The sequence below is a fragment of the Podarcis gaigeae genome (genome assembly GCF_964106915.1).
Source record: "Podarcis gaigeae genome assembly, chromosome: 3".
NCBI classification, from domain to species: Eukaryota; Metazoa; Chordata; class Lepidosauria; order Squamata; family Lacertidae; genus Podarcis; species Podarcis gaigeae.
The window spans coordinates 46,218,422-46,290,510 of NC_139680.1; positions in this window are offsets into that span (position 1 = coordinate 46,218,422).

Sequence of the window (72,089 nt, forward strand, 5' to 3'; positions counted from 1 at the left end):
CCCTTTATGGGACATGGGTGGCACTGTAGGTTAAACCACAGAGCCTAGGACTTGCCGATCAGAAGGTCGGCGGTTCAAATCCCCACAACAGGGTGAGCTCCCGTTGTTCGGTCCCTGCTCCTGCCAACCTAGCAGTTCGAAAGCACGTCAAAGTGCAAGTAGATAAATAGGTACCGCTCCAGTGGGAAAGTAAACGGCATTTTCCTGCGCTGCTCTGGTTTGCCAGAAGTGGCTTAGTCATGCTGGCCACATGACCCGGAGGCTGTACGCTGGCTCCCTCGGCCAATAAAGCGAGATGAGCGCCGCAACCCCAGAGTCGGTCACGACTGGACCTAATGGTCAGGGGTCCCTTTACCTTTACCTTACCACCCTTTACCTGAGGATCACTGGGCGGTTTACAATATAAAATCACAAAAATGCACACCATAATAACAAACAAATACAACCTCTCCACCCTGTTTAAAAGGCCATAGATTGTTTAATTAGCCAACAGCCTGGGAGAAGAGGCATTAAGGATGACATTTCAGCTTTCCACCTCTGCAGTGGAATGACATGATTTTAAGGGGTGGCATGATTTTACAGATGAGGTGGCAGCTTTTTCATTAAACCCCCCCACCCCTTTTTATATCCCCTGCTGAATCATGACAAAAGGTATGTTCTTCTAGAATGGAGGAAGAGCTAATCACACAAGTATGGCTTTCTGTGGTTACATTACAATGAACACAGGCACAAGCTGTCTTTACACGTGTACAAGTGTTTGTGTAAATGAGTGTGCACTTGTTGATTTGTACAGCTTAACTACTGTATACACAGACTTTGCTCACTGAAAATTACATGTGAATAACTGTGAGCATACAGCTCACCTTTTTGTATACATAGGTTCACAGATTGTACACAGGTTGAATGTAAAATGTGAAACCCCAGGTGGCAGTCATATATTCAGGGTGACATCTAGTTTAGCACTTAGGTAGTCTGTATCTCTTCTCCTCACCCCAGCTTATAATACTGCGTTTTAAGGGTATTTATTTCATATAAATATATTCTCAGTTAGTAGGCAATAAGTGACTGTGCTAAAGAATTAGTTCACTAGTACTGAAATTTAAAATAATATCTATCATTTAAAAAAAATTATTTCCCACTTTTCTCATGAGTTAACATTCAGTTATATTCCTGAGCCATATTGGTTACAGCATTGCTTGTATTCTTTTTTCTGTATTTCTCCATGTGATTTCATATACTGATTTCCCCATTATTTTTGTTGATAAGGATTCTGAAGGAAAAACAGACAGCTCCAGATCCCTGTCTTTCATGGAACACGGTTTCAACCAACTTTGGCAGGTGTATGTCAGTTTGATCAATAATGATGTCTGGATTAGACAGTCCGAGTGGCAAAAAGGGTCTCTTCTTAGGCTTTTTGCCAGATTTTGAAAACCACAATAATGACATTCTGCTAAGAAAGCAAGATTGGAATGCTGATTGATTTCCCTTCCCCCTCCTTTTTTTTATATAAAAAAAGTGCAGACTAATGGGTGCTAATGCATGAATAATAATTAGCACAAATAAGTGGCTGGTGCTATCTGTAAAATGTTAAAGCACTTTCTTAGTCTGATATATAAATACAGTCACAGAAGAAAGAAAGAAAGAAAGAAAGAAAGAAAGAAAGAAAGAAAGAAAGAAAGAAAGAAAGAAAGAATTTTATCTGTGGCTTGCAGGGCAGGCGATAGACAAAATGTCAGATTTAGAATCAAAAATAAACCACACTACATCGCTAATTTATTTATATCAATACTTACACATTTCCTATTGACAAAAAGAATGGCTGCACACCATGTACAGTACTATCAACATCTAAAGTATGGATATTATATCATATATAAACTGAAGGCATTTTGACCGTTGGTCTTCATCCATGACTTTTACATGACAATTTAAGTCAAATTATATATTTATAGGACTCCCAGGTCAAAGATCTGCTAACTTGTTTCAGAGGTGCCCAGCATGAATCCTTCACTGTTAAGGTAGCCTCTTTTCGCTCATTCTACTAGCCATGGGTGAACAGGTACCCATGTTTCCATAAACTGTTGCTGTTCTAGCAAATTGGAGAGAGAAAAGAGCTGCCTTCTATTTATGCTGCAAAACCATACTGGGTGTGCCTGAAACAGACCTTTGTCCATTTGTTCCTATTCTGAAGGTTCAAGCAAGCAACCTGCTGGTGCACAATTATGCTCTTCCACAGTGGATTCTCTTTTCCAAAAGATTTAGAAGACGAGGAGGATCTATAGCAGATAGGCTAATGAGCTAGAAGTGAAGGAAGCTGTACCAGATGACTGGCTGGGCTAGGGATGGAGGAGAAATTTCATTCAGATTGCATTTAAAGGTGAAGCCACCTAATTCACATTTTCTGAAACAATATGTGACGCAAAACACAATTAGCCTTCAACATTTGTACTCCAAATTTTGAAATACAGGCCTCTAGCTAAATAGTGTGAGCATAGATGCATAGGCTAGGGTAAAGTATGCATACAAAGGAATATATTAGTGGAAATAAGATACGAAAAAAATCTCTATATTAGGGGAAATTGCTTTGAAAAAATGTCAATATTAGGGGAAACTGCATACAAGAAGCTGTGTTTTAGAAAAATATCACACTAAAATCCTGAATTATTTTCGCAAGGACTTTACTTTAAAAAGGGGGGGGGGGGACTGAGATGAAAATGTAGAAAATTGAACTTAAGATAAGAACAATGAGAAACTGGGATAAGTCAAATATAAGAGATTTGCCCATGCTAAGGATAACAAGGAGTTTAGAAGGGAACAACTTAGCCAGTGAGTTACAGTTGCTTGTTAGTAATCAGGAGAATGTGCCTTTCTCTTTAACCAGGGGTCAAGGGACTCAGCTATACAGCTGCAAATAAAACGTTTTAAGTGTGTTGTAAAGCGCAATATACAAATGTGACACTAGATGGCAAATTCAATGTATTTTTGAAAACTTTTTTAGAAAAAGCATTTCTACAGCATTTTTTAATATGTGTGTAGATTCCACCTAGGACTGAAATTTTGCATATTGTACCTCTTCCTGCAAAAGTCCTGTCACCTATTGTAATTCATTGACATGAGTGGTTTTGCTCTGAATATGACTAACATGCTTATGAGGTGTCCAAAGGCTGCAGCCACATGAAGGGGTTGTCTCACCTGCCTAATGATAGGACAGGCCCTGATTTTTCCAGTTTTAAAGATAACAGAAGACAAGAAAGTCAGGGACTTATGAGTCAACAGCTAGCACCTCAGTAGCAAACTGAGTAGGCGTACATGTTACTTGGCCACAGTCATCCCAACTCTGGTGAAATAACGTGTTTACGTTTAAGCTACCATCATTATTTATATAGTTACAACTTTACAAATAGATTAGCAAATTTCTCATGTTCTCCTTTGTTCCTTTGGGGGCGGGGATGATGCACAAGTAGCTACCTTATTTGTATGCAACCATCAAGACTGATCATTAGTTGTGGCCTACATTTGTAAACAGTTGGGCTTGAATCATTTTCACCTCTTCTCCCCATTTCATTCTGACAGGGTGAACTCCTGTTGCTTGGTCCCTGCTCCCGCCAACCTAGCAGTTCGAAAGCACATCAAAGTACAAGAAGATAAATAGGTACCGCTCCAGCAGGAAGGTAAATGGTGTTTCCATGCACTGCTCTGGTTTGCCAGAAGCAGCTTAGTCATGCTGGCCACATGACCCAGAAACTGTACGCCGGCTCCCTTGGCCAATAAAGCGAGATGAGCGCCGCAACCCCAGAGTCGTCCGCGACTGGACCTAATGGTCAGGGGTCCCTTTACCTTTACCTTTTACATTTGTAAACAGTTGGGCCTGAATCATTTTCACCTCTTCTCCCCATTTCATTCTTTTGTCAGTGAGAGGATCTGCAAAGCTATTCCCACCTCCCATTTCAAATGATGCCCCTGGGTATTATTCGTTGTGGAGCAGAGACTGGAGGTAAAGAAGCATTACTCATTTCTCTGCTTTATTTCTCTGAGAGCAAACATACAGTGATAACTCTGTTCAAATGTTACTGTATAAAATAAGTGAACATGGCTTGCATACATTATCCCATCACAGGAAAGAAGAATAATTTGCTCAAGTGCCATGAGAATGTAAATTAAATGCAAAAAAAAGAGAGAGGCTTTGCTAGACTTCTTATAATTTATTCTCAATAATTTTAAATAAATTGCAGTTTGGTTGATCCCTAGATGCCCCCACTCTAGGAATCTCCAGTTTTCTTTCTTTCTTTTATGTGATAGCATTAAAAAAAAAACAATCCACCCATAAAATGATTATCAGAACTATTAAATTAAAGGTACTTAGAGAGATACCATGGTTTGTATTATTAGAAGGCACATTTCTTCTAAGCTAATAGTTTCAGTTGGGGGAAGATGTTTATTCCCTTAACTGCTCTAACACTGGGAAAATCATGAGATTTTCCAAAGGAAAAGAAATTCTCCTGGAGAGCTGAAAAGGAAAAAGGAGGGGCAAGCCGATTAAGTCAGAAGAGGTGTTATAAACCCCAGGGAAAACAACATGCTATACTTTTGAAGCATTCCCAGCAGAAGTCTGAGAAATCTTACATGTCCTCTCCCCACGATCCATCATTATAACTTAGCAGTTTGCAAATCCTCAGCAGGTCATCATATTTTACACTTGCTAACCATGTAAACACAACCAGGAACTTCTAATTACTGGAGATAATCTCTCAGAAACCTTCCACTTTTGTAAAGCACACAAAAGGCGCTGAGGAATAATATTTCCATGCCACTGTATTTTATATCCATATAGCTTGTCACTTTTCAGGATGTTTTGACTCCAGTTTAAAGATTTCCATGCCGTGCACACGCAAGTCTTGTAACAACAATCTTGGAGATTATTAAATTGCCATTCTCATACAGTGGCTGGGCTCTATGTACTTTTCATTATTACATTTGTTTAATCAAACTTCCAAGGGTCTCTTTTGTTGCTAGGAATAATGACTTGAATTAGTGACAAGTTGTTCTAGGTTAAAGCTAGCTGAGCATATTACAGAAATACAACAGTGTCCTATGAATGATATTTTATTCCTATTGCCTGGGGAATAGAAACATGTTGAAGTGGGACCATCCATTAGTATCAGGTCTGAGAGGTATGAGTGCCAAATAGTCAGTTGGTTGCCCCCCTTTTTTTTACTCTGTCCTGTGTCAAAGTATTTTTTCAGTTGGGGGAAAATCAATATAATATTTTATTTATATAGATTTATATAACTCCCAGTCCTCATTTAACAGGAGTTTTCTGGGTAGCTCACAAAGGAAAAATAAAATATGCAGAATAAAGCAATAAAAAGGATAGCCAATTAATTAAAAACCAGAAACACAATTAAAAACTCAATTTAAATCCAAGAGTCCCAGAGTGTAAAACCTAAGTTATTTAAAAAGCCTGGGTGAATAGAAAGGTGAATATAATAATTTCAAAAACCGTCTATACATTTGATATGAGAATTTAACACAGGAGTATGCTAGATTTTATGTTTCAAAAACTGAAATATGTATTACTGGATTCTCTTACGATATACGGGAACCCCTTTTCACATTTTATCAACTCTTGTAAATGTCAGATATAAAGTTAAAGTTTGTGGCTGAGCCAGTATGCTGATATTGGTCGGGGGTGATGAATCCATTGCCCTGCCCTCCAGTCAGGCTATCAGCAAAGCTACTTATCTGCCTGAGAGTCTTGAGAAAAGAAAGATTAAGGGACTTATAGGCTAAATGCTGATTACATTTGCAGGCCAGACAACAGAACAGTCAAAGCAAGATTCCTTCACTGAAGTCAATGGCCCAGTTGAAGTGCCGGGCAAACCCAAAACACAGAAATTATTTTCGAGGATTCCATTTTTATGAGCCAGTGTTATTGCCACAATGGAAGTGAATTTATTACCGGTAATTGCAAACACTGAAGCATAATGCTGTTGATGTGATTCTTTCATGTTGTGAGACCTGGAGCTTTGCTGGCAGCTCCCCAAAGGGTCTGAGTGGCATTCATGAGACTTGACTTTCTGAGGAAGCCTTGCACCTGATAAACTTCTGTGCCCTCTGCTTCTGACAAGTTGCTAAAAACTTGTGTCTGAAAGCTCATTGGCAGCAATGTATGGGAAAGGCAGCTCTGAAACTACTCTAAGTGTCTGGTTATAGGGCTGGCTCATACATGTCCCAACCCCCCACCCCATCATAGAATTGAAGAGTTGAAAGGGACAATGAGGATCATCTAGTTTAAACCCCTGCAATGCAGGAATCTTTTGCCCAACATGGTGCTTGAACCCATGGTCCTGAGAGTCTCATGCTCTACCAACTGAGCCATATGTATGAGGCATCTACTGGGCTTATAGCTTGGTTAGGATTGCATAGTCATAGAGCAGGCATAGGCAAACTTGGCTCTCCAGATGTTTTGGGACTACAAATCCCAATCACCCCCTAGCTAACAGGACCAGTGGTCAGGGATGATGGGAGTTGTAGTCCCAAAACATCTTGAGGGCCAAGTTTGCCTATGCCTGGTCATAGATGAACCAATTGTATGAACTGGCATCTTCATACTGGTGGTGAACTCGCAGCCATCTTTGCTCCCATGATGCAACAGCATGAAAAAGTGCTCACCTGAATATTCTGTGATCCTGAGTGGTAAGAACGTGGTGATTGGCTGGAAGACTCTGGCTAGCCATAATAAAAGGCCGGGCTCAGCAACATTTAATGGTCAGTTGGGCAGTCTTTCAGAGAGATCTGTTGAGGGAACCTAAGAAGAGACTCTGAAGAGAAAAGGAGAGAGAGAATCTGGAGTGGGAAAGATCTGGTGTCCAGAAAGGGGCTATTAGCTGAGGAATCCTTGTGGCAGAAGGCAGATGATGAGAGCCAATGTTTTAAAGCTGAGATCACTAAAGGTAGAAGCTAAAAGAGTTTGCAAGGGGGAGACGAGGAATACTGCAGCAGCAATCTTTTAGAAAAGCTGAAGATAATGTGTCAGCAACTGGCAGTTGCCTGGAGATAATTGGGGGGGGGGGCAGAGAATCTGAGAGAAGACTTCAAATGAAGTCCTCTAGCCAGGCTTTTATTTAAGTGTGGTGGACAGTAAAGGGTAATTAGCTGTTGGTTTAACATAGGGCAATCTCCAGTCTGTGTGCAACACGTGGGCCTGTTTTCCCCAAAACCATGCACACCTACCCCACAAAACCAATTTACATTACACCCTTTACATAGTTAACTGTCTACACAATTAACTATTTATAATTCTTTCATTTGAATTTCTCCTCATAAAGATACTGCTATGAGTTGGTGTGGGGTAGGCTGTATGCTTGAGACCTCTTCTAATTCCTGATTCCAGCATGGATTAAATTCCTGGAATAGCTAGGCTTGTTTCATGGTGAGGTAATGGCTATTTAAGTATGGACCATTAAGGTAACAAAGGGAGTGGCTCTGGCCAGATAACAAGTGGATGGCCCTCCCTCCCTCAGCTCAATAGTAGTTAGAAAGACAAAGGCCAGAGTTGAAAGTTATGTGATCTAGAAGGTGGTAGGCTGCACGTTGGGCAGCTGGGAGACAAAGCTATGCCTGATTTATGTTGGAATCCAAGACTGCAGTTATGGGAGAAGTAAGACTCTCTTGGCATTTAATGCTGCAAATCCCTCCACCGTGGCTCAGATTGTATACATGTGTAAATGAACAATATATCCTAAAGACACCACAGCCTCCATTGCTCCTCTCTCTGAGGAAGCATGAACCCTGGGTAAGTGCCTACAACTCCTGGAATCTCATACCACTCAGAGACTGGGATTGTTGTTGTTTAGTCGTTTAGTCGTGTCCGACTCTTCGTGACCCCATGGACCAGAGAACGCCAGGCACCTCTGTCCTCCACTGCCTCCCGCAGTTTGGTCAAACAGAGACTGGGATAGCATGCAACAATTCAGTTTCTTCATGGACTCTAAATCCAACTCCCAACAGCTCGAACCAGCATGACCAATGGTCAGGGATAATGGCAGGTAGTCCAACAGTATCTGGAGGTTAGCCACCTTTTTCCCAGAGTTTTCCGTATCTTGTTCAAATGCTAGTAACTCTGCCTTGATTGTGATATTTCATCTCATGTTCCATGAGCACCTCAAAACTGCTAAAGAATGCTAAGCCTCCCACATTGCTTCTTGGATTTCAGAGTCTCTTATGCTCAGCCCTTGTCCACAGCGTCTCTGCCACAAGAGTTCAGCGGTAATTTCATGGCAAGTAAAAGGAATCGCACTGATACAAACTGCCCTCCTATGTTTTCCTTGGAATGTTTATTGACTATTTTACAGGATAGCAAATCTAAGTTTCAAACATGCCCCGCTGTTTCCATTTATGGGCCACTTTTTGATATTTGAAGACGGCAGGCTTTTATTTCTTTTAAAAGATCAATCAGATTAAGACATACAACAGGCCCACTCATGTTTTCAGTAATGTCAGGTTAGTCTCTACACAGCTTGATATTTTATTTCAGACATTTCTTTGTAATAGTATTCAAAAAGGCATACATTTCAGAGGATAAGTGTTATTTGACAGATATATTTTACAGTCATGCTGCTTGACCCTCTGTCTTTAAATTGAACTAATAATAATGGGAAACTAAAGTTTGAATATTCAAAGTTTGAATATTCATGGGCTCCTGATTATTCGCCTTACAGGCAGTGTGGCACACAAAGCAAAATGAAGGGAGTCTCTGGGCAGCTCTTTCCCCCCCAAATTAGCCATTAGTTTTATTTCAAGAGGCCATTTCAGTCTTCTGCATTGCTCTGTGTTGCTACTATTTCACTGGTTGTTTTGTGGTTTTATTTTACGACTTTCATGTAGATTGTACTCATTTTAATTGTGCCATTTTGCTAACCAGCCCTAGGACCATTGGGTGAAAGGCAGGTTCTCAATGCAAGTAAGAAATAAACAGCACAGTGTAATTTTACAGAAGGACACTGAAGTTTGTCACTGAGCTAATACTCAACAGGGAGCTGCAGAAAGCCAGGGCTTCCTGGAGACAGTATGTGATAGATGTGTTTCCTTACACAGAATAGTTGCATTCACATTTTATATTTTCAGAACTGCACCAAATATATCTTGGTGCCATCTAGACATGTAATATGTAAAGTAGGCTTTAGTGATGGAGTGATTTCCTGCCCACACTTACTTCTTTCATTGACATAGCCTTGTCAACTACCTAGGACACTCAGATCTTACCTAATTCTTTGGACTGGAATCCAAAGAACGGGAAAACTAGCTTTGCAACCTCAAGGGAACTTGTTTGTCCCTTGAATGGCAACCCTTTGTGGCATATTCCCTTTTGAAACTGAACAGAGCTTCAAAAACTGTTTGTGAAGGATGCCATTTAAAGGAAAGCCCAAACTCCACAAGACATGCTTCTAAGGAGATAGAAGAGAAGATCCAATTTTATTAGTGCCAGGTACCAAGGTCAGTATGGTGTGAATGCCCTGGATTTGGAACTACTGGTGTGTTTGCACTATTGAGACCTCAGTGTTGCCTTATCCCTCCCCATCTCTGTGTAGTAAGAGACAATGCTTTATGTTGAGAAAGAGAAAAAATTGAGGTGCCCTTCTCTAGGGTTCCCTGATTAATATAGGTGGTTATGAGGCAGAGAGCCTTTTCAGCAGTGATACCCTATTTACAAGACTTCAGAGAGGCTCACTTAGTATTTATATTATGCTTTTCTGGTAACACTTTTTGCTCCCTCAGGCCTTTTAATGCAAGTTTTAATCACAGTAGATATCTCTATCTGGTGAGTTAAATTTTTTCACCATGTTCTTTCCTCTTGTTGTTTTTCTGTTGCTTTTGAATTGTTTTAGCGGCTATTGGGTTTAGATTATTTTTGTTGCTGTGCTTTTTAGAGCTGGATTTATTGTGTATGTGGGGGGCGTTGCTTGAGAATTTGAACTGCATTTGTAAATGTTCAAATTATATGGGTGGTACACAAATAGAAAAAAGGAAATAAATGGGAGATATGAGGTAACTACTGTAATAAAATTAGGACCTGAGAGAGTGAATAATAGAGAGACAACATAACTTATTTTATTCTTTCTCATTAGTGGAAGTTGGTGGGTCACACAATGAAACTGATTGGCAGCAAGTCCAAGGAAATAGAACACAAAAGACAAAGTGCAGTCCTATGCATGCCTACTCAATGTGTTCAATGGAATTTATGCCCAGGCAAGTGCCTGTAAGAAAATGGAATTTATTGCAACAGGTTGAGGTAATAGGCTTCTGCCTCAGTGAACAAAGAAGTTTATACAAATTCATGGAAGGAATGGTCTATTCTTGCTTTGCTTGTGAACAAGAATAGGGTGATGCTTATGATATCGAAATCTTACTGTGGTACTAAAGGGCAGCAGCCAATAAAGTAGGTTTTCAATACAGAGCTGAGTTTTGAGCAATGCTTTTATTTACAGAACTCTGTTCTCCCCCCCCCCCTTCAAATAATGGTAGGAAGTTAAAAATTCATGAGTACATGGAGACAACATCTTTTTAGATGGCAGTGTTCACAAAACATCCCCACATGCTGATTCTTGGCCACAACTAAATTCCAGACCTGTTGTAAATTTAATAGGGAGAAATATTAAGAAACGTTACCTTGCTTTTTAGGACTGGTTTGGAATTCTTAAGGCAACCACCATCACTACTAATAACCAAGTAGGGACTTTAGAAAATCATGTTATGGAAAATACATGCACGGAAGACACTTTTCGTGAATGAGTTTGCCACATACCATGCTGCCCTGCTTACAATGCTCTCTAAGCCTAGAATATATGCTTTGTGAGCTGTATGATAGTAGGAGGATGGGAGCTAATAATGGTGGATATTTTCATAGTGAGGTTCATGCAGATCTATCTGCAATTCATACATAAATAATAGATGGAATTTGCCATCACAAAAATGTGATTATTTGGATTTATAAGACAAATTCATCAATGGCCATTAATGCTATTGCCTTAATCTGTTTGGTCATTGAGGAGAAATAGGGCATGACCACATGTATCAAGCTTTCTAGCAGCTATGAGCAGTGTAATTAATTTAATGTGAACTACGGAAAACATTGTGAAGTTTTGGATATGCTTTGTTGTTCAACATATTTAACAAACTGGTTGGTAATCCCATATGAAGAAAATGTTGAGATTTCAGATGGCACATTTCTGACATTCATACCAGTCTCATTATTATTATTATTATTATTATTATTATTATTATTATTACTACTACTACTACTACTACTATTTACCTTGAAAATCTCACCATCATTTCTTTTTGCAATTACAAGGGAGAAGGTGAGTGAGCATGGAAGAGATTGACAATGGCACAAGAAACATTCTGAATTGGAAGTTGCTTGCTGTTCTGCTGCATACTGAAACATTATAATATGTTGATAATCCAATCTGGATTCTTTATTAAACCTGGACATCTATAGTGTTCAGATGACCCCCCTCCCCACCTCATCAGGCAATTTATGAGGGGGTTGCAGGGCCACTCTAATTTGTCCCACCTCCACTATTCCCAGAGATCATGTCCCCCATCCACACATTTGAGAAGGGGCGTACAGGAGCATAGGCTCTATACATGTGCCAGCACAGTACATAGAGTTCCTCCATGCACAGCCGATTTCACATGGTGCACAAATGCATTTTGCCTCCAGTTCTTTCCCTGTTAAGCTTAGTTAAGGCTCCTTACCAAAGGTTTGATTCTTTCATGGCATGAGAAGGATGTCTTTGTAATAACAGTGATTTTACATCTTATCAAAAGCATTAACAGGAGAGAATAATTGCTGCTTTGAAATTGATAGGTTTTCTCCTTTCTCTGGTTATGTTGAGAGAGAGATTGAGAGAGCCATTATTTACTAATCCTAGCAATTTGTAACTTAGTAAATACAATTCCCAATTCATCGTTATACAGCACAGCTAACAAGCATATTGAATAATAGGAAATGTTACAAGCCTGGCCTGTTGACATGGGTTTGGGGAACAGTACTAACACACTGGTGCCTTGTTCAAATGTTGGATCCATCCAGATTTCCCCCAGTTTCGAGAAGGGCTGCTGCAGTGAAGTCATTGCATTGGGCTCCTCAGATGTTACTCAAAGCCTATGCTATTAGCCAACAAATATGTGCTGCAATGTCTCCCATGTTGCAAAGGTAACATGTAAAGTAGAATCACTCTGTATGGAGGGGGGAACTGAGCGCTTCTTTATTGTTTCATATAAGGACATTCTGCATTCTCAAATTACTTGTCGGTGTCATTTTCCAAAAAATGAAAAATGGGAAGAACAACCATAAGTGACACTATACCTTTGGCCTGATGATTACTGAGGTTGGTTTTTTCCCCCCCATCTCCCTTGTAGAAGCACCAAAGTACAAGAGATGATGTCATAGCATGGAGTGGGTGAAAAAGGCAAATTGTTCTTCATTTGGCTGCCTTCCCAGGTTTTTCTCATGGCAGCGTTCTACTGGAATCTGTCAAAGTGCTTTTTGTCACTGCTGTAAAATACTTTCGGAGAAACATAAAGTTTTTATGAGAAGAATGAGAAAAGAGCCTATTCTAGGGCGAAGGGTTAATATTTGTACTTGTGAGCTTGGCTTTGAGGATGAAAAATAAAGTTTGAGTCCTTTATTTCCCCTTCGAGTCATGCTGTAGAAACTGCCTGCTGTCGGGTGACATCCTTTATCCAGATTTTTTCTGGACCGAAGCTCTGGACTTCTAGAAACTCTACACAAACCAGTGAGATATTTTTATTTCATATTGTATTTAAGATACTTATAACCCACCCTCAGCCCAAAGCATATTTAAAAGACAATCCATATACAACAGGATATATTCTTGAGTGAACTTCTGGAAGATGTTTGAAGTGCTCATATTTTGGGAATTTGTAATGTTCTAGCATTTATATATTTAAAAATATAGCTCTTGTATCATCTTGAGATATAAGAACACTAAAAAGAGCCCTTCTTGATCATATCAAAGGGCTCTCTAGCCCATCATCTTCTTTCTGATAGTACCAGTTTCTTTTGGAACGTCCATAGGCAACGGTCCTTTCTCACAGTTCCTCCTCAGCAACTAGTATTCAATAGTATCCAGCTTCCTATCTTAGGGTTTCCATATAGCCATCATTACTAGTAGCCACTATTTTGTTCTTGCATGAGATGTTGTGTATGGTCTTTTCAGATAATTGCTTTATGTGCAGGAATGAGTGATGCTGGGGACAATCAAATGTCCTTATCTCTGTTAGCACTTCCATTGCAGAAAAGTAGCACTTTCTCATTATTCAAACTGCAACTATTTACCATCCAGCTTTTAAAAAATGATTAATTAGCCTCTTAATTGATTGATTAGTCAATTAAATTAAAATAAAAGTGTGTATGAACGCTTCAGTAAAATCCCTTTTGGAGACAAGGTAAGGAATGTGCCTCTTCTTATTTTGCTCTACACACACCAGAACCAAAATGGCCTCAAATGAACAAGCTTACCTTTAACTTTCAACTTTACCTATTAAAATTAGTTTCTAAAGCATTGTGTTGATAAATGTATCCATTAATCCAGTTAAAGATTTTCTTTTTGCTGGGAAAATGGACCCCATCTCACCCACCCAGCCAGTTGCATTGCTCTTTGTTATGCCATGTACAATATTTGTTCAATTATAACAATTCAAGACTGCCTTACAACAAAAATGTTCTCAGTGCCGTTTACATTTAAAAAACAACAAAAGCAAGAACAAATTACCTCAAAATGTTATGCAACAACAATTTCTAACTAGAGAAATTTGTTGCTCAAACAGCTTACTTAAAGATTCACCTTACACTATATGTGCCCACTCAGCTGCTTTGACCTGTGTTACCAGCATTTTACAAGTGCTATATAACATTTGTTCTGCGCTTGTGAGAAATCAATCATTTAGTGCAGGCTTCCTCAGCTTCAGCCCTCCAGATGTTTTTTGGCCTACAACTCCCATGATCCCTAGCTAGCAGAACCAGTGGTCAGGGATGATGGGAATTGTAGTCTCGAAACATCTGGAGGGCCGAGGTTGAGGAAGCCTGATTTTGTGTGATAGCACCTATTCTTTAAAACTACCTTCCTCTTAATATTAGGCATTGTACTTTCTTCAACACCTGCAAAAAACATTTTTGTTTAGGCATGTTTATTATATACTTTAAAAATAATAAATCTGTTGATTTTGTCAATATTTTGATAATGTTATTATGCCTACTGTTTTTAAAGTCTGTTTTTCTTGCTATTTATATGGATATTCTGTACCAATTCATGTATATTGTTTAGATGTATTTTATTAGTATGCATTATGCAAATATTGCTAAATGAATGAAACAGAATAACAGGAAAAATTGGTTGAGAGTAGGTTGTCCAATTTTGTCATTCCATTAGCACAAGAGGCTTCTACTTGTGAAATGGAACTTCTTCTCTTTCATTCTCTGCAGTTCCCTGACACCCTCAAAATCTCCTCCAAAGGGTTGAGACACCCCACAGAGCAGATTTTAGAGGTTCACAGAAAAATGAAGGAGACATCTTGATGCATGAGAAGACCTCTATTCAGGCAGTACTGGGGACAACCCACCGTGTGTGAGGCAGAGGCCCCTATTGATTGGTACTTGTGACCTTACTAGTGGACGGTGACACATACCAATCCCTCTCATTCCATTCTTGAAACCTTTTAGAACAGTTTAAATATTTACTTTCCTCCTCTCTGAAACTATCTCCTGTATCACTCCTGCAGGGGTTTTACAAATATATAAATGAAAAGCACTAAATAAAAAAAATAAAAACTCAAACTCAAAAGCCCAACTTCAACTACCCTTTTCTTTGCTGAACAGCTTTTGCTTGTGCGCTAGACTTTCTCTCCAATGAAACACCCATTTCTTCAGTTTTTAGAAAAAAGAAATTGGGAGGGGGACAGTAAGAGGTCCTCCAGCACAGCATTCTTTCCCTCCACAAGCTTATTCTACCCAATGTAGGGACAGAATATTGTTTTAATCAACCTGATTGGATGAGCAGTATCTTATTACTCACAGTTGTACTTATGGCTGGGAGAGGGAAAACCACCAGATTTCCCCAGTGATCTGGAAAGACATTAACAGAGAGTACTGGCATTTTGAAAACGTGTCATCCTGCAACTCCGAGTGCAAAGACCGCTGGCTTTTGGCTTAATTCGGACTGCCTTTGACATAGCATGATGGCTGTGGCTTTGTTTATAACAAGGGCCGCCATCTCAGGCAGTTTCTTCTCTGTGTTTGCCCTTTTCATATAATATTTACTTAGAGCTGCCTTAATGTGAAATGTCAGAGCAGTTTTGAGCTCCTACTGAAGGAGGAGAATTGCGACAACCCCAACACCTGCATTCTGTCAGAAACCGTTGGATAATGTGGCTCACTTTCTCAAGTAACAGAAGTAAGTAGAATGCCGTTTACAGACCCTTTTCTGCCCTCATGATTAACATGGAAAAGCTGTAATGCTTCTGATACCGTTGCCTTGCGTTTTTCTTTTCTTTTCTTTCTTCTTTGAGGGAGGGAAGTCTCCCCATTCTTGAGGTTTATTAAAGCTTTAAGCTGTCAGGTTATTACTGTCACTTTCCAGAAAGGAAAGAGCTACTGATGTAAAATTAATTTATTGAATGGAATTGTTTTGCCCCAGGGGGATAACATCACCATTTAATTTAATTTCCCCATCATATTGTCTCATTTACAGAAGGAAAAAAATAACTTTCCTTTTTAACAGAATAAGGTGCATTATGCTGAATAGTGTTCTTGTCCTTAGATCATCAGTTGTCAGAGGATTCTATTTTATCCACATGAATTTTACTTTCTTCTTTTCTCAAAAATATTGAGAGAGACATTAAGGGGCCCTCATACCAAATCTCATTCTAATATTCATTTTTAAAGGATTATGAATTGGACCACAGAAGATTATCGCTAGTGTATCAAATATGTATCAAAGAAAATAGGTTGTAGCACCCACACCTACACACTATTGAAGGACTGCCAATGTATTTGTATGTTATTTAATTCATCATTCAACAGGTTTCTAGAGCAGCTTAGGAAAAAGTTCAAAATTACAATAAAGCAAATGCAAACAAAAAAACCCTAAAAGTGTGTTAGGGTCTCTCCCTTCTTCATGTGGCTAGGTAGGGCTGATGGGAGTTGTAATTCAAATTCCTCTGGAGTGCACCAAGTTGAAAAAGTCTTCACCAGGTAAAGATTGGGTGGAGATCATTCCCAACCTTTTTAAGCGGAGATGCAGTAATTAAACCTGGTTTGTCCTGCATGCAACACAGGCACTCAACCACTGAAACATTCCCTCGCTTTTCATAGCAAACGACCATCCTGCTGTGACCTAACAAGAATTCCTTGCCAATGGAAAGGTAAAAAGGGATGGGAATTCCTTTCAAAATTCATGTTTTTCAGGAGAGATATGAGAACTGGACCGAGCAGGAAATTAACCTTTGGCTCATAGCTCTTTCCGCCAGCATGCCTATGAAAACCAATTGTAGAGGGGGGTCACAAATGCCCTCATGTGTTTGTGGGCTTCCTAGGACATCTGGTTGGTCTCTGTGACAGGCAGGATGCTGGCACTGGAGGCTGTTAGTGCAAGGGCAGCATTTCTCCATCAACTTAGTACCAACCAGTGCACACCTGTTTCCTTATTTAGCAGTCCAAGCATGGTGCTGGCTGTCAGCTTCCTCCTCAGTTCTGTTACATAATTCAGGAGGAAGGGGGAGAATGTGGACAAAATTAGAATTAGTTGCCTCTGTCTATAATTGTCCCCCATCTCCACCAGCTAATTTCTCTGGCTCGCCCTACTGTTAGCCTCCCTGCCTTCTGCCCTACCAGCTCCAATGGGCACCAGTCTCCACCGGATGCAGGGCCAGAGGTGCTGTTGGCCTGATGGAGGAGGGTTTTCCTTACGTTCCTAAAAAAATATCCATGCAGATTTTGCATCATAATGTAACATTATCATCTAAAGTCTTTCACAGGATGCTACATTAGAAGTATCACTTCAAAGCAAATTGAGGATCCTTTCTCATTGTGTGAAGGGTGTGTCTGTGCTTTTTGATTTGATTTTTAGCACACATTCCACATGTGTCAATGCAATAAAGCATTATAGTTCAGAGAGTGAGATATATATATATATATATATATATATATATATATATGCTTTCGTAGATTTTCACGGGTACAGGAATGCAGGTTTTGGTGTCCTCGGGTGTCTTCCCGTGTAAAAGTTGGGGTGTCTAGGCGACGTTTCGACGAGGTCTCACTCGTCATCTTCAGGCTGGTGCTTTCGGCTTCTTGTTACTGGAACAGAGCGGGATCTCAATGTTTGAGTTCCTATAAATACTGTAGAGGGGGTGTGGTGTCTAGCCTCCAATGTTCTGGGTAGAGAGGAAGTTCCCAGGCTAGTGTGCCTTTTCTTCTTTTGTTCCTTAATTACTTGAGAGATACCTTGAGTGATTTCTTGAGTGATATCCTGAGTACCACTTAGGTGGGTCATTAGGTGTGGATTAGTTGCTAAAGTCTTTGTGTCTTGACCTCTTGAACTTTGTGAAGAGTTTTCCTGAGAAGATGGTTGTATTGCACTTAGTTGTGCTTTGGCTTGGCTTCGTGTATAGGGGCGAGCTGTGGTTTTGTGGCTTGTGTCAGCCAGATCTGTGTAGGGATTGCAGGGGGGTGCAGCATCCGGAGGTGCCACCATGGACTGGCTACTGGATGGTGTCAGTAATTCATCTGTGGAGAGGGTCTGGGTTTGGGTCTGGTGTGGTTGATTGGTGTTGGCGTTCTGTGTGCCTCTGTGTGCCTCTTCCTCTCTTTTCCAACACATGAAAGAAACAGGACACGAAATTAATTTTGCAGATTCCAAATTGCTCTTTAACACGGAACATCACCACAAGAGAATAATCATGGAAGCCATCGAGATAGAGAAACACCCTCACAACATGAACAAGCGTGACGACACATCCCGCTTGCCAGACATCTGGAAATTAGCCCTCCCCACAAAAACTGACACCAGATCCAGAGGCACACAGAACACCAACACCAATCAACCACACCAGACCCAAACCCAGACCCTCTCCACAGATGAATTACTGACACCATCCAGTAGCCAGTCCATGGTGGCACCTCCGGATGCTGCACCCCCCTGCAATCCCTACACAGATCTGGCTGACACAAGCCACAAAACCACAGCTCGCCCCTATACACGAAGCCAAGCCAAAGCACAACTAAGTGCAATACAACCATCTTCTCAGGAAAACTCTTCACAAAGTTCAAGAGGTCAAGACACAAAGACTTTAGCAACTAATCCACACCTAATGACCCACCTAAGTGGTACTCAGGATATCACTCAAGAAATCACTCAAGGTATCTCTCAAGTAATTAAGGAACAAAAGAAGAAAAGGCACACTAGCCTGGGAACTTCCTCTCTGCCCAGAACATTGGAGGCTAGACACCACACCCCCTCTACAGTATTTATAGGAACTCAAACATTGAGATCCCGCTCTGTTCCAGTAACAAGAAGCCGAAAGCACCAGCCTGAAGATGACGAGTGAGACCTCGTCGAAACGTCGCCTAGACACCCCAACTTTTACACGGGAAGACACCCGAGGACACCAAAACCTGCATTCCTGTACCCGTGAAAATCTACGAAAGCAAATATATATATATATATATATATATATATATATATATATATATATATATAAAATTTACTGTGGTCAAGGAATGACTTACTTGACTTAGTATCTTCAGTTTTTGATTACTAATAAACAAATAATGTTTCTGTGTTCTGAAACACCTCCATACTGTTGGCAACTTTTAAACTACAAATAAATAAACACATAAATAAATGCAACAATTGATGGCAGCATCTTATACGTTTCTCTCACTTTCAATAGCAAATAAATTAATGTGTTCTGATTCTTTTCTTTATTTATACATGCTTCTTATATCTATTTTAATTATCTAATACATCCTCTCCCATTCTGAATTCATTAAAAATTACATATGGAATTGCCAAGAAGTGATGCAATATACCTTTAGCTGGAGTTAGTCAATTAAAAGTTGAATGAATAGACACAGAAACATGGCCTCGCACATCAGAGATAAGCAGAAAGGCGGGATCATGTTATGGTTGAAGTCTGGTGCAAAGCCAAAGGGAACAAAAGTTTACTTTCATGCCCTGCAAAATATTTCCAGGTCAAAGTGACAACACATGTTTAATTCAGTGCAGTGATTTCTTGCAGAGAACTCTTGATCTATTATCATATGGAAGAAGTGTAAGACTTTTATGTATTTATTATTAATTGCATACTGTCCTTCATCCCAAAGGTTCTCGGGTAGTATGAAACCTTTCATTAAAATGCAATATAACAGATATAACACTGAAACCATATAACCAATAAGCATTGTAAAACAGCAATCCAGAAAAGAAAAAGCAATTATTATATGTTTTGTAATTTTATATGTCCTCCAAGTACCTGTTGTTAGCTGCGATATTGCTGAAGCAACCAGACCCTGGCTAGTTGAGCATACTATTGATGTTACATATGCAGGCACAGGTTAATTCTGTGTCCAGGGCGGCTGTCTACTAGCTCCATCTGTTATGCAGGCTGAGACCCTACCTGCCCATGGACTGTCGCCAGAGTGCTGCATGCTTTAGTTATCTCCTGCTTGGCCTACTGCAATGCGCTCTATGCAGGGCTACCTTTGAAGGTGACCCGGAAACTGCAATTAATCCAGAATGAGGCAGCTAGATTGGTGACTGGGAGTGGCCATATAACACTGGTCCTGAGAGATCTGCATTGGCTCCTAGTACATTTCCAAGCAGGTCCTGTATACCTGAAGGAGCATCTCCACCCCCATCGCTCAGCCCAAACACTGAGATCCAGCACCGAGGGCCTTCTGGCAGTTCCCTCATTACGAGATGTGAGGTTACAGGGATCCAGATAGAGGGCCTTCTCGGTAGATGCACCCACCCTGTGGAACACCCTCCCATGTCAAGGAAATAAGCAGCTATCCTACTTTTAAAAGACATCTGAAGGCAGCCCTGTTTAGGGAAGTTTTTAATATTTAATGCTGTATTGTTTTTAGCACCCGATTGGGAGCCGCCCAGAGTGGCTGGGGAAACTCAGTCAGATGGGCAGGGTATAAATAATAAATTATTATTATATTATTATATGCATATTTTCATTTTATATCAGATTAAGTGATTTGGCTTCCTTCAGAGGATCCTGGAAACTGAAATCTGCTCTAGGTGCTGAGTTTTCTGTTGGTACCTCTATTTCTATTCCCAGAACTGCAGTTCTGGTTTCCTGTGAAGAGGGCATGATTCTTCAGCACTGCTGTGTGGATATACTCCATCTTGGTGTACAAAACTCCTAAACCAAGAAATAAATGACTCAAATCACTGCATTTATAGAGATATCTCATTAGCTTAAAACAACAACAAAAGAATGGCTTAATGAACTTAAATCACGTGACTCCAGAATCATCCTTTCTGATTTCCTTCTACAGATGGACTGTTTGGAGACAGTATTTATACCATGCTTTAATAGTTTAAGGTGAGTCTTTGAACAGCCATAGCTTTTGTTTATATAGGTAAACTCAATCTGTGCATTTGAAATGATTGATGAAGTGCAGTCCCACTTGGAGTGTTTGTCATCACTCATGTCCTGAAGTGACATTTCTTTATGTATTTTGGCATAAACATATGCAACTACTGGCAAAGCATTTGACCCCAGAGTCTGACTATTTGTCATTCTAATCTCTCTGCTCCTTCTCTCACCTCCCCCACCCCACAAAAGTCGGGCAAGTTACTGTATGTTCTAAGGTGTGTCACTAATTATTCGACAGCAAAGGACGCCTGTAGCTGGGATTGCATAAATTGCTGAATGTCTTGTTCCACAAACTAGGGCCTATGCGGTCTTATAAATAAAACTGAGGTGGGTGTAAATGTCAAGAGTGACAACCATATTGAACAATAATAGCTTTTCAGCAAAATCCAGTGCTTGCCCCGTAAGAGGAGAAGTATGGGCAAAGTGCTGGGCCCCGGAATTCAGCAAAACCAAGTACAAGCATAGCTTAAGTAAAATGCATTAAACATAACAATCCTGAAGCACAGTTTCCTCAAACTATGAGGAATGACAAACAGGTAGCCAATAATTCACACTGCACAGGCAGAGATAAATTACCGGTATAGGTTTCTTCACCTCCAGGCTCAAGGTTCAGAGTGTGTGCTGTCTTGTGGCAAAGCTGATTCTTGGTAGCTGGGCAAAGGGACGCCAGGCAAAAATTAAACTTAAGACTTTTTTCTTCTAATAGCATGCACAGGGCTGCAGCCTAAGAGTCACAAAAGACAAGAGTCCCATATCTGTGCATGTTTGCGTGTTCTCTGGCATTTACTCATAAGCAATGCGGATCCTGTCTCCTTTAAGCCTATGTTTCATTGGGATGTTCACGTTAATGCAAGTATTGTGGGGATATGCAGGATAGGATTTCTGTGGAAAATCAAAATTTTTAGCTGCAGAGATATTGTGCAGGACCTTTTCCCACACATTGCATTGCGTTTTGTTCTTGAAGCCAAAATATTTTATGATGAGTGATTCATGAACATAATCAAATAAATAAATATTTGGCTTGTTTTTAATTCATTTTAAATTGCCTTGTATCCCATTGCCTCGTTAGTTACTACTCTGGGCTCCTTTGGGAGGAAGGGTGGGGTAAAAATATATAATTTGTTTGTTTATTATTATACTATTGTTTTACTATTATTATTTTCTCTTTCACATGCATGCAACCCTCAGTGCTTAAAGTTCAGAAAAAGAAGTCAAAGCTTGTCTGCCTAAGAACACTATGATTCGATGATCCAGAAATACAAAGAGGCCTAAGGAGTAGGGGAAGAGAGAAAAGGTGATAATAGAGATGAATAAAGATATAATAGACAGGTATATGTGGGTGGAATAAAGCTTCCACTGTAATAATGCCATTGTATAACTATAGGGTGAGCCCACATTTAGACTTCTATGTATAGTTCTTGTTGCCTTACCTCAGAAAAGATATTGCAGAGCAGAAACAATTTCAGAAAATGGGATGAAAAATGATCAAGGGGATTGAGCAACTTCCCTATGATTAAATGTTACAGTATTAGGGGCTCTTTAGTTTGGGAGGGGGAAGGCGAGTAAAGGGAGCATGATTGGGGTGTATAAGGTTATACCACACCATTATAGACAAAGTGGACAGAGAGAGGTTTTCGTCAGTCTCTTATAAAAGTAGAACTTGAGGTCTTCCAATGAAGCTGGTTGTTAGAAGATTCAGGAGACACGAAAGAAGTATTTATTCACACAATTAAACTGTGGAATTCATTCCCACAAAATGTAATGACGTGCGCCAACTTGGATAGATTTAAAAGCGAATTAGCCTTATTCTCCATTAATTTCTTTATCAATGGCTACTAGACAAAATGGCTGCTCAATAAGGACAGTTGCTGTGAAGGGCATCTGATTGGCCACTGTGAGAACATGATTAGATGAGCCTTTGGCCTGATTCTTAACTGAAAAGTGAGGGTGCAGACTTTGGGGGCACACTCTGGGCCACAAAATATAAAAGGCGGTGAAAAGAAAAGAGTGAGTTAAAACTGTAATCAAAATATTTATGCATGTATACAGTGGTTTTTTTTTCTAAAAACATGTTTAGGGGTACTCTCATTTTCCTACTCATATTGAAATACTGCCCCTCAATGAGGTAAAACTTAGATTCACAAAATGTTTAGGGGTATGCGTACCCCTGCGTCCCCCCAGAAAAAAGCACTGCATGTATATCATGAAAATGCAGACCTCTTGTGTGAATAAAAGGAGAAAAGTGGTTCTTAGAGACCTATGTAGTGAGATTTATATTATATATTGGATTCGATTTTTTAAAAAAAATGTAATTGTTTTAACTGTTTTGAATACACATTTGTTTTTATATATATTTCTATTGTACTGTCAAATCACTTTCAAATGGTTCATAGGAACTGATTCAGAAATTAAATTAATAATAATAAATAATAATGTGGAGGAACCTGTTTTAAGGCTCGATGTTAGAACATTCTGTTTTCCCTCAGCTCTACAGTTATTTCATTATATCATTATCATTGTTTAAAGGTAAAGGTACCCCTGCCCGTATGGGCCAGTCTTGCCAGACTCTAGGGTTGTGCGCTCATCTCACTCTATAGGCCAGGAGCCAGCGCTGTCCGCAGACACGACCGGGTCACGTGGCCAGCGTGACAAGCTGCATTTGGCGAGCCAGCGCAGCACACGGAACGCCGTTTACCTTCCCGCTGGTAAGCGGTCCCTATTTATCTACTTGCACCCGGGGGTGCTTTCGAACTGCTAGGTTGGCAGGCGCTGGGACCAAACGACGGGAGCGCACCCCGCCGCGGGGATTCGAACTGCTGACCATGCGATCGGCAAGTCCTAGGTGCTGAGGTTTTACCCACAGCGCCACCCGCATCCCTGTACAGCGCCACCCACGTCCCCGTATCATTGTTTAGGGCACCACATATTGTGTAGTATGGAAAAAAAAGTGTAGAGGCTGATTCTGTAGCACTTTATGTAAGTGACTCATCTGGAGAAAGAGAGTGCTCCAGTTACATGTCTGCTAATGCTTCGTTTCCTTGCATAATTGCGTAACTTACTTGAATCTTTATTTGCATCCCCTAAGTACATAGCCTAGAGTTGCCACCAGTGTTAAAGCTAATAATTTCATCCTGTCTTAACATTTATATGGTAGGACCACTCTCTTTAAGTGTGTGATTCAGCAAATGCAGAGATATCTTAAATGGTTCCAAGTGCCTCTTCTGAAGTGCTAAGCATCAGCAGAATATTGGTAAGGACAGTAAGGAAGTGTGAAATATTTTAGACACTATCCTGGGTTTTATAAAGCCACTCTTTTAAGCTGAATACAGATGTTAAATGGACGCAGGTGGCGCTGTGGGTAAAACCTCAGTGCCTAGGACTTGCTGATCGTAAGGTCGGCGGTTCGAATCCTCGCGGCGGGGTGAGCTCCCGTTGTTTGGTCCCAGCTCCTGCCCACCTAGCAGTTCGAAAGCACCCTTAAGTGCAAGTAGATAAATAGGGACCGCTTTCTAGTGGGAAGGTAAACGGCGTTTCCGTGTGCTGTGCTGTGCTGGTGCTGGCTCGCCAGAGCAGCTTCGTCACGCTGGCCACGTGACCCGGAAGTGTCTTCGGACAGTGCTGGCTCCCGGCCTCTTGAGCGAGATGAGTGTGCAACTCTAGAGTCGGACACGACTGGCCCGTATGGGCAGGGGTACCTTTACCTTTTTAGATGTTAAATGTGCAACAGAAGGTTTTGGAATTGGCTGGTTGTGCTTGATTTCTTCAGCTACAGTAATAGAGCAGTGCCCTTCTGGACCATGCTGTTTGCTGCTCTTTGTTTTGATGGAGGCTTTGCTTTTTATTGGTATTTGTTGCCTGGTGTAGCTTCTTGTTTGATGTTTACTTTTGCAACAGAGTTTCCTACCTGCTTTGGGCTCTTCTGAGGGAGAAAGTAGGACATAAAATTTCAAAATAAAAGGAAAAGGAGAGATAAATATCTAAATATACTTGGCTAAAGTGGGCATCTTGCACATCACATGTCATCTTGTGTATCCAGATGTTTTAGGAGATTAATTTCCCCAACATAGTCAGTAAATATCAATGGTACTTTAGGATTTGCATACACTGCTCCTGGTTCAAAAATACTTGACCAACTCTCAGTGGCTTTCAATACCATGGACCATAACATCATTCTGGACCGTCTTGATGGGCTGGGAGCTGGGGAAATTTTATACAGTGGTTCCGCTCCTTTCTCCTGGGCCATGTCCAGAAAGTGGGGGGGGGATGAGTGTTCAGACCCCTGGGCTTTCACTTGTGGGGTGACTCAGGATTCAGTCCTCTCCCCCATGCTTTTTAACATCTACATGCAGCCGCTGGGAGAGATCATCAGGGGGTTTGGGTTGGGTGTTCATCAATATGCGGATGATACCCAGCTCTACCTCTCTTTTAAATCAGAACCAGTGAGGGCACTGAAGGTCCTGTGTGAGTGTCTGGAGGCAGTTGGAGAATAGATGGCAGCTAACGGATTCAGGTTGAATCCTGACAAGACAGAAGTACTGTTCTTGGGGGACAGGGGGTAGGCTGGTGTGGAGGACTCCCTGATCCTGAATGGGGTAACTGTGCCCCTGAAGGACCAGGTGCGCAGCCTGGGAGTCACTTTGGACTCACAGCTGTCCATGGAGGCGCAGGTTAATTCTGTGGCCAGGGCAGCTGTTTAACAGCTCCATCTGGTATGCAGGCTGAGACCCTAGTTGCCTACGGACTGTCTTGCCAGAGTGGTGCATGCTCTAGTTATCTCCTGCTTGGACTTCAATGCGCTCTACGTGGGGCTACCTTTGAAGGTGACTCGGAAACTGCAATTAATCCAGAATGCAGCAGCTAGACTGGTGACTGGGAGTGACCGCTGAGACCATATAACACCGGTCCTGAAAGATCTTCATTGGCTCCCAGTATGTTTCCGAGCACAATTCAAAGAGTTGGTGCTGACCTTTAAAGCCCTAAATGGCCTCGGTCCTGTATACCTGAAGGAGTGTCTCCACCTCCATTGTTCAGCCCAGACACTGAGGTCCAGCTCCGAGGGCATTCTGGCGGTTCCCTCACTGCGAGAAGTGAGGTTGGCAGGAGCTTGGACAGAGTAACAGGAGCTCACCCCATCACAAGGATTCGAGCTGCCAACCTTCCGATCAGCAAACCAAGAGGCTCAGTGGTTTAGACCACAGCACCACGCGCGTCACTTTACCTTTACCTGCTTGTTCATTTGCATAATTCTTCCGTTCATATATGTCAGGGTTTCAGGGACAGAGAGCGAGGGGGAGGGGTCCCAGGGCGACGAGGAAGAGGACGACGACGACCCGAGGTTGTCAGTGAGTCCGTCAAGTGAATCCGAGGATTCCCAAAAGGGAGCCCCCCTGGTCAGGCCAAGGGGCAGTAGAGAGGGAGGCAGTCAGAAGCAGGGGAACGAAGGGGGAATCCCCAGTGGGGGCTGGAGATCGGGACCGGCCTCTCCGTCGGAACGGAGTGAAGGGGGTGGAGTTGCCAGTGTGTCAGAAAGAGCAGAACAGGAAGCAGAGAGGGGAAGGAGTTCGGAGCAAAACGTCCTGCCGGAAGGGGAGGAGTGTAGTACCGAGAGTAGCGTAACGGTCGAAAGGAAGGTCAGAGGCAACGTACGCGCGCCAAGTTCAAATGTGGAGGCGCGCGGAAATGAGGAGAGCCCTGAGGAGGAGCCTGGTCCCAAAGCACGAAGGAGGGGGGAGCAGGCGGCAGAAGACTCAGCCTCGGGGGAGTCCCGGAGGGAGGGAGCACAGGGGGGCAGGAAGACCCTGCGGAAAAGGAAAGAGAGGAAAAGGTGGAGCAGTACAAGCCTCTTAAGCTGGTGCAGGGGCGGGACTGACTCAGAGGGGACTTCTAACATCTAAGGGTAACAGATGCGGAGCCACGGAGCTTGGATGTAACGACAACAATGTCCTTCAATAAAACCTTTTGTATATATCTTGGACTGGACTTTGGTCTCTTGTGAGCTGGGACCTCGGGTGGCTCTGACAATATACATAATTCTTCTATCAAAGTGCTCAAAGTATCAATAAATAGAATACAATCTAAACATCATCACAGTAAGTCACTTCAAAGATTGCACCCCCCTGCAATCCCTACACAGATCTGGCTGACACAAGCCACAAAACCACAGCTCGCCCCTATACACGAAGCCAAGCCAAAGCACAACTAAGTGCAATACAGCCATCTTCTCAGGAAAACTCTTCACAAAGTTCAAGAGGTCAAGACACAAAGACTTTAGCAACTAATCCACACCTAATGACCCACCTAAGTGGTACTCAGGATATCACTCAAGAAATCACTCAAGGTATCTCTCAAGTAATTAAGGAACAAAAGAAGAAAAGGCACACTAGCCTGGGAACTTCCTCTCTGCCCAGAACATTGGAGGCTAGACACCACACCCCCTCTACAGTATTTATAGGAACTCAAACATTGAGATCCCGCTCTGTTCCAGTAACAAGAAGCCGAAAGCACCAGCCTGAAGATGACGAGTGAGACCTCGTCGAAACGTCGCCTAGACACCCCAACTTTTACACGGGAAGACACCCGAGGACACCAAAACCTGCATATATATATATATATATATATATATATATATGAATACATTGTGACCTGAAACTAATTTTGAACTTCTGTAGTTAATAAGTGAAAAGAGATGTCCCCATTCTGTCCCTTGCTTTGAAAGCTTCAACTTGTATCTGGGCATGCCTGTGTGATGCTTGAGAGCATTTCAGGGCTCGTGATTGAATGTTTCAGTGTTTTCTTCATCAACCCTCAAAGAGGGTTCAAGAACTGAAAGCACTTTCTTTTTGAAGAATAGCAGTAGAATGACTTCATGTGTCACATTTTTGTAGAATAGTAGAGCTCAGACCTGCCACTGAAATAGCACTGACTTACTTCTGAGGAACTAGAAGGCTTATGAAGTCCTACTCTTCATCATAAGAAAAGCTTCAATCTTTGACCTGGAAACCTCTCTGTGTTCACAAACACAGCACTCCTGGAGCACTATAACTTTCTCTTTGCATGTACACATAAGCCCAACAACTGTTATCTCTCAAGGTGTATGAAGTGTGAATTAAAACATGACTGGAGTGTGCTAAGAGAAGGAAAAGCTATATGGCATGGATTGTTGTTATTTTCAAAGAAAAGTAAACCTCTTAGAAGTCAAACCCATGAACAAATGTCATTTCCATCTGATGCCTTGCCGTCCTTCAGTCTCGGCACTGAAAAATAGATCACAAGGTGTTACAGAAATCCAATTGGGGCACAGGGAGGGAATGGAATGAAAAAATAAATAGCATAGTTGCTTATGAATTTTCCAGAATGTGACTATTAATTCTTCCTGAAATATGATCTTTCATTAGAAGCATCATTTTGTATCCAAAATGTCTAGTTTGCTGGATTCCTGAGATCTTAGTGCCAAATGAAACAATATAAAAAAACCTCGTAGGCTGACTCTCAGTGTCATTCAAATGTTTGTAAGAGGGGTAGATACTTTGCAAATGTGTGGGGGGAAGGGGACATTGTTTGGCTCCTTGACATGATTGCCAAATGATAATGATACCAATAATAATAATGGAACATTTTAAATGGATAAAACACAGAAATATGCTGTCTTCTTGCTAAATTTCCTTTCTTGCCTTGTGGTCTGCTGTCAGCAAAGATACCTAAATATTCAAACTTAGGGAAATGGAACCTTTATGGGAAATGAAATCCTGAAGGTCTGTATATTCTGAGCAAAATGTCAGCACTAGCATGATTGATAGTTCTTGTGCCCCCCTTGCATTCACCAATTAATAAATGCACTGCATAAATGAATCCTCCAGTAAAATCCTTGAAATACAAATTTAACTCTATTTTTTTTTTTAGGGGCGATTGGTTTTTTTTGGGGGGGATACTACCTCCCCCAGTACCTGAACCTACACCATAAACAAAAATTGTTTCCACTGGGAACAATAAGCAAAATCTTATAGGATGCTAAAGTCCTTTAGATATTAAGATGGCTATCATATCTCCTCTCAGCTTCCTCTTTACCAGGCTAAACATACCCAGTTTCCTCAACCGTTCCTCATAAAGGCTTGTTTTCCAGACCCTTTATTATATTGAACACCTTCCTCTGCACACACTTCAGCTTGTCAAGATCCTTCTTAAATTGTGGTGCTCAGAACCAGTGGTGTAGCGTGGGTTGTCAGCACCCGGGGCAAGGCAAGTAATTTGCGCCCCCTAACCCCTGGATTTTAGCACTCTAATGTGAGCGCGCCCCCCCAGATGTTGCGGCCGGCCCCCCTGCACCCCCCCCACGCTACGCCATTGGGGCTGGGGGCGAGTGAAGGAACCAAGGACCCCCCCCCCTTAAGGCTCAGCAGGAATTTATTAAATTTATTATTTGCGGAGCCCCTGCGGGCCGAGGCAGCCGAAGCCCCCTCCCCTCGGGCGCCTCCCCGCCCTCTCCTCTCCTTGGGCGCTCCGAGGCGCTCCAGATCCGGGCTTGGCGAGCGCCTCTCCTCCCCCCAGCCTGGTCTGGGGGCTTCCAGCCGCGCTCCGTCCTCGCCCGCAGCGGCTGCTCCTCCTGCGAGCAGTGAGTGGAGCGCAGCCGCGGCGGCGGCGGGCACGCGCACGCTAGGGCGCAAGGCTAGCGGTGGCGGCGGGGAGGCCGGCGGAGGAAGGAACTTGTCCCTTCCCTCTGGACTTGCGCCCCCCCAGATGTTGCGCCTGGTGCGGCCGGCACCCCTGGCACCCCCCACGCTACGCCACTGCTCAGAACTGGACACAGTCTTCCAGGTGTGGTCTGACCAAGGCAGAATACAGCAGGACTACGACTTCCCTTGATCACCACACAATACTTCTGTTGATAAAGCTTAGAATAGCATTAGCTTTTTTTCCTTTTTCCTTTTGGCTGCTGCATCACACTGTTGACTCGTGTTATGGTCTACTAAGATCTCCAGAGCCTTTTCACATGTACCACTAGCAACCACACTGCCTCCCCATTTTATATTTATGCAATTGGTTCTAGAATCATACATTTGTCCCTATTGCCTTCACACTTGAGTTTCAGTAGAGAACTCTATTCAGTGGTACCTCGGGTTGCATACGCTTCAGGTTACATATGCTTCAGGTTACAGACTCCGCTAACCCAGAAATATTACCTCGGGTTAAGAGCTTTGCTTCAGGATGAGAACAAAAACCGTGCAGCAGCGGCGGGAGGCCCCATTAGCTAAAGTGTTACCTCAGGTTAAGAACAGTTTCAGGTTAAGTACGGACCTCCGGAACGAATTAAGTACTTAACCTGAGGTACCACTGTATTACCTGCAACATAGAATCATAGAATCATAGAGTTGGAAGAGACCACAAGGGCCATCGAGTCCAACCCCCTGCATGCTGGTATAGTTTCTATGCAAACTAAGGCATTTGGCCTATTGGCACACTGTTCCTACTGATGCCAGGTACCTACAATTTCTTCTACTCGGCATCTGCTGAAAATGTTTCTGTTTTGCCAAGCATTTCAGAAAATGAATTTGGTCATTCATTCTGTATTTTATGATTTTATGGTGTTTTAATGCTTCTATTGTACATATTTTGTATTTTTCTTAGCAAGTTAGAAATTAGAAATATTATCATAAATAAAACCAGGTTCACACAGAATGCTAAGCCAAACTATGACTTAACGTGAAAGGTCAAGCTTCCATAGAGGAGATTGTGACCGCTTTGCTCTTCCTGCAGTCCTGATGTGGCTGTACTGCTGTAAGCTAAGCCTACACTCTGATGTAGTGTGTCATCTGAACATGGGCTCATGCTTTGTCTCACTCCAAACAAACCATGAGTTCTACCTTAGGTTTGTTTGTGGTTGAAGCTTGTGGTTTTTTGAAAGAAGACAAGCCATGGGTCAGATTCAGATTACATGTTAGCCAAACCATGCCTCAGCTCACAGCTGGAAAGGAGGACAATTTTTTTTTTGGGGGGGGGCACTTTGTCCATAAATTATACCACTCTAGATAAGGCCTTTTTTTTAGCCCTCTTCTCACCTTGTTGCACACTGTCCTTCCTTCGTCACAAATTTCCAACTCCTCCCACCATTATAAATGATATACTTGACCCATACTTGATCCCTATTCTAAGATGAAACTTAATATTTTAAATGTGATTTTGATGTTAGATCTCCATTAGGCATAGTGGACTTCCAGTAACAGTTCTTTCCCTTCCTCTGGTTTGTAAATATAAATTCTCTTTCAGCATAGAAACAAAACACTTCAGGTGGTGTTTCTTATAAAACTGTGTTGTTGTTTTTTCATGTTCTTGAAGTCTTTTGTTGGCCTTTGATCTTCTGACCAATGTCAGTGTCTGCCCAAGGCTTTATGTAATCATTTTTACTGAGCTGTTTCTTGTGTATTGTGTCGCTCTAGTACTGTTGAAGTGTGCACAGATGTTAAACTACAGAACTTCATGCTGTTTACTACCACATTATGTGGAAATTGGGTTAATTGTCAGGAGAGGCTGGCAGGTTCCACCTTAGTGTTGTAGAGTGCTTTGCAATTTTTTTGCTTAAGAATCTGTGGTAATTATTCAATTACATGGGCCAAAGGACTGCATTCTGGAAAGCCAGGAGACTGGCCTCTAAACAGGCCACTAGTGATTGTGTCGGAGGGAAAGGTCAGGTTTCCCCTTTAGCTGTGTCACAAATTACAATCCACTTACTTCATACCATTTATTTGTTTATTTAAAGCATTTTTACCCAACTCTTTAGCTGAAAAGGCTCCCAGAGTAGCTTACAAAATTCAGCAGCAGTGCTTGGAATGAACTAATTCAGATTAACTGAAATAATTTTTAAAAATATCTGAATTGCACCTGTAGGTAGTTCCGATAATTGTCAAACGAACTGAATGTGAATTAAATTCCTTTTACAGTGAAACTTTGGGTGATACTTTACAATTTTAGTTTTAATACAATAATTTTCATATATAGGGGTTTCATTGCACTAAACAATGGGTAGGCAAACAAAGGCCCGGGGGCTGGATCCGGCCCAATTGCCTTCTAAATCCGGTCCACTGACGATCCGGGTATCAGCGTGCTTTTACATGAGTAGAATGTGCCCTTTTATTTAGAATGCATCTCTGGGTTATTTGTGGGGCATAGGATTTTTTTTTTCCTTTTCAAAATATAGTCCGGCTGAGGGACAGTGGACTGGCGCCCTGCTGAAAAAGTTTGCTGACCCGTGCACTAAACTGTGTTTTATTGGAGGCATTGAGTTTACCATATTTCTTATATGAAAATTGATGCTGCTATTTAAGATTAAATATCATAATTGTTGGGGGAAATAAATAAAACAATTGTTCACATTACTCTGTGTACTTTGAGATGTTTTCTTAGTCTTTTTTAGCTTTCAAAATTCTGAAGATTAAGTGGGAAATGCTGAACACCATGTGAATGAATAGGGAATTGAACTGGAATGGAATTAGCTCCTTTTTGGAGGGGGCGAACTGGAATTAGAACTACCGTATTTTTTTGCACCATAACACTCACTTTTTTTCCTCCTAGAAAGTAAGGGGAAATGTCTGTGCGTGTTATGGAGAAATGCCTATGGGTGGCATGCCTACGGATTTTCCTATTATGCCTATTATGTCATATTTAGTTTGCTGTACCAAGAGCTCAAGCTCATCTTGTTTATTTCCCATGCTTTGCGCATTAGTGTACAGACATTGAAGTCCATTAATCATTCCCCCGTGTCTCTTATTTAAGGATTTTTTCTTTGGGATGGGTTTTTGGAAGACGCCTGTGCGTGAGTTTGTTTTATGTGTGTAGATCAGTACACACTGACCAACACAGAGTCTTCACAGTAAGGCTCTGTTCCGATGGCATGAGTAGTCATGATGACCAATAGATTCTTATCTGCTGCAGCCTTAATCCGCCTTCACAGCCATTGTAATATACTGCTTGTTATCATCTGCCTCTTCTGCTGTTGAGGACTTCTTGGATCATTCTTTGTTTAGCTCCTTCCCTTTAACCTTACCACCTTGGGTGACCCTGCTGGGAGTATGAGATTCCTGATGGCTTCGCTCACAAGGGTCATAGAAACGTGCAAGCCCACTCACCACAACAAGCCTACTGTACATAGCAGCTGTAACTTGTTCAATCAGGCCAGTTCATTCTCATTCCCAGGTTTCTATTCCTTCTTGCAACTGACACCGAACATTTCAACATTTCTGGGAGCCACTGAGCTTACTCAGTTGTCATTGGGATGCTGTTTTTTCTAAAATATTTTGTACTTCTGCATACCTTTGACTTCACATGAGTATGCCCATCCCTCCTCATTTCGCAAATGCTTCATTTTGGTTCCCATCCTTACATGCTAAACCACCTTCATTTGCTAAAGGATCATTTATTATGTTTCTCACCCACCATGGTATTATTAAACACAGATCCCAGGTAACAAATAAAGCAAATATAAGCTGTGCTATGTACATTAGGCTTGCCCTCCACCCCCAGTTTTGACTTCAAATAATCTGCCTTTATATATGAATTAGACATCAATGGAACATTGATGTCAAATATGTTCAATTCTTTCATTATAATGTTGTCCTCTTTGTTCTTTTAAATGGCCTTTTCTGAACAATCATTAATGGAGGGAAAAACCCTCTCTGTTTTTAAATACCTTGATTGGTCATCTTCTACCATTTAAATTCTCAAGCATTTTCCTGATATTTTTCTCCCTTATTCATGCCTCAAGGTTAAATGGGCAATTAAGATACATTATTGGAATAATGCAAAATAAAAGAGACTTTTAAGCATTTCTTCTCCCTGGATTGCATCACTGGCCTTTTGCCCTTTCTTTCTATGATAAAAGCAGTCTGTGTTTAGTGAATTTTGTTCATGTTCTCTTGAACACTATTGTTGATTCACTGCCTGTACATTACTGTACTATCTACAAGGGCATATTAGATGATGAAAATACAGGATACTGTGTAGGCAACATTCTGCTCTGGATGTGGAATCAGGTCAATGCCTGACTGATAGTGTTGTGTACAACAGGAGATGTTGCTCATCCATTTACTGTGGTACTAGGCAAAATGCCTTGGGATTTTGAGGCTCTGATTCAGCTCAAGTTAGTGGAACAAGGTAATCCCACAATGAAAGCCTTCTCTGAGCATTCAAATAAAACACGAGGGGTGGGGATAATATGTGTAGGGGGAGTGGGGCTGAGTGTGTTACCCTGACCCAAAGTACAAAGGCATGTACCAGCTCCACCAGCTCTACTCTGACTCTTGGTGTTTAGCAGGAAGGTCAGAAAGAAAAATCTGCTTAGATGCCTCCCTATGATCAGTAGCCCTGTGTGATCAGGGCTCCTCATTGCAGTGACGATTTCAAGTTAGTTCAGCTGAACACATGGACAATCTGCTGCCAGACCTTCTATCCAATTGACAATATTCTGAAACTGAAGACTGCAAAGACAGGGATGGTAGGTGTGGGGCTAGCATGTGCCGCTCTACTCATCCCACAACATCAAGTGAATTCATTAAGTGAATTCTGAGCTTCCCTTAAGTCCCACTGTTGTTAAATCAGACAGGTAGTCACAACCAAACGGCTTCCATTTATTAGGTTTAGTAAGAGAGAAAATGAGCTATCTTGAAGGACAGCATGGCTCTTTGGTTAAACCCATTTCTGATGGCTGGCATGCAGTGTAGAAGGGCGCCATTATTCATTCTGTGTTGCCTTCTCCCACAGATGGCTGCTGCTGCCAACACAGCTGGAATGCTGTTAACACTCCAGACCAGGGGTCAGCAAACTGTTTTAACAGGGAGCCGGTCCACTGTCCCTCAGACCTTGTCAGGAGCTGGACTATATTTTGAAAAAAATATGAACGAATTCCTATGCCCCACAAATAACCCAGAGATGCACTTTAAATAAAAGCACACATTCTACTCATGTAAAAACACACTGATTCCCACAATGATTCCCACGGGCTGGATTTAGAAGGCGATTGGGCTGGATCCGGTCCCCAGGCCTTAGTTTGCCTACCCACGCTTGGGAGGGTATGGGAGGAGGTGCTTGCTGGATTGGTGGAGTTCTGGGCAAAAGGGTGGGGTTTGTCATCAGACAGGATGTAGAGGGTATGAGGAATAAAATCTGAGCCAGAGAAGAATGTGGGGTCATTATCCTCTTATCTGAAGGTCACCACTTAAGCTTTTTGTTCCATGTTGACCTTCAGAGGCTTTTACAGAGGAACACAGAAAGAAAGGGAACCTTGCATTTGTTGAAAGCTATTGTCTGTGAGTTCAAGCATTTGCTCTAATAGTGAACTCTGGTGGTGGGTGCTGACAGGGCTGGAGCCAAAATAGGAGACCAAAAAAAGGAAATATCAACATGCTCCAGAGAGCATTAGTGAAATGTTTTCTTTTTAAAACAAATCAATGAAAAGAGCCTAAAGCCCAAAACAGTGCAATGAAAACTCAACAGCAGCCACAGAAAATAGAGTTTCCATTGGAAAATGAAAATAGAAAACTGAAGAGCACGAGCTCTTCAGTTTTGCCTTGAAAGAGGGCATGACTGTCTTCTGGAACCAGGCACAGGAGCACTCTTGTTGGTGGGTGAAGCTGAGGATAGGGAAGAAATGTGCTTAATTCATTCTTCCCAGTGCTTTTTTTCTAAAAAAATAAAATAAAAATGTTTAGGGGTTTTCTCATTTTCCTGCTCATATTGAAATACCACCCCTCAATGAGGCCAAACTAAGATTCACAAAACGTTTAGGGGTATGCATCGCCCCAGAAAAAAGCACTGATTCTTCCTGAAATGAAATGCTTCCTGAGATTGTAGCAGTAAGCACCCCCTCAGTCCCAATAAAGCAGGGTTGGAGAATCTGTGACCTTCTACATATTAGGGTTATCTGTGGCTCTCATCATGCCCAGAATGGCCAATGGTCAGGAATGATGGTAGTTATGGTCCAACAACATCAAGGAAGCACTGTTTCTCTACTTCTGCTATTAGGGTTAAGGCTGAATTTCTATTCAAACATCCCAGGGAGTAAATCCCATTGAACTCAGTGGGTCTTGCTTCTGAATTGGCATGCATAGAATTGTGCTATAAATGTGTAAAGAAGTGAGTTCCACTGGACACCATTGTTTCAAGAGCAAGCTACACAACTCCTTCCCACACAATTTTGCAGTCAGAGGATTGTGACGGGGGCAAGTCTTTCAGTACTTTAGGGGCTCCTGCAGCTGATAGGAAATCCTTGCCCAGTTTTACACAATTGCAGGGATTCAGTGAAGTTGTGGAGATATTCAGACATACTGAAAATCATTAATTCCAGAGAGATGGCTAATCATTAAATTGTAAACAGATTATTTCCTAAGGCAGGGAAGGTTTATCAATTACAGAGAGATTTACAGCAGATGTCCAGAGCTATTCAGCCAGATGGTGTGCACTTATCTGATCTTTGGGTAGACATGCATCTATAGAACACTCAGATTGGCCTTGAAGAGGTTTTTATGTCCAATGAGGTGTGGGATGTATGCTGCTGAGCTCAAGTATTGGCGGCTCTTGCAGAGGCATTTTCTTCATTCAGTCAGTCAACAAAGCCCCAGACATGAAAAATGGTTCAGCAATAGATATATACTGATTAGATTCTGGGAACCAAAAGGGCCCTGGTTTCAGAACAGGATGACAGGTGATGGTGCAACTCCTGGCTTGCCTAGTGATATGAAGGCCACAGATCCCATGTGATGCAGGGAGAAGCAATATACAGAGTGTAATAAAAGCAATAGAACATCAGGTGGATTATGAAGCACTGAGTGGATTGGATAAATCAATGCATGAGAGAAACTGAATTTGATTACTCCAATTCTATTAAGAAAAGGCAATGGCCAAAGATAAGGCTTTCCAAACCACAGGGGCTTGGGGGTAAGTAAATGTTAGTTCCACAATTTACAGAGCCACCACTGAGAAAACTCTGTTTTATGTGCTTGCCTACCAAACTTATTTCTCCAGTGGGTACACAATAAGGTGAATCTAGAACCAGTTTACTCTAAGGATGACACTCTATCCCTTTTTAACATTTGCTACAGCTGCTGCTATTAATGGCATTATTCCCTCTGGAAAAAGACAATGATATTTCTTTAGCCATCATCTATAATGCTTATATTTAATGTGTCGGCAAAATTTCTAAAAGTGAATGTTCTCCCTTTGGTTTCTCATACACCTTTCTCTTCTACTTTGTGGACCTAAATAAATAAAAAAAATCAGATTAGGAAGAAAAAAGACATTTTAGTGACTTTTCCAGGCCTAAAACAATGCCTGCTCTGGTAAAAAAAAAAAAGGCATTCATTTTCATCCTTTAGAAGCTCCTAAAGCTTTAATCAAGGTTCATTTGCCCCCTTCAAATTAAACTGTAGTCAGACACATTTTGCTTGAGTCTACATTCTACAGTTTTGCAGAGAATTATTTATCTGGCATGTAATAATTTAAGAACTACCAAAATCTTGACATTGTTCCAATAATGTGTCAATTAGGGAACACTTTTCATCCAGATTACAAAGGTTGGTCCAAGGTAGCTGCTGCTTTGTTAAGGTTGTTTTGTGGATATCTTCATAATTAATGGAAAAATCATTAGGAATTCAGTCTTTATTAACCCCTGTAGCTGCAGGGGCCCATTTCATCTTAATTGCATTCATTTGGCAATGGCAGTATTATACAGCATAATCACTAATAAATGATCTTTTAATTTGTACCAATCAACAGGGCTCGCTTTCATGCCAATACTCCTGTTTCTTTGACACTGGCCTGTCTTGATTTTTGATCATTTAGACTTCAGATGATTTACTGGCAAATCAATATCAATACCAGATCTGCCGTATTCATATAACTGCGGTTAGGTTCAATTTGAGTGTATTTTGATTGAAATAAGTGCTGCTTGATTATCCTTTCAGATTTTGTAGAATAATCAGGTTGGGAAATGCAGTCTCAGATCTTATTCAAAGGGAAATAATTAAAAAAAACTGAAGGAAGGAATGCTAAAGACATGGGACAACATTAGGGGTAACACTTCAGATCTCACTAATTAAGCAAATTTGTCTGTAATCTCCTCAAGGCCTTCACCAATAGACTAATATTCTATTATCCATTAGCAAGGCCAATGAGGGCTTTGGCTAAACTTGTTAATAGGGAAATCTGAGACAGTTTCTCTCATTATCCACCTGTCAGCACTGTCGCTGCCGTGCAAAACGGCCATCATCGTTCTGTTGGTCAGCTAACTAGGAACCAGGCTACTGTAAAAGAAATAATCTACTGCTAATTGAAAATGACTGAAACATCCCCTTCTCAGCCACTTCCTCCTTCATATTTTGCAGAAATAGGAGTGGAGAGCCAAAGTTCAGTCTTTCTAATTAACACTCTACTTCTGGAGTAGAATCACTGACTTTGCTAAATACGCAAGAAAACGCCAGAAAATATGGATGACAATATCTTACTGTTCCATTATACAGACTTCAGCAGTAGTTCTTTTATTGCTGATTTGGGGATGCTGTGCCTTGGACACAAGTTTGGAATGGCACTGTGTGTATATGCCAGCAAATTAATCCATAGTTGACTGGCATACTTAAAATGTGCTGAACTGAAGCTGTGTTGAATAGATATAACAGCTAAATTTATTGGGAAGGGTTTTCCTCTTAATATGTGATTCACTTTGCAAGTCTAAGAAAAGCAGCTATCAAATATTCACTTACTTAGGAGCAAACCAAGGCCACCATCCTAGCACTTCTTGTCTCAAAGCCCTCTATCAATTTATGGCTCTATGCAAGATCATACTTTTATATTCTTCATGCATGAAACCCACCCAATTCCATACAATCACCACGGTGGATTAGACTCTCTATATCATCTCTAACTTTTAAAGTCTGCATTTTAATAAGTAAGACACTGGTAAACACTCCCATCGGTGACCAAAAAATCCCTGTCTCTCCCCACAAATCCCTGTCTCTGTGTAGGCTTGAACCATATGTTATCATTCATATATATAAAGTAGTAGTCACTGCTGAATTCATAGACATTTTTATGTGCTGGGTAATTTTAGCAACATGAGAAGTTACTGCAGAAATCAGAGACACTTTGTCCATCTGAACGTGTTCGTGTTCCATTACTCCAGTTCCCTCAGGGAAAAGTCTATTGTAAATCTTTCTGGAATGACCCCAGTGGTTCTGCCTTAGCATCATTACTTGCACAGACAGGTTTTTCTTAAAGAGACTTATTATTCCCATCATGGATGAGTGCTTCTATCTGTTCCAGCTTTGTTCTCTGTTCATTTCCATTTATGTTCCTCCCGTCCTATATTTTTGTGCTGACCTGAAGGCCAAACTACATGTTACCTAACAGTGTTTGTTTGTTTTTAATTGAAAAGTAGCCTCAGGGAATCCAGTCCACAGTGAAAGAGTGGCATGGGAAAAGAGTTGCTTAACCCTTCCCCATCCTGCCATTTATTCACTCAAAATCACACCCTCCAGGCTGCTTTCTTTCCCAACAGATACTTAAGCGGCCAGTGGCATAGCGTGGGTTGTCAGCACCTGGGGCAAGGCAAGTAATTTGCGCCCCCTAACCTGTGGATTTGCACCCCCTAACCCTAACCCCCAGATGTTGCGCCCGGTGCGGCCGGCCCCCCTGCACCCCCCACGCTACGCCACTGCCCCTTGCCACTATTTACTCCCATTTCAAGTTCCAAGATTGTGCTCCGTTTCAGATCATAGTCATTGAAGGCTTCAAAGTCAGTATGGGGACATCCAAAGTCCAACTGGTACTATGCTTCCATAGACTTTTCCCATTCATTTACTATTACTTCTCAACTTACTCTAACTCTTGAACAAGAACTACAAGACTACTACCAATATATGATGGCAGTGTTAAAATACATGCACTGGCTTCTTATCTGCTACTGGGCCAGGTTCAAGGTTCTAGTGCTAGTATACCAAGCCCTAAACAACTTAGGCCCAGGATGATCACTAAGATCACTAAGAACACTACTAGTGGTCCCCATGGACCAGAAGCTGACTCATGTCAACGAGGTGTTGTGACTTCAGTATTGCAGGCCTATTGGCAGCCATGTGAACTGTAGCATGGTGACAACCATACAATTTTATTATATACAAATGAAGTTTTTCTTCAAGCAGTAAAATAAGAAGTGTTTTAATTAATTGTCTCCAAGCGACCAACTAATCAAATGCATTCCTTCTTTTTAAATCCTGTTGTAAAGGCCTAAATGCATGTTACATTAATGATGTGATTAGAATTCACATTATGAAGTTTTAAAAATTAGGGGAAAGTGGGGGTTATCATTGACACTGCAGTGTGTGAGGAGGGGAGGTTTAAGCTTCCTTTCCCTAGCAATGATCATGGTTAAAATAACCCCCTTCCCTGACATAGCAATTAGGAATAGGTAACATTTCTCCATGCAACCTCTCCCTCAGAATATTTGGACTCCTCAGTTTCACCATCCACCACAATGGCACCACAATGTATCCAGTTTTAATATTGTTGAATATTGGTGAAGGAAACAACAGACTTGATCCCAACTTCTTCCAGTCCTCCGCTCTTAGCCCATTTCTTTCTTCCTCCACCAATATAAACAAAAATTAGTTTCTTTCAACATTGAGTAAGCCAAAATTTCTCAGAAGAGAAATTATGTAGAAAAACTGTTGCAGAATTTCATTTCCCTCTCCAAAATATTGGGCATTATTGCCTCCCTGATTTCACCACCCACAAATAGCACGGAGGCCAAGTCTCTTAGCCTTATTTTTCTCCACACATACCTCTAACGCTAACTGCTGATAGGTGGTGGGTTGATTTTTACCAAGATCATGGAAATCACTTCCCTGCTAGTTATTTTTAAAAACACACACATATGCCGTGATGTATTTGTTAATCACAGCTATAATGCAATGTGCAATTAGGCTTTAAGAGAACTGGCAACATTTTATAATTGAAAACAAAAAATGTAGAATTATATGGGGTCCATGTCATCCTAAAGAGCAGGACTTATATTGTGCAACATTTTCTCTGCTCAGTTTCCAGCCAGCCACTGTTTGGCTCATTTATGTTTTATACATACACACTTTCCTGGGAGTAAGTCCCATTGAACTCAGTGAGACTTACTTCGGAGTAGACATGCATAGGACTGTAGTGTCAGCTGTTGATATTAATAACAAAGTAAAATATCTCAATTTGTAGTGTATGGGGGAAAATAGATACACGACTGAAATATTTTCTATCTGATAGTGACTTTGGGGCACTCTTTTTGTCTTTGTACTGTCACTGCATTTGATTTGCTGTCTGTACTCGATGTTCTGTGCCATTTTGTTACATATTAGGAAGGAGCAGTAAATTGAAGTCAAGTCCTCATTGGAATGAAACTCCCATTTTAAGAAGGAATTCAGATCTATTCAGCTTGACCTTGGAACCTGAATTAAATCTTGAGAAATTCAACTTTCTCCAGGGAAGTGTGTAGGTTGTATGAGTTTTGGATATATTAAAAGTGTATAGAGCTATTGAACAGTATGTATGCCTGGAGGGTTAATTTCCAGTCTAAGGACAATGGGAAAATGCAAAGGCTTCACTTGAACCAATTTTCACTGACTTGCCAGCCCAATCCTATGCAGGTTTTCAGTTCAGTGGAATTTATTCCCAATAAAGTGTGCAAAGAATTGCAGCATATTTTGTTGTGCTTCAAAGAGACTCAAAACACTCTGACAAACCTTTTGTGCTGCTGTGCTAAATATGTTTGGTTTTTAAGTTAAATGGCGGTTTTCTGCCAAAAATATTCATGGCTCTGCAAATCTTCACCTTTTGTAAACTGTTCAGAACCATTGTTTCTTCTGATTGCTGCTACCTCAATGTGACATAGATAAGTAAATGTAGTTATTTGATTATTTCACTAAGCACAAGTATGGGCAATGAAGAGTGAGGGAAGTGAGGGCCATATTTATTTTGAGAATACACTTTGAGCATGATTTTGAGAATAAAATAAAAAAAACTTCGAAAAAGTTTCATTTTCTGAAAATAGTGCTATCATCAAAATCATCTAAACTGTACCAGGTGCTGTACAAAAGTAAAGTTAACTGATTCTTGATTGCATGCTTACCATCTAAATGTTAAAAATGGGGTTTTGTCTATAGTGTTATTAGAAATTTCCCCCCTCAATATGGGTGAGGCAAAGGTAAGTAAGTACAAATACTACTTTTGAAGCTAAATATACTTTTAAGCACAGCACTCACAGTGGTTTTGAGCCTTTTGTGGCTGTATGGATATTGTTAAAATCAGACAGAAATCAGATACCAGGTTTAAAACTAAATGCACATTACACATTGGGCTTTGTTTGTGTGGATTTTTTATGTATAGAGTTTGCTTTAATATGGGCTGTTATGTATTCTATAGGAATGCATATTTTTCTTCTCTGTTTGGGGATTATACAGTTAACTTGCTATACCTGACCTACCCTGAAGGCCATTGTGTATGTAAGAAATGGCATGTGTCTTGTCTGAGGGTGGGAAAATTAAAAGGCTCCAAGACTTCCCTTTGCCTGCAACCTGCTGAGCAGAGCCTGCAGTGTAAAGTGGGCAGGTAGGCAGAGTCTAGATCTGCAAGTAGCTACAAGGGAGTATTTGAAAGCAGAACTGAGATATTATTGGCTTTTGTAGGCCCCAGAGAGAAAGGCAACAAGAAATATGTGCTGAGATTTTGTAGAAAACAAAGGAGCATAAGATTCTAGCATTAGGGAATGTACATAGTTAGCAATAGAGGGTTGCTTCTAACCCTTTATGTGTTCATTTGCTTCAGTAGAGATGCACTGCTTTTCTGCAACTTTTCATTGCAACAACTTTTTCTTAAAACTTCTTAATTTTAAGTAAACTTTATTGTTTCATAAGCCTGTTGTGATCTCATCTTATTTTAAACACCACCACACCTAGAAGGCATAAACTACGCTGCTTTGAGAAGCTTCAAGGAGACCTCAAGGCAGTGTTCAGACTGATGGCAGTCATGTAGAAACAATTTCCCTTTAACTGATGGCAGCAAGTTCTTTAAAAGGGAAGGGTGGACAGGGCAGAATGGTACACTGTGTTGTCTGGGAACTCCCTTGCCAAAGATGGCACAGTACCTAGGGTGGCTGGGATGTAGCCATCGCATACGTGAATGTAAAACCTATGTTGTTGTTTAGTCATGTCCGACTCTTCATGACCCCATGGACCAGAGCACACCAGGCACTCCTGTCTTCCACTGCCTCCCGCAGTTTGGTCAAACTCATGTTAGTAGCTTCAAGAACACTGTCCAACCATCTTGTCCTCTGTTGTCCCCTTCTTCTTGTGCCATCAATCTTTCCCAACATCAGGGTCTTTTCCAGGGAGTCTTCTCTTCTTATGAGGTGGCCAAAATATTGGAGCCTCAGCTTCAGGATCTGTCCTTTCAGTGAGCACTCAGGGTTGATTTCCTTCAGAATGGATAGGTTTGATCTTCTTGCAGTCCATGGGACTCTCTAGAGTCTCCTTCAGCACCATAATTCAAAAGCATCAGTTCTTCAGCGATCAGCCTTCTTTATGATCCAGCTCTCACTTCCATAAATCACTACTGGGGAAACCATAGCTTTAACTATACGGACCTTTGTTGGCAAGGCAATGTCTCTGCTTTTTAAGATGCTGTCTAGGTTTGTCATTGCTTTTCTCCCAAGAAGCAGGCGTCTTTTAATTTCGTGACTGCTGTCGCCATCTGCAGTGATCATGGAACCCAAAAAGTAAAATCTCTCACTGCCTCCATTTCTTCCCCTACTATTTGCCAGGAGGTGATGGGACCAGTGGCCATGATCTTAGTGTTTTTGATGTTGAGCTTTAGATCATATTTTGCGTAAAACCTATATTGACTAGCATCTAGGAAGTATTGCAGTCAAAGTTTATATGCATGAGAAATGTAAGAAAACAATTACTGATAACAGCTTAAGTTAAATTACAGTCGTATGTGGGTAAGACAAAGCATTTCCATGTTTGCGTTTCCACTTGCATTTAACAGATTCTTCAGAATGGTAGGATGGGGTAAGTAAACATGCACTGGATTATGCTGCAATTTACTTAATGCATTAAAATATTACCACTGAAATCTTTGTTTCTGTAATCGAGGTAATCATCTTTATGGTCGAGTCTAGTGTTCACGGTGATGCTCAATAAACACCTGCCTACTGAGTATCCCAGCTCACAAGTTTTGCAGTAATCTTACAACCATATTGCAGGCAGACATGGTGGCTCTGAAAGGTAGCAAACTTAATTCTGCAGTGCCGCCTACAACACAAAAGCCGCCTTCCGAAACTTACCATCTGGAAACACCTGTTGGTCAAACCCCTTTGCTTTGAGAAATAAATGCTATTGTACATTTCAGGATGTTCAGTGGAACACCTGAGCCACTCTAATGATTAAGCAGCCCAGGACCTGCATAAGGAGTTAGCAATGTTGGGCAACTGCCAAGGTCCACACACCTGCAGGGGAGCCCACTGCTAACCCTAAAAGCCTCTTGGTGGGCAGCAGTGGCAGTGGCAAAAAGGACTGCTCACAAAAGAGTGAGGACTAGTGGCTGGGGGGGAACTGCTTATAATGGCCACTCAAAGCATTCTAGGATCTGAGTAGTGCAAGAGGGCATAACTGATTTACTTTTGTTGGTAGTAACAAGGCCAGCTCCAGCCTTGGTGTGGTGTAAGCTGTTTGATGCAAGGACTAAATGCTGTGGACCCAGTGACATAAAAACAAATACTTCTTTCTGAAAAGGACCTGCAGTTATTACCTGCAGTGCTGCAGCTTAACTTCATCCTATAGAATTGGGATGTCAATCCAGTGAAATTATATATTACATTCATTAAATCCACAAGCTGAAAATCAATATGAAGCTAAAATGCTTGTTTGTAGAAGGAACTATTTTAACATGCTATTATGTGGCACATAACAACAACAACAAAAGATGCTGACTTATCTGAGACTGTGCATTTTTTCAGAGACATATTTTCATATATACAGGCTTTCTTCTCTTTTCTGATATTCTGATAGTCTTTGGTCAGGCTTGTGGTGCTGTTGTTTTTTAGCTTTCCCAGAGTATTCTGGGAAAGCTGATATAAGCATTCTGAGGAAACTAATGTAGTGGTCTGTGTTGCTAGGACCTTAGCTGGTGCTTTGCTTTACAGCACACCAAACTCCTGTTGAAAATGCAGCAGCAGAGATCATACAGTGTGAAACTTAAGGGTTAATTCTACCATCAGTAAGTCAACTTGCCAGGAGGGGGCAGTGGAGGTGTTGCATAGCAACCAGGGAAGGCGGCATGATCTTTACTGATAGACTAGTTGTGAGGGAGTCTTGTCCTGGAAATTTAGTGAACTCTTAACTCTGCTCTCAACAAGCCGTGTCAAAACAGCAAAACTTAATTATTAATTTTTCCTTTGTCACCAGCCTTTGCTTCAGTTTCTCAGACTCCCTTGCTGAGAAAGTTAGTTCAAGCACTGCCCTACATCTTCTACAGTGAGGGCAGATGCAAAGAATTCATTCAACTTTTCTGCAATCTCTTTTTCTACCTTTAGTACAGTGGTACCTCAGGTTACAGACACTTCAGGTTACAGACTTCGCTAACCCAGAAATAGTACCTTGGGTTAAGAACTTTGCTTCAGGATGAGAACAGAAACCGCGCAGCAGCGGCGGGAGGCCCCATTAGCTAAAGTGGTACCTCAGGTTAAGAACAGTTTCAGGTTAAGAACAAACCTCCAGGACGAATTAAGTTCTTAACCCCAGGTACCACTGTATTCCTTTGACTCCCTTGTCTTCCATGGCTCCAACTGCCTCCCTAGACTGTTTCTAGTTTCTAATGTATTTAAATAACTTTTCATTGTTAACCTTAAAGTTTTTAACAGTGGGACCCTCACATTCCTATTCTGCATTGCTTATAGTCCGCTTGGATTTGTTTCACTCCATTTTGATCTTATTTAGACTTCAGTTTTCTGAAGAAAGCCTTCTTGCCTCTAATAGCCTCCTTGAATCTGCACATTAGTCACACTGCCATCCTCTCTTAGCCATGAGTACTTTATATATTTCCTGATATGTGTTATACATTGTAGCTGAGCTTTTGGTTTTGACAAACAATAACAACCCACCAAATTTTCTGGAGGAACTGACCCTCTTCTTTGTCCCTTTCAACTTCTTTTTTTAACCTTCATTTCTGAGATGTTTCCTCTTTGGAAGTAAAATCATGTGACTGTATTGGACTTTCTTGACAACCGTCTACTTACCTATTTATTGAATTTGATATAAATCGGGTACAAATTCCTATGCAATGAGATACCAGCTTTATTTTGGAGTACCCTCTTCTGTGATTTTGCATTAGCACAACAGAACCCGGCCTGCAGTTTAGCAGTCTTTTCTATGCAGATAAGCCCTGTATGATACAAAGCACTGGAGAGTAATCTCTCACAGCCTGGGCTTGGCAATTTGAACCAGGCGTCGAATCCTCCTGAGCTATCCTGTTCCCAACTATTTCTTCCAAATCAGGAATAAAAATGTTAATGGGCCTTTTCACGACTGTGAGAGCATATGGGAGTTACCTTGGGACAAGAGAGTTACTCAAGTAATTAATTGTGATTGTTGAAATGCATGGTAATAACCACAGCAGAAAAACAGATTAAGGGCCCAGGATTCCAGTAAATTATACCCCTCTCTTCTGAGGAGATATTTTTATGTGATTCCCTTTTCCATATTGTAATTAATGCTTTCTTCTTGTTCTGTCAATTTATCTGTATACTCATAAATGTTGCTAAAGCGTATGCTAGTAAGGTACACGTTGGGCTCCCTATAAATTATTATTTTCTGTCTTATGTGAAGCAATCTCAGTAAAAGAATAAGGTGCTAAAGGAAAACGGCTAGGCCAGTGATGTCTTTTTATTCTGCTATTATTATGTTAGGACCTTTATTCTTTAAAACAGATGTTAACACCAGGATGTAAATAAGACTTTATAGATTATCCACACACAAAAAAAAGCTATTGGGGGAGGAATTGTACAGTAGCTTCCAGTCCTTTTTAAAAAATTATAATTCTTTTCATGTCACATTACAAGCTCTCTTAACGTGCCTTATTTGTGACTCAAAATATAAAACACCATGGACAGTACAAATAATAAAGAAGAATATTTTACTTCCCTGAGAGCTGTCACAGAAAGAAATTACCTTCTCTCCCCCCAGCATCCCCCCAAAGTCTGTAATTTGATGAAGAAAAAGAAGTGAAAGTAAAGCGGGGAGTGGAGAAGAAGCCAAGAAATTCTGATGGGTCATTTTTTCCTTATGCGCACGCGCGCGCGCACACACACACACACACACACACACACACACACACTTAGCCTACAGTAATCTACCAGGACTGTCAAATTTGATTGAAAGATAATACGAGATTTTTTTTTCCTTGCCACAATTTATAGCATGTATCCATTAGGAATAATTATGGTTGCATGATTTTGCTGGCTGTTATCTCTACAAGTGTTACTAATGGTTTTATCAATTACTCCCTGTCCAATAACTGCATGGTGGTAACCTAATTTAAAGACACTCTATCACCCTGCTGATTTGTGTAGTAGTAAATGACAGGATTTGAGACACCAGCCAAAGGACTCACTTCAGTGACTTAGTCAGTCTCTAATAATTAACAATTAGCAGTACCTAGGAAAAAGCTCAAGGTATAAAAAAAAAACCTCCTGTGTTCTGTTCAGTTCTCTAAATACAAGAAGTTGCATATGCTTTATAAATGCAAAATCCTAGTCCCTTTATTGCATTTCAGTAAACTGAGAAAAGGGAGAGGGGTGAAGTGGCTGGAACTGAAGGGGGTGGTGAAGTATGGCTACCTGAAATAGATCTCTATTTTGTTTCCCTGTTAGTGTTGGATATTTTAAAAATGCGCACATAGTGAAAGTACATTTATATATGCACATAACATTTTTATTCCCTCTGGGTAACATGGAGCCCGGGGCAGTTCCATATATTTCAGGTTTGGGGATAGTATTTGGGGAGTAAAATGAATGAACATTGCAGAGCTAACTAACCAAGCTACACCTATTAAGGTTGTCTGGAACGATGTCAGATTAGTGCAACAGTTCTAAAGAAAACATTTATAGGAACGGGGGAACATTACTGGGAAAAGAAAGGATCTATCTTGGTGAATTTTGAACCTTAAACATTGTACCCACAGAAATAACATCCGTCATCATAGGTCACTAGAAATATTTTATGTACCTCTTAGAAATATGAGATCCCAGACTGGGTAGCGAAGAGGGTGGGGGAAGGGAATATGAGATCTGTATCAAATGAATTCCAAATCTGATGTGGTGATGATATTTTTCTCTAAGACTTTTAAAAGTCTTTTATGTAGGAAAATTTGTCCTTCTAAATAAGGTTTTGAACTCTGACGCTTAAAATATAAGCTCATCTTCTGCACATAGCCACGGATATACTTAACAGTGAGTGAACAAAGGTTGAGGTTTTTTGCAGTGCACAGCCCTTTTGTGCAGTCCATTAGTATATTTGAATTTGTCCTGATGGGGCAAAATTGCCTGGAATAAATCATCATTTGGGTTATTGTGTCAGATCTTAGTCCATCAAGCCATACAGATGAACCAAGATCCTGATGTAAAATCTTTCCCTAAGAGCCTTCAGGGCTGTATGTTTATAAAATGCTGCATTTTAACTACTCAAAAATGATGACATTTCTGAGCCTTACAAGAAAAAGCAATACCTTCTGTTGCATACTGTTTGGTGAAACCTAAACAATTGCCAGACTGGATTAAATCAGTGATCCATCTAACTCAATTGCCTCACTCTGATGGCAGCCAATTCTCAAGGCATTACATAGGAGCAAGCAAGAAAAGCCATATATTGTGGATAAATATGAAAGGACCCTCTTCCCATATGGTAGCTTCTTCCCATACCTCTTCAGTAAAGAATGTACTTATGCCCAGATGATGAGCTTTTTATTCCATCTAAAACAGCAGTATTAATGTAAAGTAATTCACCACTCCGACAGGAATGCCAACACGAGACAGTAACTTGGGTAAATGGTAACAATTTTATTAGCAAGCAACAGGAATCTGCAGTGAGGCAGACATCAAATGGAAATGTGCAGGCACACACTAGCTTCAGAAGACTTCCCATTGGATTCCTCCAGATGACCCAATTATTGAGCATTCATTCTGATTTGCTTGCAGAGAGGTTGCGCTTCGAGGCCCCCAAGCCCTTCCCCTGAAAATAACTTCACACTGACACATAATTTTAGTTTAAGTTATTGGGCAAAACTTAGGCCACAACTTTATTGATTACAGCAAAGTGAGCAGTATTGGCTTAGGTATTGGCAACTATAACTGACTCCTGCCTCTCTGGCTGGAAGTCTGAAAGGGTAAACACCAAACGAGAGAGCAACATCGATGAAGACCGAAGCTCACCCCAGGGTTCCTGTGGTCCTGGCATGGCCCTAGCCCCTCAGACGGACTTCGGACGAGATCCAGGATCCCCAGATTCCTTTACCCTTATTCATGGAGAGGCAGGGGATGGCTGCACCTCCCCTCCCACACACTTCAATAAGCCAATGCCTAACCTTACAAAGTTGTGACGATTGCTAAGGGGGTAGGCGAAAACCAAGTGGCTACAGCCAATCTTCCAAATGGAAAAAAATTCCTACCCAGCCCCTGCTCCAAAGCAGGCAACCCAATCCAAAGCAAGGCCAAAGCAGCACCTTCTAAAATTAGGGAGGGAGGGTGGGTGTTCGGCAGCATGAAGCAAGTGCCCCCCGTTAGGGCATGCTGCTGCTTTTGTAGGCCCCAGGAATTGCGCCAACCACCCCGATTGGCCCAAACAGCTAGGCACGATCCTGGGGCCCAACGGTTAATGCTTGGGCCACGCCCGGCAACAACTCTCCTAGCAGGGGTGCCTTAGGGGTCTGTGTGCAACCAGGACCCTCATTAAGGAGGATCCCATTTATATGACAACGAGCATTCCTCAAGTTCATGTTATTTGTAGGTTTCCATTTTTTTGTCAAAAAATTGTATTACCTACAAAGGAGGAATCTTTTATCAAACAAATAGCTGTATTCCATCAAGACTGAAGGTGTTTCTTTGCATCTTGTCAAAGTCTTCTATGAAAGGGCTCCGGAGGGCATTCTGAAAGCCTATTCAGAAGCAGTGCTGGTCATATGGGCTCTGCCACCATGTCTGCACCATACCTTTTCCTTCCCTAAACCAGCAGCGACACTTGGTTTGGGAAGGCAGATGAGCAACTGGCCTGCCTGTACTGCCACACCAAGCACCACGGTCCATAGGGACTGCACAACTCGAGGATTTCTCAGTTTCAAGATTCCGAAATGCCCCTTTCCTGTTCCCCAAAGGCTTAATAAACAATCCAGTGGGGACTTTGTATAGTGCCCCCTCTATGCATTGTTTGGTGTCCAAGATTTGTACAAAAATAGAAAATGGAGCTGTCAAAAATGAATTAATCAGATAGCTTCTGCTTCACTCTACCATTAACAATATTAATATTTTATCAGGATGAGAACTGGCCTGTGGGTTACAGTGACATTCACACCCGTCCTGCAACAACAGTCCATACACGGAAGCAGGTGTCCATGCATGGATTAGCTGTAGCAGATACACAAAAGGCTGCTGAATTTGGCAGAGACAGCAATGGTGGTAATATATGCAAATCTCTATGAATTATGCCTGTTCTATCTATAAAGGGCAGGGAAGTGGGTAAGAACATTTGCCACCCAGCAGTTCTCTGGAGGGTGGGACAACAGGATAAAAAGAAAAGTTACAACAGATTTTCTAATTTTCAGTCTCATATTGTGTCTTGCCTTTTCATATTTTGCATTGGGTTCAGGGTTTTCAGTATATCCCAGTATTATTATTTTTACTACCTCTTTCATATTTTTGCATCAGATATTATGGACTGGAGATTCATTTCCCCCCCTATTCAGTGGGTTGTGCAGTTAGATAATTTTGATTTATTATGCTCCTACATTAGGTAAGCCAACCTTAATGAATATGGGCCCTTACTGGCACCACTGCATTGACCTATTATACCCTTCTGCGAAAAACCACCCTTCTTTCCTAATACACCAAAATCATCCAAGCCCTAAGAACATAATAAATCCCCACTTGATCAGGCAAAAGCCCACCTAGTCTAGCTTCCTGGTCTTAGAGTGGCCAACCAGATATCCATGGGAAGGCCATAAGCAGGGCCTTAGTATAATCGCTCTCTCCCCACTTGTGACCCTGCAACTGGTATTCAGAGGTATATTGCCTCTAACAGTGGAGGCAGAACATTGTGGCTAGCAGCCACCGACAGCCTTATCCTTCATTAATTTGTCTAATCCTCTTTTAAAGCAATCCAAGTTGGCAACTATCACTATATCAATATGGGCTGTGTGAAGAATTACTTTCTTGTGTTCTCAATCTTCCAACATCCAGCATTGCTGGGTGTCCCTGCGTTCTAGTATTTTGAGAAAGGGAGCCTATACACTTTCTTCACACTATGCATAATTTTAGACACCTCTCTTATCCCCTATTAACACCCCTTTTCTCTAAACTAATAAGTCCCTGCCTGCTGATGGCCTTCTTCTGATCTGCTCGATATAAGGCTACTTAGTGTGTTCTAAAAGACAGGTCAACCTCTGTCGAGAACTGCAAAATTGTCAACCTTCTCCAGATTGTAGCTTTCACCTCACCCACCCTTTTTGATTCATCTGCATATTCTTTTGAAAGCCACTCAGTGAGTATCTGTAGACAAAATGATGTCATCAGGCACAGCATGCAGCCACTAGAAGTGGGACAATTATAATTTTTGTAGCTGATTAATCATCATGAAAAAGTAAGTCAATTGACTCAATCATACATCCAAGGTGATTAATCACACTTCACTTGTGGTCCCCCCCCCCAAGTATTTTACAAAGTACAGACAGTTGATTTTTTTCTCTCCCCCTTTAGCCTTTCACTTGTGGTCACAGATGTTAAGTAATCACCTTGTCCTGATACTTGACTTACCCTAATCTTTGCTCTTACTTAAGCTTTTAAAAGCCAATGTGTTCCTTTTCTTAGAAAGCAAATGATAAGCGAGTTATTACAGGGTGTGTTGGGTTGTGTTTTTTTTACAGGTTAATCAATAACTGAAATAGCCATAATTGTGCTCTGTAATCACAGATGCTTTTAATAATCACTCAGCTCTTCTGTTTGTTCCCTGTTAAACACTGATGGCATGATTACTACCAAAACACTGGCAGGGAGGTGGAGCTTAGTTCATTCCTGTTCATCTAGATTTGGTTATTAGTTACAGTTAATGATATACATATATAGATTTATACACACACATGCACACACAGAGATGTTTTTCTTTAGTCCTTGCTCAGGTCCAAACGAATCCAAACAGCTTTTGATTAGAAATGACAGCTGTTGATTAGAAATTTCTATTGTATTGCATTATCTGATATTTAAACCACATCATTTACTTACATGGGCAACAGGGTACCATAAGCATACAAAAAGCAGGGTGGTTTTTTTAAAAAAAATCAGTGTGTAGCTGGACATAAAACATGTTGTTGGAACAAAATTGTGCGGTTGGAAAGCTGACAAACTGCACTTAGTTTCCATACTTAAACTTTCCTTACCATATCTTCTTTGGGGCCAGAAGCTTCTCAGCTTCACCTTCACCTTTGGGCAGCTCACGCTAATCTGCATCCTTGTAAATACCATTACACTACCCCGGCTTTGTGCTTTGCCCAACTTTGCACCCTTTGTTCCTTCTTCTGCAGCCAATGCAGAACTGCTGCTCTGAGGTCCCACTTATCTAATGGTGGCATATTATAATGGATGTCACCATACAGTGGTACCTCAGTTTTCGAATGTCTCCGTTGACGAACATTTTGGATTTCAAACGCTGTAAACCCAGAAGTAAATGCTTCGGTTTTTGAACATGCCTTGGAAGTCAAACATGAAATGCGGCTTCTGTACTGAGTTTTCCATTTTGAGGCTTCCGTATTGAGTTTTCGGTTTTCAAACGTTTCATACCTCAAACCGCCTTCTGGAACTCAGGGGAGATCTGGTTAGTGATCGAGTCCAGAAAATGATTACTAATTTATTCATCCATTTTGGCTTTGCTCACTAAACTCCTCCATCTCCTAGTCAGATTGACCAGACCAATCATAAACCTGAACAGACTTGACCAAAAGGCAGAGCCGTAGCCAGGTGATCTTGCGCCCCTGGCAGAACTCTCCAGATTGCGCCCCCTAGCCACTGACAAATTAGCTCTTATTTCCACGTCTCTTCCAAACCCCCTCCCCCCATTCAATTCACCCTCTTTTTAAAACCTTTTCTTATGTGGCAATAATAAACACCAACAATTGGGAAACACTTGCCTGTGAGTGCTCCAATTGTAGAACAGCCTTTTCCAAAGGTGTCATGGGCTTTGAAGACACTCGAACTCAGGATGCAAGGGACAAACATGCTAAGAGGAAGGCACACTTGGCAAATCTACACTGTGATCAACTCCTGCCCGGAAACCAATGTCCTCACTGTGGAAGGATGTGTGGATCCAGAACTGGCCTCCACAGTCACTTACGGACTCATTGTCGAAACCGTGCTTCTGGAAGGCAATCTTACTCAGCTACAAGTGATTACCAAAGAAAGAAGAATCAATAGTTTTGCTTATGGCCATATTTTTAGCTGATTTTGTGCCCCCCTCCACCTCGCCACCCCCTAGCTATGGCCCTGCCAATAGGAAATATTTTTCTTTTCTTTTCAAAATGGTCTTGAGATTGTATGCATTATCATGTCCCCATTCTGGAACCTGTGAAAGCAGCACAGAGCCACCTTTATGCTTCACGCTTGGATGCATGGCACCCTAATCAACCAACAAGGAAGGATGCATGTGTTACTCAGCATCTAAATGCAGTCTGTCTTTTCTCTCATGCGACAGCCTTGCACACAGCTAATTTCCATGCCCAAACCTGTTTCCACATACAGATTGCCTTCTCTGAATCAGGTCAGCAGCCACCTATTGGAAATTGTATTCATAACCAGATCCTATGGCTTCCTCTATGATCTTCCTCATATTGCTAATAAAGAGCCCAAGGTTGGCATAATTGTTAATACACTAATTCCAAAGAAATCCACTCAAATGTCACTTATAATCAGGATTTTCTACTGAGCTAGGACCCCTGGGGAAACCTTTGAAGCTGCGCTCCGTGTACACGATAACAAGGATGAACAAGATGGTGGAAGGCCACTGATGCTGTTTAGCTCGCCTGTTTAAAACTATCAGGGATGCAGAAGCTTAGAAACAGTGGCAGCCAGAACAACAACAAAGGAGTGCAGGAGCCAGGGAATGGGAGGGGATGCCAAACAACATAAGAAAATCCTTTTAACTCCCATCCTTTAAAAACGCTGGAAGTCGAAACCATTCAGCTTGTGTAATTTATAGTGGAAAAAGCCAGCCAGTGAAAATATTATAAAAGAATTTCAGCAAGAGGAAACCCATGACATGGAATTATTTGAAACAATTAATCAAGGAGCCTAATTATTCAATTAGACAAATAAATGAATCTTCGTCAATGGAATATGCAAAAAGAGAGGATGATTATACATCTTTAAAAGGCAAATGAGCGTATCAAAGCAGCTAAATACGATTAAAAAAACTTTTGAATAATAAGTCAATGTTTATACTTAATTGGGTTTTAGCTTTATTATAGCTGAGGATACTTAGTGACTTGTTTTTTATTGTATTTATGACTTTAATATTCATAAGATACATTCGATACTATCTCTGTATACTTTCTGCCAGTGCTTGTTGCATCTTATTAATGATTAGTGCTTGGGCTACTGTGAAGTGAATTCATATTTTTCAATAAAAAAGTAGAGAAGAGTTTGAAGATTTTTTTCAGCTTTACAGAATATGTTAGCAGGATGTTTTTATTTTTTTTGTAAGTGTCAAGTGGTATATTGTTGCTGTACTTAGCAGACATGCCAGAAAAGAATTGTGGAATCTTGTTGATTCTGTTTTTCCGTTCTTGGACACAATCCAGCACAGATTTATAGATATAAACTCTTTGGTTTCAGAACTCTGCAGGGGTGCCAATAGGATTTTATGAGCCCAGTACACTGTATGTAGATTGGGCCCTCTGACCTACTCACATAAGAGAACACGGATTTGCATAAAACTTGCATATACTTTGTGTGATATGCAAATTTGTGTCATGTTCTGCTGGAAGGCCCCAAAATAAGTCTGTGCCTACTCGTGGAAAATGTATGTCAGACATAATGTAAACTGGTGAAGCTTTTCCTATAATTGTATTCCCATACTACATCAGTCTTACTCTTTTGAATTTCTGCCTGCCACACAGTTGTTGAAAAGCACAAGAACCCTGCTTTTCCCCAATACCAACTTTAAACCAAAGCCTAGGCAACAGTCCTATAGAATATATCTGTTTATTTATACCCCATGCCTTCTTTCAAAGGAGCCCTGGGGCCACTTACCTTGCAGTAAAGGTAAAGGGAACCCTGACCATTAGGTCCAGTCGTGGCCAACTCTGGGGATGCGGCGCTCATCTCGCTTTATTGGCCGGCATGACTAAGCTGCTTCTGGCGAACCAGAGCAGCGCATCAAAACGTCGTTTACCTTCCTGCCGGAGCGGTACCTATTTATCTACTTGCACTTTGACGTGCTTTCGAACTGCTAGGTTGGCAGGAGCAGGGACCAAGCAACGGGAGCTCACCCCATCGCGGGGATTCCAACCACCGACCTTCTGATCGGCAAGTCCTAGGCTTTGTGGTTTAACCCACAGTGCCAGCCACGTCCCTACCTTGCAGTAAGCCCAATTAAATAAGAAGAGACCTAGGCCCCATTTGCATTATACATTTAAAGCAATATCATACCGATTTAAACAGTCATGGGAACTGTAGTTTGTTAAGAGTACTGAAACCCCTATGAGTGACAGCTCTCAGACTACTGTAACAGTCAAGCCCCATTTCCAGGAACTCTGGGAACTAAAGCTGTGTGAGGTGAATCGGGGGTCTCATAACAATTCTCAGCACCCTTAACAAACTATAGTTCTGTCTGAAGTAGTATGATAAATATGTAGTGCACATAGGGATTTACTTTTGAGTAGACATGTATACCATTGCACTGTAAATTATAGTGCTATACAGTGAATGTTTAATGAGTGCCTGGTCTTTAGTTCAGGCACAATATGAGACATGCCTAAGCAAGGGTGACAACTCGAATAACACTATACACACAAGAAATCCAGTATGGGAAGTAGATATGCAGGGCTTTCTTTCAGGGGAAACTCACTGGAACTCTCAGGTGGGTGCCATTGCCATTCTACTAGAAAGAGGGAGGCATTCATGGAGAGTTGAGGCACCTCTTTTTATAGAAAAATAGCACTGGATATATGAGATGACCTTGTAGCCATTCAACTGCTAATGGATCTGAAAAATGCCCATTCAAACTTTTGGGGTTTACTATTAAGAACCTTTTGTGTTCCATCAGTAACATTTCAATTTGAAAATAAACTATAGCCAGGATCTAGTGAGTTGTCCCTATGAAACTCTGCTCACCACTGAACTTCTTTCTTTGCACACCAGCAACTGACTGGTGCAGTAGGGAAAGCTGATGTAGGAAAATCATCACGTGTGTACCATACACAGTCTTGTACTTGACAGAATCTGGATCAGACCCATAGGCATGCTATATTACTTTTTAGAAAGTAATGTGTCATTACTGTTCACTAATAATCTTCTGGGTCCATGTACCAATAAGTTTCTGTACTCACCTCTGAGTACAGTTTATGTCTATTTCTTGCATTTGGCTTTTTAAAAAATTGCCCAAATTTGCTTTGGTTACTTAGTGAGTTTTCAGGAAGCAACCCCCCCCCCCAAAAAAAACTTATTTATCTTTCACTAAGACTTTGCTGTAGGATACCTTTCTTTACTGGAACTTTTGTACCTTTAAATTAAAAATAAGAAAAGAAGGAATACAAAGTTGTTTTTGAAAGATTAATAAATTCATGGCTTACACAGCACAAATTTGGTATCTGTAGTAAATTTCCTTCATGTGCTCATATTTCCTATGGATATAATAACATTTAAGTCTAGGGTAGTCACCTCACCAGAAGTGAGGGAAACCACTTTTGTGTATTTGCATATTTTAAAATCCTGAAATCTATGCAAATGTGTGCAAATTTGCCTAGTGCCTACCACAGAGGTTGAACTAAAATATTGCTAGGTGGAAACAAATAAACAAATCAATAAATAAATGATACGGGTTACTTTAAAACCAATCACGTAAAAGCCTTGGTTGTTTCTCTGCAAAGCATACATCTTTCACAATACGCAACATTCATGTAGTTTTGTTAATCAAACCTCAGCAATGTGTGAAATTTGGCATATGCACTTTCTCTGAACAAAATGAATTAAGAGTTTGATGCATAAGTTACAAGAATTTTAAAACTATGAGTATAATCCAGCCAACGCCGGGCATTTTAATGTTCTGTTTATTTCAGTAAGCAAGTAAATGTGATCCTATTCAGGTTTACTCAGAAGTAAGACCACCTTATTAAATTATGCTTACTCCCAGGAAAACACACATAGAATTTCAGCCTTAAGCATGTGCTTAAATTTCAGTCATTAAAATGTATTTGTCTTTAAAATGCTTGACTTTGTTGTATCCCTAAATATAGTGATGAGCCTGTGCATGTAATTTGGCAACAACAAAAACAAAAACGAAGTAAGACTGCAAGCCTAACCTCACTTATCTGGGAGTAAGCCCCCTTTGAATTAAATAGAACTTACATCTAAGTAGACATGGTTAAGATTGTGCTGTAATTCATTTTTTCCTTTTCTTGGGATTCAGAAGATGTGGGTACCTGAGTCACTGTTGAGCATCATTATCAGGATTCCTAAGTATTGTATCTTTACACTTCAAAGCACCCAGGGATGCTTGGAAACCATACGTATAGGGCAGGCAAAAGCCTGTTGTAATAAAAGTGTCTGCAGCGAATGATGAAAGACAGTCAGAGATTAAATGTCCCACACTTTATGGGGCAAGCTGCTCCACAATTCTGCTGCAACCACCGACAAGTCTCTATCTCTTGTTGCCATCACCCATATCTTCTTCGTAGGTGGGGCTCAGAGAAAGGCCTCCTTTCCTGAGCAGGATGGTGTAGAAGAAGACCACCTGTCAGATATTCTGTACCCAGGCCATTTTGGACATGAAAGATTTTCACCCACTCATTGAATTGCATCCATCCAGAAGTGGCCCCCACACCCAGGAAGCCTGACTATTCAACTGGTAATGAATACTGTAATTGGTACCAAGACAAACACTATATAAACCAAAAGATGGTCCAGTGTTGCATGTAAATCTGTCCAGTGAGTCTTGGAAAGCTGATCCAAGACTATCCAGTGGAAAGGCTCTTTCAAAGCCAAGTTCTCATTGCCTATTAACAAGACCCTATGGGCTGCTTTCCCCCCCTTCTTCATCTTTCTGATTTGCACATTTCACACTGCAAAAGAGTCTTTCAATCAGCCCTGCTCCGTAGCCAACTTCTTGCTCAAAGGTTAAAAAGAACGTATTGATTACACTGTGAAGTGTGCCAATGACATTTCTAAGGTTGGGTAGTACAAATCTATAGATAGCCAAGGAGCGTTCATGCTTGATCAAGTTCTGCTTGTTATTTGGAGAAGTTCAAACTTTCATGGATGAAAGGTGCTTCACACGTGCCATAATTTTTTCTCAGTTGTTTTAGTATTAAAAACAAAAACAAAAAACCACAACACTTTTTTATATAAAGGAAGTCTCGTATCTGATTTGAAAAGAGGGGGCACAATTTATTTTGCAGCCTAGATGTGGATAAGTTGGTGGTTTAATGAAAATCTATCCACATTTTTACCATTCTCCATCAATTAATGAGGGGAAAAAATGCATTTTAAAATGATCAAAAGGGAGTGAAAATTTTGGTGAAATTATCATGGGCGGGGTTCAGGGTTTTGGTGTCTTAAACTTACTTTTGAGATGGTCAAGGGACGTTTGTGAGTGTCCTTACTTTCATTCTATACATCATGTCATTGGTGGTCTGCACTTCCTGGTTTCCTATGCTTCAATCCAAACCCAGGGGAAGACGTTATGAGGCAACTCCTCCCAGGGGCTTCTCCAGATCAGTAAATGTGGGCGGGTGGCAAGGCTGCAAAGTGTTGGAAAAGATTCACTGGGTAGAAAAACACACACACTGACCTCAGCCACTTCATACTATATGGTAAAAACGAAAACCCCACACCCAGAGAAAAGTTCCCAAGAATTAGATAGAAAAATGGAAGGGAAGAAAGCTATTGAGAAGTTAGAGGAGAGATTTTGGCACTGGATAAAACATGCTTGAAGAGCTGGTGTAAACAGATTGAGTTCTATGGTGATTTCTTCTGAATTCTTCAACGGTAGATTCTCTTGCTGACTTTCCACCAAACCAAAATGTGCCATATGAATTTCCTGACTACCTCACACCACCTCCTCTCTCTGTAACAAACAATGGCCCAGCTGCTGGGAAGCTAGTTTAGCTGTTCTACCCCACCTGGCAAGCTGCTTCTATCAAATCTCTCCCCCCACCCCATGATAAGAATCGTTAGGAAGAGTACAGGTAAGCATGCTAGCCTTGTATCACTGGCCATGTCATCTCTATGAGTTGACATGCTGAAAATTTACTGCGGGAAGCCTTTTCTACCACCGCAGGCTGCTATGTGTGCTCCTCGCTGCAGATGTTTGCCCTCCAACTCATAGATGGTGACATGGGCAGGCACACCACCCACTGTCCCCTTCATGGTATGAAGGGCATAACACCTAAGAGTCTCTCACCTGATTTCTTGACTAAAGACATCAAAGGTGTTCAAATATTACATTCAAGAAGTGAAGAATCTGTGTGCCTATGTACACAAATAGTTGAGCTTGTACAGTTATTCACATGTAGCATTCAACCAATGTCTGCGCACATGATAGTTGACCTGGAAAATCAACGTGTGCACACAATTTCACATAAACAGCTATACGTATGTAAAGGGAGCTTGTACGTGTGTTCAGCATGATGGATGAACAAACCTATATTGCAAACGCATTTGGAAATTCCTCCTCAGGCAGATGTTGAAATCAAAATGCTTTGAGAAAGCTAATGGAAGGCAGCCGGGTTAGGGAAGTGTGGGTTGTACTACTGTTGCATACTAGACGTGGGTGGCACTGTGGTCTAAACCACTGAGTCTCTTGGGCTTGCCGATTGGAAGGTTGGCAGTTCGAATTCCCATGACGGAGTGAGCTCCCATTGCTTTGTCTCAGCTCCTGCCAACCTAGCAGTTCAAAAGCACGCCCGTGCAAGTAGATAAATAGGTACCACTGTGGTGGTAAGGTAAACGGCATTTCCGTGCACTCTGGTTACCGTAATGGTGTTCCGTTGTGCCAGAAGCGGTTTAGTCATGCTGGTCACATGACCCGGAAAACTGTCTGTGGATAAATGCTGGCTCCCTCTGCCTGAAAGCGAGATGAGCGCTGCAGCCCCATACAGTCGTACCTTGGTTTGTCAAACTTAATCCATTCCGGAAGTCCGTTCGACTCCTGGAACCATCTGACAACCAAGGTGCAGCTTCCAATTGGCTGCAGGAGCTTGCTGCACTCAACTGGAAGCCATGGAAGCCGCGTCGGATGTTCAGCTTCCGAAAAACGTTTGCAAACCAGAACACTCACTTCCAGGTTTGCGGCGTTCGGAAGCCAAAACAGCTGAGTACCAAGGAGTTTGAGAACCAAGGTATGACTGCAGTCGCCTTTGACTGGACTTAACAGTTCAGGGGTCCTTTACCTTTTTACCTTACTAGACCTTCAGCAGGCTGCAATGGCTACTTTGCTTTGCCCTGGCTAGTAGCAGCCTGGGTACCTGCCCCCATTTGTGATTCAGTCATTGAAAAGTCACTATCTTCAGATAACTTTGAAAAAGTTATCCATTTTATTCCTGTACTATAGTTTCCCCAACATATGATAAGAATCATGGTGTCATAGAATAAATCCACCATACTGAGTAATCTATCCAGCTGCCAATGGAGGCCCGCCTCCCGGCAGAAAGCATAAGATATTAAGATGAGAGCGCATAACCTTTTTTTGGATTCATGCTTATTTTCCAAATTACAGGTTAGAAATAGAAAATAAAGTTTGAAATGACATTTGAGCCATGGGACTTAGGAAAAAAACTGCATGGGGAAGGAAAGGTCATGATTTAATTGGAAAGAGGTGAACTCTAAGATAGTAGCATTGTAATAGTAGTTTCAAGGATGCCTTTCAGTTAAAAGCAAACCTTGTAGAGTATAGAAGATTTCTTTCAGCTAGGTGGATGAAATAATATCTTGACCTTCTCTAGTCAAGTAACAGTGAAAATGAAATACGATATATTTTATGCAAAAATATTTTGCACGTGATCAATGTTTTAAGAATGTCATCGTTCTGAAACAATAAATTAGAGGGGGGTTTTCCAGCTAAAATGATTTGATGAATGTATATTCTATCAAATGAGACTTATGAAAGCTTTGCTCTCCTAAATGCCTGACTCCCCCTCACACACACTCATACACACACACACTTAACCATAATTTCTGACAGATTGGCTACTAATCAAGGAGACAATGCTGAAAAGGGGAAACACTAAATTTATTCTTGCATGATGGTGTTATAAGAAATCTATGTGGTGTCCTCATCCATAGATATAGTTTCTAAGTTATTTGCATTTTTTAAAAAATCATTTAGTTTTGTGAACGAACCAAGATTGACACAGCTAGACTGCCTCTTTAATTTATCCAGTGTTCCAGAAGCTAATTTGTCAGTCTTGTCTTAACCCTGCCCTGCTTATTCATCATCAGCAGACAAGAACACATTTCCGTCTCAGTGTTCATTTGCAGCCTGATCCTCAAAGAATGAGTGGTCACCGAAGGCCTGCTGAATCCAACCTGCCTTGCACCGCCAACGTCCTTTGAGGATGCAAAACCCTGTGCAGAGCATCCTTGCTGAGACCGCCCATTAGTACCAAATGAGGTGACATTTCCTTGTGATAGGAAATCGTAGTGGTTGCTATATTATTTATGATCATTAATAATGCATCAGGCTCCAGCCATGTGGCTGACCCTTCCCAAGCAAATAAGATTCTTTCTTTCTTTCTTTTTGCAGATCCCTGCCCTCTAAGGGCTCACAATCTACATTAGACAAAGAACGTGCATAAGCAAAAGATGGGAATGGAAAAGCACGTGCGTACAGGTAAAAGTAAAATTACAGGGGGAGTTCCTAAAGTAGGAGGATCCAGAAAAAAATAACTTTGGGAAAGGAGTACAAAAAAGTTTGAGAGAAAATATGGATTTAAAGCAGCAGCCTCATGACAAAAAATGAGGGGACTACAATGTGAAAAAGGTGAATGTTAGTGCTTTTTTTCTAGGTGTATATGTAGTACCGGCACCTCTTTTCCGATAAGAAAAGTACTGGTGGATGTTGTGCGCTCATCTCACTCTAGAGGCCAGGAGCCAGCGCTGTCCACAGACACTTCCGGGTCACGTGGCCAGCGTGACGAAGCTGCTCTGGCGAACCGGCACCAGCGCAGCACACGGAAACGCCGTTTACCTTCCCGCTATAAAGTGGTACCTATTTATCTACTTGCACTTAAGGGTGCTTTCGAACTGCTAGGTGGGCAGGAGCTGGGACCGAACGACGGGAGCTCACCCCGCTGCGGGGATTCGAACCACCGACCATGCGATCGGCAAGTCCTAGGCGCTGAGGTTTTACCCACAGCACCACCCGCGTCCCTCACGGGCGTCCCTCAATGTGATTATTACCACCAAGTAATTTCTGGTACATGTGTATCCATTTGGTTAGGGTTTCTGACCACTAGAACTACTTCTATGTATGCCTCCCCATTTAACCAAGTGAAATTGAAGACTTCTGGCAGTAATCATTCACACAAGAGCTCATCCACACTTCTACTTTCCCCGCCACTTTCTCCTGGGGAAACCCTCACTTTAATGGTGAATCAGAGCAAATGTCCCTCAGGTTTTCTCCAGACATTTGTTCAGGTTTTCTGTGGGAAAGTGGTGGGACAAAGACAAAACTGTTCGAACCTGTGCCTAGAAAGTACAGGACAAGCGGGAAACCACTCAGATTCTTGCTTTCTAGACATGGGGCAAGTGTGGACAATGAGCCCTTAGTTTACAAAGGGTTGGTACACAGCAGCTTGTGAATGAAGCCTCCAGGTGTCTGTAGCAGATGCCAGAAGCCTTAGCAGCTACAGCCGGAAACCTGGGGTGTGAACACACAGAGACACAATCACAGACTGCTGTGCGAATGAACTCAAAGAGTTGGCTTGATATGTGACTGAAAGAAAAAACACACACCAAGGGTGTGTGATAACTGTTCACAAGTTCAGGCTGATATTCTTCATGAAAAATTAGCAGTAGTGGTAGTTTGAAATTATTATTTTTGGAAAAAGTGTTTCTTTATAAAAAGCGTTTGACCACTTGACATTTCTCATCAGCCTAGCCTACTTAGGTTTGAATCCATATTATGACGAAGGATATGTAATTAGGTAGACCTACTGCCATAGAGATAACTGCTTGCATACTTAAATAACAATTCTCATACTCACACCCTTCTGCTGAATGTGCATTTTAATTACTTTATCCCACATACTTCTGTGTTTGGCAACAATAACAATAAAATCCATTTTTGCATGTTAAGATGATTCACAGAACAAATTAAGTTAGTTCCATTGAATTTCCATTTCTGTCATGAATTTAGTAACTCTCAAACTATTAGGTTTTTAGTTTTCACATTTGATGTGCTTGATCTTAAACCACTGAGTAATAAAATGTGGGAGATTACAAATCAGTCTAGTTAAATTAGAATATTCATAAAGTTCGACTCCTTAAGAAAACCATTCAGTAAGTAATTGTAATATTCATTGCCAGCATTAGTTTATAATTGAGTTAGATGTGTGAAATACTCCCCCATGATGTGCACAAGAAACAACATTAACTTTATTCCACAAACATATAAACTATTTTTGTTTGTCTGCAGTGAAGATAATATAGTTATATTAAAACCTTGGAAATGGTTTTGAAATTACAAATGCAGTGTTTCAGAAGATAGCTGCTCCTAGGGCTTTTAGAGCTGAAAGAGAAGCTGAGAAGAGAATTGATTTTCATGTCAAAAATAAAATTAATAAGCACCCCCCTTGCAACTACAAGGTGCTAGTTAGACATAACTGGAAAAACATGCTACATGAATGATCGTACAGTATATGAACCCTGGGCTTGCATGTTCACCTCCTCTCGAAACAGCCTCAAGCAGTGAAAGGTATACTTTTGCTTCAACCTTTAAACAAGCCCCAGTTCCATGTTACATAAAAATGGGAAATGGGGGTTATTTAAACTGTGGTTTCACAACAAGTCTGGATGTAAAACCATGCTTCATCTTGATTTACTATAACAAACTGTAGTTTAAACATACCAGTTTCCCTGTTCAGAGTAACAGTTTAAAAGCAGAAGCAAAAAGTTCCTCCTTGTGGCCACACAAAAGGAAAGGAAGGGGCAGCATGTGAACCCAAGGTTCATGCAAGCCTGCTCACTTAGTTGGAAGGCACACTTCCCCAATATAGTTTCCCATTACACTGAAATGGCAAGCTCCAATATATTGGTAGCTTTTGTCTCCAGTTGTGCAATGAACTTGACTGATCTTATTGGGTCTACTCAGAACATGAGAAGAACTTGCTGGACCCGCCCAATGGCCAATCTTGTCAAGCATTGTGTTCTCACCAGGTGTCTCTTCTTCTTTGGCGATCACTCGTAGGCTAGTAAGATTGGCGTCCGTGAACACAGTCTTAACAGTGAATCCGTAAGTGATTGTGGAGACCAACGCTGGATCCACACTTCCTTCCACAGTGGGGACATAGGTTTCCGGGCGAGAATTGATCACGGTGAGGGTTTGCCAAGTATGCCGTCCTCTTAGCACATTTCTGCCTTTCATCCTGAGTTCGAGACCAGCTGTCTAAAACAGGAGCACAGGAGCCCTCTCTCCACTTGTGGTTTCCAGCAACTAATATTCAGAAGCATACTGCCTATGACAGTGGAGGTAGGACATAGGTACTGATAACCATATCCTCCATGAAATCAAGTAATGATTCTGAATTAAATCCGTATGGTTGTATCTAGTCATCTAGTCCAGTGTTTCCCAACCTTGGGCCTCCAGCTGTTTTTGGACTACAACTCCCATCATCCCTAGCTAGCAAGACCAGTGGTCAGGGATGATGGGAATTGTAGTTCAAAAACAGCTGGAGACCCAAGGTTGGGAAACACTGATCTAGTCAGTATCTAGTCAGGATGTTCCAGTCATCCTAGCTGTGCAAGCTTTCCAGATGGAACAATTCCCCTTCTCCTGTCCCAATTTCAGGGGGTATGCAGAGGAAGGAGTGGGAGGGGGACCCCACTGCACCATCAGAAATCCTTGTGCCTGGCTTCCACAAAACTGGATAGGTGATATTGAATTAAAGATACAGTTGACACTGGGAAAAAGCAATGGCTCAAATAAAAGATAAAACAACTCAGGAAGATAAGCAGGATAGGAGCAGGTAGGCAGCTGCAAGAAAAAGGAGGCTGGTGCCAGTAGAGAAACCTTTCCAGACAGCAAAACAAAATTGTTAGAATACAGTTTAGAGGGAAGACTAGGGAATATTTCAGAACACATCATAAATTGCAGGGGAAGCATTCACTTCTTGCTGCCTGTGAGCTATGTTTCTTTTTCTAATCCCAGGAATATCAAAGGGTAATGGCTCTCATCCTTAAGTTACCAGCAGCTGAGGAAAATAGGTTGACGTTGTTTTCACTCCTTATTATATTTATTTAGCACTGACAGAGTCCTAGGCATTCTAAAGAACATAGAAATGACACAGTTGCAAGGAAAAAGACCCGAGAGCCTAGGATTTGACTGAAGGTAGGAAATGATAGGAGAGCTACTGAAGGTAGGAAATGATAGGAGAGCTACTGTTAGTACAGGTGAATCTGGTCTACCAGGTGATCTGGTGATGCTACAGAAAGGTCCGATAAAAGATGAAGCCCTGTTTTATGAATCTCATCAATTCACACCAAGCTTAACTCTCCCATCCTACCCTCTCAAGTGAATGCTAGGAAGGTTTTAGTTAAGTCTGGGGACAATTTACTTTATTTCCTCCTTCTTTGAGGGGCCAGTTGTAGTTGCGTAGCAGTTGAGTAGCAGCTCAGTCTCCTATGATCATTGTCCATCTCCATTCAGTGAAAAGCTTTATTGGCTGCTAATATTGCTGTGGTTTTCAACATATATCCTGTCCTTCCAAAAGAGCTCGTTTTATCTTAAATGCATAATAGCAGGCCTGGCTGGAATTTATTCTGGTTAGTTGGCAACTGTGCTCTTGCCCAGGGCTGGCATGTTGGCAGAACACATGGACTTCTTTGGATTAATAGTTTCAAATTAATGAACCCAGAAATCTGTAGCCTACATGTAATAATGTTTCCATCTATTTCCACATCACAGGGAGTTTTGAGGTGTTAAGTCAAACCTTTTCACATGCTTAGCAAATATGTGACGGGAAATGCTTGCTAATCAAGTCCCTCTGTGGCCAATATTTTCACTGGTGATTCCCTTGATGGCCATGTGTATAGAGATAATGAGAAAATACTCTGTGTATATACAGAACTTCCTAACAATCAGGAATCCTAACTGGGCCAGGGTACCAGTAATGAGGAAGAGCCCTGATGCACACAACTGTGCACATGTCATTAATGCAAAATGTACAGCCATTGGTGCTTTGTGGGGATGTGGTGAGTGGGCATGCTTCCACTGCTTCTTCACACTTCCGATGAACGCATGAAGGTAGGGTCACTTGAATACCCCGTAGAACTGAAAATCAGCTCTACCATTGAACTGACTTTCTTTTACTCTTACAGTATCTATCATCCATAACTTGGAAAGCGTATGAACATCCACAAAAAATTATTGTTGGTGATCAAAAGGCTCAACGACATTATAATAGGGAAACAACCCAGCTTGGGAATGTGTATGTACAATTAATGTATGTTTAAAAAAATAAATCATTACAACTTTTTAAAAAATGCCAGATAAGCCCCAAAGATCTGCCAGGAGTCAAATATTATACAAGGCTGATAATGCAGACATTTCCTGATTCTAGCAGTATCTATTTTCTGTTGCCTTTCCTTAATTAAACTTGCTGTTAGATGGGCATATAAACATTCCAAGAGTTTATTTGCATCATCAAGTTGACTTCCTTAGTTATGCAGCTACATCAGCATCTTGCTGAATGTTTAGTCCATGTAATATAATTCATTCGCATATATTCTCATATCTTGAAAAGAAATCTGGAGATAGGATGCTGTGCTTCCGTATGGCTTACAGCACAAAGCTGAGAAATTATATCTACTTTCCCATCTCTTCCAATCAGACCATTGTCTTTGTCCTTGGATCAACCAGTCTCTTCTTCTCCAACCCCCAGCCACCAAAAAGAAAGAAAATAGAAGCTGACCAAATGTGGATAACATGTGTTTCCCCCCCCCTCCCCTTTCCTGGTTCATTTTTAAAAAATTTTAACTCTTGTGTGCCATCCCTCCAAGCAGACCCAGGGGCCTGATTTTTAAAGCAGGTTCATTATTTCCAATAGAATGGCAGGAGAGGTAAAACATTCATCATATGTCCTTGGGCTATACAAGAGGTATTTCACTGGGTATGTTCAAAAGGGCATTTAATCACTTGTCCGGGATGTTGCATAGATCATAAATATAAACTGTAGTATTACTGTACATGATGACACTTGGTAGTTTCTGTTTCTTCCAGTTCTTTGCATAGCGATGAGACAGTGCTGGCTACAAATACAAAGGAGGAAAAGAAAGTACCATGTAAATGAAATACCTGCCTATTCATGCCCCCCCCTCTCTCTCATGCCTCTGCTTATCTGGGCCTTTCCTTCTTGTTGACTTGTCCTTGTTGGAACCACTGCTTGACTGGAATTGGACCATGGATGCTATGGCCTCTCGCTCTGCCGGCAACAGATAACCTCCAACCTGGGACCCAGCTAGGACAGGACAATTACACTGAGATCTTAGATGTTGCATTTAAAACCGAATACACTTCCCCCTGTCTTTTAGTGCAGGAATAGCTGCCCCTTTTTGGTCTGAGGGCTGCATTCACCTTTGGCCAACCCTCCAGGGTCTGCTTGCCAGTTGTGGGTGTAGCCAGTGGGTGTGACCACCTTCTCTCACGTGGACATGTAAGGCACATAACCACAGCTCCTTAGGTGGAGAGGGCGATTATAATTCCTTTTGCACGCAATCTGGTAGATAGGGAGAGGGTTAGTTCCATCTCCATCTGGGTAGGGCACTGAACTGGGTGGAGAGGTTTAAACCTCTCTGCCAACCCCAGCACTATGTCTACCTTATTTTTTATATTCCCCACCACCACCATTGGGTCAGAGAATAATTAAAGGGAAATATCAACTTGTAGTGACCACTGATCACATCATTTTGCATCCTGATGGGTGATGGGTGAATTGGTCTATCTACAGTCCTTGCTGCTTTTGCATGTGTTCTTCCATAATTCCACTCCATCTTGCTTTTTTACCAATTTTTTTTAAAAAATGCATTGAAAAATATGTTGAAACACATATTTTCTCTAGAATATGTGCACTTCTCCTAAAATATGCATTTCTCAATGTATTTTCTCTAAAAATGCAAACCTTTCAATGTATTTTGATGGTGGATATTCAAATTCACGCATTAGTCAAAAAGCTACAGATCTGCTGATTTCACACTGGAATTCCAAGAGATCATATTCTTCAAGCATCCCTACTGTCTCCATGGTTCTGTCTACCCTCAAAATACCAGTTGGGGAGGGGGAAATCCAAGATACAAAAGGTGCTGAGTACTAAAGATAACGACTCTCTTGCAGATCTAAAAGGATCATTTTGCCCTTAGGAGGTAGGGAAAGGCTACATTTGTGGCAGAGCACACCACTTGTGTGTGACATTATATAATATGAATAATTTATGTTGCTAATAGCGCTGCCTCGGAAAGATGGGTGGAAGTGGGTAATTACCCATGGATAATACTTTATATATTTTGTAGGTAGAACTGTCTCAACCTAAGAATATACACTGAAGCTAGAAACAACTTTCAGATATGAATGACTCAATGAATCATGAATGACTGCGATTTCCTTGGGATCTAATTTGGTTTAACACAAGCTTAAGTACATAGCAAATGTATGCAAAAGCTCTGCACTCTCTGAGCTGTAAAAAGGCTACATTTTGAACTCTTCCAAGTCCTTTAACAGCTGATTGGTGTTTGAACAGTAAATTAGTACAAATTTGTAAATGCTTTTAGCTCCCATTCACAGCAAATTAAAGCCGGGGTTGTCCTCTGCGTTTGAGTATGAGTGCATGTGTGCACAACACACACAAATGTGAACACAATGAAAGCAGGATTCTAATGGGTGCATGCTCAGTGCAATACTCCCTTGAATTTATTTTCCTGCACAAGTCATTAGTCAGTCTGTTGCCAAGCGCATGGTGGCATATGACAAAGAACAAAAATAAACACAGCCCTTGGTGCTGGTGTAAAGAGGGGAAATTTGTGAACTAAATGAGGCCAAACCATTGCATGGTCAGGGATTCTACACTCAGGGGTTGCACAAGAATCCCATCATGGACCATGAAATAACACCTCCCTTTGCCAATGTTGCCAGGTGTGTGGGGAGTGAATAAATTCAGAAAGAAATTAATGTTCTAATAACAGCAAAGTGCTGTCTTCTTAGGAATCATTGCTATTTTATCCTAGAAGCCTTGTTTCTCTTTAGTATAGTAACTCTGAGATCACATGGGAAGGGTCAGTGATGTCGTTACCTTCATCACTAGCATCTTTCAGAATAAGCATCTTTATGGTGCTTACAAGAGATGTTCAACCATGGAACGGACTCCCCTTCGTTGGAGGTTTTTAAGCAGAGGTTGGATTGTTGTCTGTCATTCAGTTGAGATTCCTGCATTTCCCAAGGTAAACTTCAGAGTCCCTTCCAAGTCTACAGTTCTATGCTTCTATGACAATGGAAATAAATCTATCCATGAGATCTCCTGCCCAGGGTTACCTATGGTATTGGAGTGGTATAAAAATCAGCCACGCTACAGAGTAGCTTCCTCACTGCTGAGGCAACATGGCAATGGACATTTAGATGCTTTACGGCACTGATCCCATTTCAAAACCATGCACCAGAAAAAGAGCTCAGCAGTAAAAGGTGAAGAGACCATGCATCTGGGTGGTGAGCCCAAGTGGTGGGGGGGATGGAGCTAGGTTAAGTTGTAGAGCTCCTTGATATGCATAAAACATGCTATCCATCCATTATACTTGGGCAATATGATAAGTCTTGCACAATTCAGACTTCACTCGCACAAAGAAAGTGTGTAAGTCAACTAGTTGCATACAGCTGCAATTTATATGCTAAATCACATGCAGAAATGCATGTATATCTTAAATACGGTATTTTAAGGAATTAAGCATGGAGACTGCATGTTTCTACAAAATCAGTGCTTTCCCCCCCAGGGGTACTCAAGGGTATGCAGTACCGGCACTTCTTTTTCTAGAAGAAAAGCACAGGTTAAAGTGTAGCACTAACTGTAACAACTTCACAGTGAGTACCAGCACCATTTTTTCTAGAAGAAAAGCACAGGTTAAAGTGTAGCACTAACTGTAACAACTTCACAGTGAGTACCAGCACCATTTTTTCTAGAAGAAAAGCAATGCACTAAACTATGTACCTATCCCTGAGGCCAATAATGTATAGTATGAGGAGACCAAGACATCACCTCAGTCCTATGCAGAATTAGGTTCAGTGCTGTGCTAACTTTGAATAGGACTGAATTGCAACCCTCATACTGGACAGTCATCTAGCTCCTGATCGGTTGATGTGAATGGACATTAATACAGATTTATAAACGCCAAGAGTCAAGACTGCGTTTCAGGAACAATGCCGTTCTCATGTGATCTTTGGAAAGTCAAGTAATTACTGCTCTATGAGAGAACTAAGGATCACCGATCTACTGTTCTGTGTTCCATTATAAACTACAGTTATTGATTTAATTTGAAAGCAATTTATTATTATTAATGTAGATTTGCCCTCAATCAGGGGCCAGGGCCAGTTATTGTTGTTGTTGTTGTTGTTTTACATTTATATACCACTTTTATATCCCAAGGATCTCAAGGTGGTATACATGGTTCTCCTCTTCCCTGTTTCATCCTGACAACTCTGTTAAGAGGCTAAGAGATGGTGACTAGCCCAAGGTCATCCAGTAAGCTCACTGTGACTGGATTCTACACTGGTCTTAGCTGTAGTCCTGACACACAAGTTGGATGTGGCATACTTCAGCCCAACTTAGGTGGGCATGCTGTACGTTTTTAATGGTTCCTCACAATCCATGAAAAATCCAAATACATGTGTGGGAGGGGAAGGGAAGAGAGACAATGTAATCAATGATTTGATAGACTGGCCTGATCTGACCTTGAGTCACATGGATTGGCCTTAGCCATAGGTTAATGAGGAAGAAAGAAATATGAATTCCACAATATTCATAAAGTGAGCTAGAAACTGAAACTGTGCCTTTTTGGGAATGTGACAGACTGCTACCTGGATTAAAAATTCTATTCTTGAGGACTATGACTCAAAGGACTGAGAAATCTCTGTTTATCTGATCTACACGTGCAGCAGAATCATATAGCACAGTTCTTATTGGACTGTACCATTAAGACTGCAGGTGGGATTACATTTTAAAAAAAATGTTCCTCTACCAGAAATAACTTTTTCTTTACCTATAAAATTAGCAGACTACCTAATGTTCTGAGGGTGGGCCACTTATGTTTCACTCCCCTCCCCCCAGAAAAGAGGAACGGCATCACCAAAAAAAGAAGACACAAAAGATAGCTTTTACATAAATTTTGCATATGCTAATTGGTGTTAGAAATAATTACTATAATTTAAATAGAAATACAATACATCTCCCAATAGTGAGGAGGACTGACCAGGTGCCCAGCCTGCTGTCCATGCCCTTATTGTTGATATGAAGCTTCAAGGCCCCTTCTCTCCTTTGCTATGGTTGCTAATCTTGAAGCTGGACTGGGCAGGCAGTCCTTTAAATAGGGGACTGTCCTCTGTGAAATAGGTCACCTTGAACGTGCTCTTTTTGTCTGTTCAGGGCATTGTGTTTATATGTTTGTT